Raw genomic sequence first — 72089 nt, forward strand, 5'->3', positions numbered from 1 at the left:
ATAAGTCTTGGCATGGATCATATCAGGAAGTTTGACTCAAAAACGGAAGTTTGAGGCCAGCTGCAGGTGATAAGTCTAATTATAATCAAAGCAATTTAGCAGCTGCAATTATTTTTGCTTGTTATATTTCATTGATTAAAGACTTTACTGTTGCTATTTTTCCACTTTTGTAGGTTTTGAGAGATTTCTACTTAAAGGAGTCATCACAGACTGTCTATGTTGCGTATAGTGTATTCATGACAGGTGTACTGGAACATTAGAACTTTAGTATGTATACAGAACTTCTTTAATAAAATCGTTTTAAAGCTCTGTATTAATTCTAAGGAGTTATTTATAGTTAAAGACTTGCTGTGCGTTACTACTCAGACCTAGCCAGATGGAGTCCATGCCAAATCGAAGCAATAATCTCGCTCAGAATTACGCACATGTTTAACCTCCAACTTTGCCATTGTTTTGACGAGTGATAGTTTATGCTATACGTGCTCACTATGGCTTGTTGGAATCGCTCAAGAATAAGCTAAAAGAATCTAGCAGCAAATCCGGGATAATCCAAGCATGTCACGAGATATGAATGAATTTATAAGAATAATCAAAATGTCCATTGGAAATGTATTGCAGATGATTGCGTTCTTTTATTGTGAAAATGACGAGCGAAATTTTCGTGTACTGAGCTTCACTTGGTACCATCCTGTTCGTCAAGAGTTGCTCTTTCTCATGGTACTTGCGAATCTGAAATTCGTCTTTTGAGTGAAAAGATATGTGAGTACAAAGTGTCAGTACAATAGAAACTGTGCAACTTATAGTGAACAAATCGGTGCAGCTGGACCAAATCTCCGCAAACTTCTTGATATGTTAGCGAGGAATTCAACTTGCAACATCTAGCAATCTGGTACAAAAACATGGCGATTTGGGTGTGGTCCATTGCGTAATTTTTGGTTACCATGGTTTTGAAACTGCTCTATTGCAAACGGAACGAATTCAATTGCAATACCGACGAATTGTGATGCTTTTGCAGCAGTTCTAGTAATATGGTCTAATCATATTACTAGAACTGCTGCAAAAGCATCACAATTATTTAAGACGAAACTTGAGTAACTGTTCTCCCTCAGTTAAAGCCACTGCCTACCTTACTATAGTTCGTCCTGTTTTAGAGTATGCAGCATCAGTATGGGACCCATACCAACAAAATGACATCTTGTCCCTAGAAAAGGTCCAACGTAGAGCTGCTCGGTGGGCACTGTCTGACTATAATAGACTTAGCAGTGTAACTGATATGCTAGAGATTTTGGGTTGGCCGTCACTTGAATCTAGACGAAGAATTGGTCGACTACAAACATTTTATAAAGGAATCAACAACTTATCAGGATTATCCATTCCACCATATTTCTTGCCAACTCAACGATCCACCAGACACCACCACACTCACCACTTTATCCAACCCAGTACACGGTCCAGTTATTATCAACATGCTTTTTTTCCAAGAACAATCAAAGATTGGAACAGCTTGCCAGTATCTGTCATAGAATCAGAAAACATAGATACATTTACTAATTACTTATTGTCTATCTAATTGTTTGCTGTATATCTTATGTGTATGTGTGATTTCTTTGGGGTGTTGATCGCCCCCTGGGCGCATCGGCAATTGCCGTCTGCCCAGTAACAATAAATAAATAAAAAAATTCAATTGCAATACCGACGAATTCAATTGCAATACCGACGAATTCAATTGCAAACGGGACGAATTCAATTGCAAAGGCGACGAATTCAATTGCAAAAACCTGTAAAAGAATTTGGTTCCCATATTAACTTAAGGAAAATTAGAAATTAAAATTTTTTACTTTGATTAGGGATCATGGAAATAAAAAGTAGTGAAACAAGGAAGGTCAACTACCCCTGCAGATATACTAGTAAACATTAATTCTTACTTATTCTTACTTCAGTCTATGTTCGCTAGTACATCTGCAGGTGTAGGCGACCTCCCTTGTTTTACAACTTTATGGCTATAATCCCTAATCAAATTTAAAATTCCTAATTTCCTTCTACTTGTTTGCTAACTTTTTTGCAATATTATAATTATGACTGATGAACCAGCACATACTGTATCAAAAGAAAGAAATAGTGCCATATTTATTTAACATTTATGTTAGAACCCACACCCCAACTCTAAATTAGTAAAGCAGTCATTATGCTTCATTTTCTGCTATGCTACACAAGAAAAAGAACGTTACAAGAAGCGCATGTGCAATAAATCCAGCCACTACAGAAAATACAAACAATTACCATTAAAACCATCACACACTAGCTACTATGAATCAACACTTTGAGCTGTCAGTAAGAAATGGGACACAAAGGAAGATAAGGGTAAGTACATGGTATATACTGCAAAAGGACCTGAAGTGCCATCTAACAATGAAAATATCAAGCACATAGCCTTAGCTATTTGTTATTGAGTTATGCTTAGTGGCAAGAGTATAATTTTATAATGTGGGAATTATTGGTCAGTAGAAAATTTTGTTAAAATAATCTGTATCAACTTATTGGAAACATTTTTTGGCCACTCTAAAGGCACTTTGGAGCTTTATTCTACCTTATCCAATACTGCCAGGGTGCCATGAATGTTGTGTGATGCTGGTTTCTGGTTAATATATTTTTGTGAGCAAACCTAGGCCTATACCATACTGTATGATACATCAAAACAAACTGCCAATAGCTCATACATAGTAATAAAGAAAAGTAGTAAAATGTCCACCCTATAATATGCGCAGCCTAAGATCACCAGTCAGCTTTTTCCCTACTTCAGTTCTTATAATTGTACTGTCGTGTTTCAACTTACACAAGTAGGATGCATAGCGAAAGGATAACCTTGGAAACAATGAGCTATACCTGTGAAAGGCATACAGATTAAACTCACCAAACTAGCTGAGGATGTGAAGCAGATGATGTCATCCTCATTCACCATGCTGGTTAAGACAATCAACCAAAGTAGTACTGTTGCACATAGTGACTCAATTGGCAGTTGCATGGACCCACAAACGGTCCAGGGTGTAGCCAACTCACAAAGAGTCAATGAATTAGAAGCGTCTCAGAGAGGAGACAAATGAGCCATAGAAGAACAGCCTAGGACAAGCAGCAGTAATACCTACCTTATAGAGGAGCCTCCCAGAGAGTTTCTCAATATGGCATTTGCCTTGAAGAAACCAATAGAGAGCAAAGTCCAAGTCAGAGAACAGATTTAACGTAACATGCCCGACTGTGATTTCATTCATTACCCAGAGTTGTACCTGATTGTAATAGGCCTGTTCCGATTATGCCAGCATGATTTGGGCATAATAGGTAACCAAAGCATTGAGCATAATGCGTTGCAGAATAAAGATCTATAAGACACAATTTTATATGAACATATTTGGAGCACAATGGGGCACAATTGAGCATATTTGGAGGATAATAGGAAATAGCAGTGTGCAAAAGCACAATAGGCTCAGGCCTAGGAAGGAAGCAGCTGATGAGGACAGCCAATGGTCATGTCTTCAGAATTTTATACTAGATGCTACCCAGTCCACTGGTGGCTGCATTTGCAGAACTCTTGTCTGAGGAATGTGTGAGTGCTTCCATCTAGCCAGCCTTGCTGTTCTTATAGGTAACACCAGTGAACATTTCAGCCCAATTCGCAGAGCTAAAATTCTGAAGAAACTGAGCCTGGATCTGCAATCCAATGCCAAAGATGCCAACTTCTCTAAAGCTGCCCCATATCTCTTTAGTAAAGGAATAGAAGAAAAAGTCAAGAGCCATCCATATGCTAAAGTAAAGCAGTGCTTCCTCTGATTATGGCAACAGAGTTTTTTATAAAAAGAGCTTCTTGTAAGGAAGCCTCAGGAGGGGCACAGTGCAACAGAGCCGTTATCAACCTTACCAGCATCAATGCCAAAAAAAGTTTTGTGTCCAACAAGATGGCATGGCCAAGCAAGCCCAAAGGCCGAGGACAATAGACTCTATCAATAAGAAAGCCCCCAAAAGGGCTGTATATATATACAAATAACTTATGTATAAATTTAACAAGCAGTTCTCACCTTACTAATGTGTCTCCATTAATGCATGCGTTTCAATGAGTTCAAAAGAACCTCTTGCTCAAAGAGATGGCAGCACTTTAGTCGGCCATGTAAAATGGGCAACAGCCAACTGGGAAAAGATAACCCAGAATCCCTGGGTGCTGAACACCATCAGCAGGTGCAAGATAAAGTTCTGATCCAATTCCAGTTTCATACTCACCCTCCTGTTCCCCTGCATCTACCACAGAAGCAAATCCACCAGAACCTATATAGTAGAGAAAAAGACTGTAATAACAATTTCAGACACTCACACTGCAGGGTGTCTGTCCAGAATATTTCTGGTTTCCCAAAAAGATGGGTCTCAAAGACTGCTACACCCTCTCAACCAGTTTGTAGTTTGGGAACATTTCAAAATGGAGAGTGTATGCCTATGTAATAGAACATCCTATTCAGGAGGGGATTACTTCAACAATGCATATTTTACAATCTCAATTCACTAACAGCCCCAGAAATGGTTGTACTTTCAATAGCAAGGCCAGCTATATCAGTTCCAGTGTCTGCTCTTCAACCTGTCTTGCAAGCATTCACCAGGATGACTCACCCCATAGTGGCTTGGTTGAGGTAATTGGGAATGAAGATAGTGTCCTACATAGATGACTTTCTCCTAATAACAACTACTCAGGAGAAATTCTAAGTTTCTGTGAGTTCTAGTATGCTCATGTCCTCCAGCTTTCAACTTGTCACCTCACCAGCTAAGAGGCTTGGAATTGGAAGCCATAGCAACTTGAGATTAGTTGCTGAAGAAGCCATCTTCTCAAGTTCCACTGGCCCCTCTGCTCTACAGATTCCTCCAGAGAACCAAACACTATTTTCAAAAAAAAATATCACTTCAGTAAAACTTTCAGGGAGTGACAGAGAGGAATTGAACTGATGGATGTATCAAGCAAACCCTTTTGGAATCATCGAAGTCTACTTACTCCATTCTACACTCTCAAGATTGCAACAGATTCCTTTTTGGGGGAAGTAATATATAGCTGGTGGCCCTGGTGTCTGACGGAAACCACTTATCACATCAACTACCTAGAAATACTATATCTGCTTTTCTGGTAGTTTAGTGCTTTTCAAAAGTCATCCTCACCCATTGGCCATCTAATTACTCATGGACACTACAATAGCTATAATTTATCTTAATCACAAGGGAGGAACATCATCTCCACTGTGCAACCTTTACAAACAGGCATAGGTCTCAAAACACCACACCAATGGCGAATCAATTACCAGGTCACCTGAACACAACAGTATAGGCAGAGAACTCTACAGGACAATGGGATTGGCAGATACACCCCAATATCTTCCAGGAGATCAATCAAAAAATGGGACCACTGTTTGGATCTGTTTACATCCAGGCTACCAGAGTATTTCAGCTGGAGACTAGATACTTATGCAACAGCAAGCATGCCTTCCTTCAGACATGGTCCAGGAATGATGTGCTATGCATATGCCAATACTCCATGAGGCCTCATGCTCAAGTGTGTTACTGCATGGTATCCATGGCCAGTACTGCTGTCTCTGTTGTTCAATTACCCATACCTGATTCCTCACAAGTGGGAGCGCTTGTGTGCTACATAGGACAGCAATCCCTCCTGTAGTAGATGTCTGTAATTTTCTTGCACAATTATTCAGGCCTACAGCTCACTGAATCTCTATATAGATCTTCCATCTCCTCAGTGCATGAACATGTGGAGATGGATATCCCACCCTCTAATCTCTTGTGTCCTTAAGGATGCTTACAACCTCCCCCCCAATGCAAGCCTCAATACTAAGGCACTTGGAAGATACATGCAGTAATCATAAAAACCTCCTATGGTAGATCTTTCTGCACTGTTCTTGATACTTTTAAGATCTTCATATCTAGCTGGCCTGTCCTTGACTAATTTGATATACATACAGAAGGCACAATATTTTCACCAACTGAACTAGCCAAACAAACTTGTGCTGGAAGACCAATAAAAGAATATTTCATCCCAATGTTTCCTTATGATCCTAACCTGTGTCCTGTTAATATCCTAATAAAATGACTAACACTAGTCAAGGATCCGAAAGTAGTATGTTCCGCACTGCAGTGGGAAAACATCATCCTGCAATCACAGTTACAGTGTACAACTGCCAGGTGGATCAAAATAGGACTCAGTAAAACTGGAATTGATAGATCTGTTTTTAAAGCACACCCCATCCAAAGTGTTTTTAAATCAGCTGAAGCAGATGCAAGAATCTGTGTAGCAGAAATAATGGAAGCTGGCTGGACTGTTTTATAAGTGCTATTATACACGGTCCTCAACTTTTGGTCTCACGGTAATCAATTTGGCTTCAAACCTGCAAAGTTGATATAGGAACCAAGCTCTTCGAACTATATTATTGATGAATGACTAAGTCTACGCATGGCACGCAGTTGCTCCAGTTATTTGTAATTACATGAGAAGAATGAGGTGAACCATATCAACCTTCCCACCCCCCAAGTGTACTGTATAAAATTTACATATTTTCTTTCCTCCTTTTAGACTCCCAAGAAGACTAATGGAAAAGGCCAACTGGTGACCTTAAGGAGGGAATATATGTGTTATATAAACCATGGCTACGAGGTGTATTGCACTTATATACAATTATGAAGTCAGAGGAAGTTTGCTTTTGATAAACCCAGTGGTGAAAATTTATTTACATGGGGTGGACATTTAACACATTTCTTTATTACTGTGTATGGGCTGTCGACGTTTTCATGTGATGTATGCTGTGAAATGAAGCAATGCAAAATTGATATGGTTCACCTCATTCTTCCCGAATAGTTGTCACAGCTGCATAAGCTTAGCCATTATCATTATTGTGCAAAAGACTTATACATAGAATAATATATATCACCACATCTTTATCACCAAAATCCTTTGCATGCATGGAATTGATGAAATTATGACTTCTATTAATTGTTAGGGAGTGATAATAATTACCATGAACAATGATCCAATACCGATTGCCATGATATTCATAGGGTATAATTTTGCATGCTGGTAAGTTTCCTTATAATAAGCTGTCATAGTAGAACACATGATCTGCAATACAATAGGCTTCAGCATACAGCTAACTATATAGAGTTGGTATGTCAGTGTTCGATAGCAGGGTGTTCTCTTGGGTCATATGGAAAGTTGAAATTACTGATAAACAGTGAGAAATATGTGTTCACTTTCTTCCTTGGTCCAAGCCATCCTTGAAAACGATCATGTTATGTTTGAGGTACTACAGCACAATGGAAGCTGCATACTGAATATAGCATATTCACATTTATACCAAATGAAGACTTGTAACTACAGTAAGGAGGCATTGACCACAAGGTATTTGGTCTCTCTATGGACTCTTAATGAAAACAGGACATCTGTATGTATAAGTGATGTATGTATAAGTGATGTATATAATCATAGTGAGACCCATATAGACTTATATAAAAAGTATAATGGAGCATTATTTATTCCAGGACATATTAAGGGGGGTTTCCTGAGGTTACAGAAACCCCCTACTGAGTTTTAATTTGTATACTTGCAGCAGTAACACTGGACTATATATACAGAACAAGTGGGAGCAGGGCAAGACAGTATAGCTACTGTGTAACAGGAAACTTTCATTTATGCCTCAAAAGTGGATTGGAGAGCTAGGGTATGTATTGAAAAAAATTGTTATAAAGATTGAGATACTTTAATAGAGCAGTCAGATGTACTCTAATAGAACAGTCAGAACTACTCCAAGCTAAATCTTGAGTTTTTAACTTCAATTGGAGAAAATTTGGATCCCTACCATATATAGCTCACCAGCAATAAACCATAATTGACATTAACTTTAGGACTTGAATGGAACCAAGTACATAATTTTATTGAAAATAGTATTTACCATCTGTGAAGTCATAAATCTAGCAATGTTTGAAGATTCAAGTTGCGCCAGTGGCTGGGGGCTGCATCCCCAGACTCCTGCACCTATAACTCACTACCAAATCTGAAAACCACTTTAGAAAAATCCTGGGTATGCCCCTGTATATGTATCAATACAGCATTTGACATCCTTCATAAAACTGCAATTCTATGAGCTATATACATTTCTCTCAGACCCATGCCTGCCTCCTAGTTCCCACCCCATTACAATTGGCCACTTTCCTTCAGTTTAATGATAGCTATCAATGGGTGGGTATATGTAAAATAAAACAATACAGTGACGCTTTGCCTAAAGTACAAAGCAGTCAATGATATGTACAATACATTACCCTTCACCGGCAATCCTCTGATCAACCATAGCTACATCTGATGACATCACATCTCGCTTCTCAAAGGGGTAAAGTTGGCCATTCACAAGAAATTATTAGGTTGTTAAATCTACAAGAAACTATAAGCTTGCGCTGTGCCCACTTACTAATTAAGGCTAGTGCTTCATGATGAACATTCTTATTTTGCAGCTGTAAGCCACTAAAGTCCTAATAAAAACATACAATTCAGCCAATATGACAGATACACATGCACTATGTGGTACCAGTGCATTGCAAAATAACAGAATATATAATTTAACATTTGCTGACAGACATATTCACTGTACTCTGTCAAATATTGCTATCCTCAAAAAGAATAGTCAGACAATTTCTGCCTGTTACATATACAGTCTAACACTGAGATCAATGAACTTTCTGACAGAACAGCATTGCTTTTTGGAAGAAAATAACATATTAATAACTGTCCTAATGTACATACTAGCAAATAATAAACAGGATATAAAATTTTCAAAATGCCAAAACAGACAATTTGTCTCTCAAAACAATTCTAAATCAATGTACATAGAAATAACTTGCACTGGTAGTTTAAGGTTACCTGAATTCAGTTTTTTATAACAATATAACCAATAAAATATAGTTCAGCACTGCAATGTACATTTCATACAAGCTTAAAAAAAATTAGTGAAATGATGGAACCCACATAAAATGATTGGTAATTTAGCTATATATGCATATATTATAGTCTGGCAGACAGCAGGGTGAAGTTTGCAAGTGGTCTGTAGTTTATTGTAATGCACTTTTGGATTGTCCTGTATATACCTAAAACAATATTCCACCTGCTGGACAGGTGTCAGTCTTGGGCATTTCACCATAGCAACCAAAGTTTAATTAGCTACATAGCAACCATACAAATTTCAATAGCTTCTGTGGGTTTCAGTTTTACCCAAAATTGTTTGATAACCTGACCATTTAACAAATCTGAGGTAATACAATTAATGTCAGAAAAAACTGAATAATTAAATAGTCCCATAAACCCCTGAAGGCATCATTATGCATACCATAGTTACGTATGTCTCAATAACTGTCATAGGCCCTGCAGGTACAAACTACACCCTGTCACACAACAGGACGTATCTCAGTACTGGAGTAAAATATTTGCATTCTGCTACTTGTATTATAAAGCCAATCAATTGCTTAATACCTGCTTAAGTTGTCAAAGCTATAGCACATTGGTACATAAAGTTATGAGCGATTAAAGTTTGAAAAGTAGGCAAATTTTATGTGCTGACATGCATTCACAGGCCCAGTCACATTTGTTCTTTTGTTTGCTTATTTAAAAAAAAAAGTTTGTTTCAGCTTAAGCTATACTATAATGGTTACCATTACTTTTAGACTTGAGAGAACAAACTGGTAGGAAATTTAATTCTGGCCTTTTCCTGTTGAATGCTTCTAAATCATTATGATAGAATCAAGTGTCTCGGTGATAATGATTTGCCTCTTTTTGGTTTTGCTGGTGTAGAAAAGCTCAGTTAATACACCCTTTCTACAGCTAAAGTCCATGAAGTGCAAACAATTTATCAGGTGTATAAAATGTTTTATAACATTGGTGCTAAAGATAGAATTTGAGTTTTATACAGTAAGCTCAATAACTATTACTTGCTATATACTTGCAGAGTATGTCATAAAGCACTCACTATACAGTGAATAGCATATGTGTGTTCTTCATCTATGCTTATTAACTGCCTGGTGTTTAGATTCTTCACATCTGTTCCACTATCATCTAGCTCACTTAGCTTATTTTGAAGAAATAATGGAAGTTATGCCTTATTTGGGGCATCATATGTGGTATCCATGCAGTATAGTAGCTGCCTCTTGTACCCCCTATATACCCTGAAATGTGGACATTGTGTTAACCAGAATATTATTTTGTCTAAGGTCCCATTTGTATAAAACACACATATTATTAAGCCTCTGAGATCAGGACAACTTTCCAATAAAAACAGTATAGTGGGGTCTCAGAATAGTATTGTGAGAGCCTCTAGCTATATTTGTATATAGTAGAGGCTCTCACAATACTATTCTGAAGCCTCTGAGATCAAGACAACTTTCCAATAAGAACAGTATAGTGGAGTCTTAAGGTGTCCAGAATAGTGTTGTGAGAGCCTCTAGCTATATTTTATATAGGATATGCACACATGTATGTATGATTGTGTGCTATATTTACCTCTTAATCAATATTTTTATGTACAGTAAATAGATCATGACATGCCCTTTGTACTGAAGTTGCTCAATCACTTCTGTCTGTACCTTTTGTTATTTTCACTGAAATGGCCATCAAATCAAATTCTTTAAGGTGTGCTATTCTCCTACACTTGCATGCTTCTCCACTTGCATGAGAATTTTGGTAGCCTTACAGTTTGGCATGCAAGAGAGAACTTTCAATGATATAAAAGTGCTCAATGTACCAGCCATTTTGTGACCAAATTTTCAAGAAAGGTCTTCCATACACCAAATTTTACCACTTTAATGATTCATAACTTAATTTAGATTTGAAATAAGTTATTGATTGAAATTTTGTCAGTTGTGAGCCATAACATAGAGCATTGGAGGAAGAAAAATTTCAGAAACAATTGAAGTTATTCATACAATTGGCAATTGCATGTAGAAGACACAAATCCAGCCTTTAAGAGAATCCATCGCATTATATTGCACAAACAAAATTAGACTTAAAGTCTTTCCTGCTGCCACCTATTTGCTCCACTAATGATTTCCTCTATTGGCATTTATCAACAACATATACTGGGGTCAGCAACAGCCTGCCATATGTATGTGTGTGGCTCACATATATGCGGTACAAATTTGGTTTTACTAATAATTCATAATAGTGCATGCTGAATGTGCACATGTACATACATATACAGCCAGTGTTCTATGAAATGTAGTGGTAGACAGGACAGTGCTCGGTTACAACAAATCCATAACAGTCAAGCGTGCAAAGGGTGTAGTGGTACTACAACTGTATCATTCAGAGTTAGCTATAAACTAAAAGTAAAAAGTATTGGTCTAGCTGAAATTTTAATCATTGGAGCAATTTCTTGGTGATTTACTTCACAGTTTGTCTCCAGCTTAGCTATTTTGGCATGGATCCCATCATTTACTACTTTACATGTGTTCTATTCAAGGCAAAAGTCAAGCTGATGTTGAAAACAGAACTTAGACAATTTACTTATATCCAAAACCATTTAGTTAATGAGGTTACATTAATTTAACTTTACTTAATCGCTCAGCATAAAAGTAATAGTGAACTTGTTCATTCTGGTCACCTCTGCCATGGTAGGCCTGCCTTATTAAGGAGGTGGTTGCATTAAACATGTTGAAGTCACTTTATACACAAATGACACAATTAGGAGACTGTTACAATGGTCAGTTTAAATCAGGTGACCTTATTATACAGTGGTCCAGTTGCACAGGTTTCATTGTACGGTTGAATATTATAAGTATTGTGCAATCACCTTAAATGCAGTAAAATACCAGTAAAGCAAACAGGCATAACACAGAATGTGGTCAAAGGAATCAAATGAAACTTGATGTATGACTTTGACTCATGATGCACTGTCTTTGTGCAAATTTTAAAGAAATTTGAAAAGAGGGGTTAACATTTTAAGTTCTTTGATAATTTAACATGGAATGACCAAAATACTAGAATTTCCTGAGTTAATATCCCAATTTTCCCAATGCCAGCAGGTGGTTTTGAGTAGTCCATAGTATGGAGGAATATGTTGTGGCATAAAATAAACTATAGACCATATTGCAAGGTTCAGCCAAAAAAGCCACTTATTCTACCAGACTATTATAGAGAAGAAATAAATAAGAATTCTGTCAGCACAATTATAATGACATTTCTCAAGCTGATTTGGCTTTGAGTAATTGACTTATCTTGGTCCTTTCTTGAAGTGTTCTGAATAAAAGCTTTGAATAAGACATGGTAATTTGCATGACTAGCTTCTATAACTAGATTGGCTTCCTCATAGCCAGAAACTAGTACTTTAAACAGTCATTATAAACATCTAGTAAAGTGTTTCCAAACTAACCCAATACAATATTCACCATGCACAACAGTCCATAAGTGCATTACTTGAAGTTGCAAACTTGAAATTTTTTTGTTTATTATGTTTAGACCAAATAACTATCCATGGAGTGTTAACCACAACAGTTGTTAAATTATATACATTTTGTGTCTGTAGTGTGTGTGTGCGTGCGTGCATGTATTTTAACCACATTAAAATGGTTTTTACCACATCTAAGTGGTGGCTACGAAATCTGTGGTTTAAATTTCTTGGAAAGAAATAGTAGATTCACTCTGTGAGTTATCTATTATTAATTTTGTTTCAAGAACTACATTCTAACACCGTCTTTTGTCTGTGTGTGGATGTGGGGGTGTTTATAATCCATTCTGAGGAAATAGGGATTGGGCACATGTACAAGACTACTGTTATCCAGCAATGAGTTTTTAGGGATTATTACAGGGGTCCTGGGGGTCACATCAATTCCAAAATTAGGCAAGTAGAACAGTGTCTAATTAAGTGATGCCAAACTTGGCAAGCAACAAATTCATGAAATTTTCCTAGTAGGTAGCTCAACATGTATCCCCAAGATCCATGAGCTGCTTCTCAAGATTTTTTCAATGGCAAAGAGCTCAATAAATCCATCAACCCAGATGAGGCGCGCTATTACTTATATGAAACTGCCATACGCGCAGCTATCCTCAATGGAGATAGAAGCACGATCTGCTTTTGCTTGATGTTGCCCCACTTTCCCTGGGTATAAACACTGCTGGAGGTGTCATGACTTTACTTATGCAACACAACACGACCATACCCACAATGAATTCCAAGGTCTTCACCACTTCCATAGACTATCAAACTAACATGGTTATGAAGGGAAGCATGCAATTGCCAAAAATAACAACCTTCTTGGAAATATTGAATGTTGTGGAGTTTCTCCAGCATCTAGAGGTCCCCCAGATTGAGATTACTTTTCACATTGTCTACAAAGCCCTGCTGTTTACAAGATGCACAACATGCATATATGTACCCTACATACAGTGGAGAGAGTGATTATAATGATGAGTATAGGGATACTAGTGATATAGGTATATGTACCATATATCTCTGAACACTATAGGGAGACTAGTGCAAACAAATTAAATAACTTTATGCATCCAATTCTATATAATACAAAGGCTAATAGAATTACCATCTCAAATGGTCAAGGTTGTCTATCTACAGAAATGATCTGGAGGATGATCAGTGAGGCAGAGAAATACAAGAAAGAAGATGACAAAGAGAGGGAACAAAGAATTCTTGTGTGAGATCTGCTTTCAACATGAAGGATTTCCTGCAAGATGAAATCAAGGGTATAACACATTTAATGAAGTAAATAGATATTAGTGTGAGGAAGTCATTGACTGGCTAGATAAAAACCACGCAGCTGGCAGTAAAGGATAGGATACATATGTATGAAATTGACAAGTATAAAACATCCTGACTGCCTGGCAGACTCCTGTAAGTGTTAATTGGATGGCTGCAGGTTCAAGGCTGCCCAGGTCCAGTCATGGATTTCTTCTCCTTTCTCCGCCTTTTCAAACAGACTTTATGTGACAACTTTAAACAGGCTGTAGGCCTTCAGCACTTGTGCTGTAAAGCCTTAATATATAAACTAATGTCCATATGGTATCACATGGGGTACTTTGAGATAACAAGTCACTCACTAGAGTTCCTATGGATACATATGCATGAAATTGACAAGGAGAAAACATCCTGACCACCTGGTAGACTCCTGTAAGCATTCAAGCATTAATCGGATGGTTAGGCTGCTCAGGTCCAGTAATGGAGTTTTCCGCACCTTTTCAAACAGACTTTATGTAACAACTTTAAACAGTGCAGGCTGTAGGACCAGGTGTCCTACAGACCTTCAGCACTTGTGCTGTAAACCCTTAATAAATAAAATAAATAAAATAGGACTTTATAGACATTATAAGATGTGGTGTGTGAAATATGGTATACTATATGCATTATATGCATGTGTAACAGTGCAGCTAAGTGTTGTAGTGTAGTAGTTGTAACACACGAGTGATTTGCCTGAAATATATGCACAAGCATGAGGGCCCGAGGGCAATTCCATATATTTCAGGCACACTTATACACCTTCCCTTCCCTTTGAAGTGAGGTGTGAAAGTGGTATATGGTTGATCAAATTATAGCCTCGAACATCCATGTATACTTTTATGTGGACCAATTTTGCTAGTTCATGCAGAAATAAAGAAATTGTAAACATCAGGTCATCAAATCAATTAAGTATATAACTATACATCTGCATACTGCAGCAGTTATGTTCCTGTGCACAAAATTATAATGGTGATGTGTCCTTCAATCTATTAGTGGCTGCAATACAATGAGGGAACTATTTCTTTCAGCAACCATTTTTCTGTAACTCCTTATTTGCTTAACTAAACAAACCTTTATAATAAACACCCAGGTACCAATATCATGCATGCAGACTCAGATACATAATGCTATAATGTGGCCATGGTAATGTTGACCACTGTAAGGGACACAGTTCTAGGATTTCACAAAGGGGTGCTAACAGGACAAAATTAATTATAGGAGACTAAGAAAAGTCCATGGAATATAAATAACTGATACAAATAATACCAGTATGCACGTGAGCAAAGCACACTCGACATACAAACCACGATCTGTCTAGAAGGGTCTGGGGCATGCCCCCATCCCCACAAAAAAATTTAGCTTTCTGAGATTGATTTTGGTTACAATTATGACTTAGCTTTAATTGAATAAGCATCTGGTCATCATCATGCTAAAGCTGTCAAACAGTTGCACAGCATAAAAATTATTTTAATACTGAAATAAGGTCTGAATCAAGGTATGGGTGTATAGCAAAGGGATAATATGGCATGTCGGTATGATGGCCACCAGAAAATTGTGAAAATCTGACCCTATGAGATTGAATCTGAGAGTACTTATCAGAATAATATTAATATTAGCTTGACTGTTGTACTTGCAGACAGTGACCATTTGAGGATTTAGAAGCCTATTGGCTGCAGGGTTTTCCACCCTGCACCTGTCATTCTTCCTATGTGCATCATCCTACAGTATGTGCATCATCCTCCTACCTTAGATTCTACAATAGCTAAAAATGAGACAATTGAACCATTTTTGACAATGATGTTGAGATGGTTGAGTCAGTAAATTACACTCAATCAAGTGATACTTGTGTAGTTTTGAATGCTATGCAGCCCCAACTAGCAAGTGAAACTTTAAATAGCTCAGAAGGCTGCATGTACTTCTGAAAACATATAATTTCTCCAAGGTGCCACATCCCTTTACCACTAAAAGATTTGTTTTTTGCTGCAGCTGAAAAGTCATGATTCCATTACATCATCAGATGATTGCAGTCACCTTTTCAGTCAATCACTATATCAGCAGATGAGAGCAGACTAATTGAAATGCTGCAACAAGACTGTGAAGATTGGCACAGGCAAAGGGAAGGATGATTAAAGGCGTCAATTTTTCATGATGTTTACGTTCTGAAGGCAAACCCCCAAGGTCAACTTTCTAGACTTATAGAACCCAAAGAATTGACTTCTGTTCCTGCTGTTCATGTGGGGAATTGCACATGAGCATACTGCTCAGCATGAGTACATTGAGAAAATGAAATTTTGTCTGGTCTGGTAATGAATCCTATATATCCACATCTAGGAGCAAGTCCATGGTAACTATTGAGTGCAAGTGTCATGGTGTAGGATTACTGGAGATCAAATGTCCATACAATACATGGAATTGCCATCCAAATAAGCTTTAAAAGGGTAAAACGTCATTTCTAAAAAAACTTATGGACTAAGCCAGACACACCGATACTATACACAAGTGCAAGGTCAACTGCTAGTTTGTGAAAAGGAGTTCTGTGATTTTGTAGTATGGTCACCCAAAGGTATGATAGTGGAGAGAGTATAATTATAAAGATGTGCTTTTTGCAGAACTTGTTAAAACTTAACATCATTATGTAGAGCTATTTCTGCCAAAGTATTTCCACGCATGTGCAGTTCTCCACTGAAAAATGACCAGTAAAATTATATTGCTGGTGTCAAGAAGAAAAATACAGAGAAATGGTTGAATGTGAAAATCCCAATTGCCAGTAGGTTGGTTTCACTTTGAATGCATAGGTATGAAGAAGACTCCCAAAGATTCTTGGTACTGTAATGATCGCAAACAAGCTGATTTTCAAGATAATTAATGCATATCTTATAGCAACATTATAATAAGCTGTAACCTAAAAATTAGTACCAAAGTGTAGTTAATTTTTAACAACACATTATGAAATCACTGCCACAGTTACTGTGTGTCTATAGTATTAGCTATAACTGAAATAGAACCTACATTTTTAGACTTTTACCAATATTTAGTACCATCTGTATTGTTGACTGTATGTCAATTTACTGCATGCATTACATCATGCCTATCTTTTTTTATATACATAATTCTAATTAGTGTCAGAATAACTGATTGCATGGTATTATAATATTTATAATAATACAGTTTTTATGTATAACATATCAGGGTGCATAATTTTGAAAGCAATAGCTGTTACACAGGATGTTTTCTCCTTGTCAATTTCATGCCTATCCTTTTCTGCAGCTGCGTGGTTTTTGTCTAGCCAATCAATGACTTCCTCACACTAGTTATTAACTTCATAAAAAGTGTTACCTTTCATTTCATCTTGTGGAAAATCCTTCATATTAAAAGGAGATCTCACACAAGAATTCTTTGTTCCCTCTCTTTGTCATCTTCTTTCTTGTATTTCTCTGCTTCACTGATCATCCTCTAGATCATTTCTGTAGATAGACAACCTTGACCATTTGAGATGATAATTCTATTATTTTAATTGGTTTGCACCAGTCTCCCTATAGTGTTCAGAGCTATATGGTACATATGGACATTAGTTTATTTACTAAGGCTTTACAGCACAAGTGCTGAAGGTCTGTACAGTGGCGGATCCAGGATGGGGCATTTGGGGCAAATGCCCCCCCCTTCAAGAAATTGCATACAAGATCGAGATACTCTAATAGAGCAGTCAATTACTCTAATAAAGCAGTCACAATGTTCATGAGGCAGTGTAGATTACCTATGAAGCTATAAATAGGATTTTATTTTACATAACAGACGTGATATAGTTGGTAAGGATAACTAGCTATTATTGTTGTGACCTTTTTTTTTTTTTTTTTTTTTTTTTTTGGTCTTCAACTGGTTTTCAGCAAGTTTTTTTGGTCTTCAACTGTTTTTCAGAAAGGTGCCCCCCCTCTTTCCAAACTCTGGATCCGCCCCTGCTGTAGGACACCTGGTCCTACAGCCTGTTTAAAGTTGTTACATAAAGTGTGTCTGAAAAGGTGGAGAAAGGAGAAGAAATCCATGGCATGACTGGACCTGGGAAGCCTCGAACCTGCAGCCATCCAATTAACACTTACAGGAGTCTGCCAGGCGGTTATTACATACGCTAGCTGTTACATATTACATGTACGTTACAAATGAATGATAATTGCCATGAAGTACTATACCATAGTCTTCTCAGATAAATGGGGGATGAAGATTTGAACAAACAGCACAAATTGTTAGAATTTTGTCAATTGTTGTGTTTTCTGTTTCATGTGGTCTCCTGATAAGTGAAAGAGGTAGCACAGAATGCAAATTTTTTTTGTGATTCTTTATTCTACCAATGGCTCATTCTACATGGATTTGTACTCTAAACAGGTCTCTGGATGTTTCTATATACTTCTCTCCATGATAGCTGGTCTTTACCTCTAGTAAATGGCGCAATTTCCAAAGTAGCACCATGTACTGCAAGATCATCACTTATATCAAATCCCCTATCAGCCAATACCACATCCCCATGTTTGAATAATCCACTATTCACTGTAATTGTCGATCACTCGCCCAAATATTTTGAAATAAATATACTAGCATCTGTCTGAACAATACAACATGCTCATGTATATTGAGGTTTAAAATAGCTTGGTAGGTTTTCCCTATTAAGCACTTCCCGGTCTGGCCAGTCGATCAAAATTTTCAGCTGTACTGACAAAGTGACAAAACATCTATCCATAGATGAAGTATTTTTGATACCTTGGTGACGTGAACACCAAACTGATATGCTAGATCTTGATTAGGGAGTTGCCAATCTAAATTTAATTAGTATACAAGTTCCAGCTGATTACCCAGAGGGAGATCTGAGCTAATAGAACTAGCAGGTGGCAGGTGATACAAGATCCTGCAAACTTTCAAAGGAAAGTATTCCAGTGTAAAACCTGGTCTGTTCATCATCACCATGCATGCATTGAACAGGCTGTTTGGAGCTTTGTATTTAATCTTGCTACAGTGTCTTGCAATTCTTTGATAATTCTTTTATTGTTTAATTTCATAGGATTTTAGCCATGATTGTTTGGTATTGACAGCCCTATGCTTGACAGAAATGAGATCATCACTGGATGTACCTGCATCAACCATGTGAACAGGGTGATATATCGGCATCTTTGAAAGGGGAACTATTGGAATCTCAAGAGCTGGCACATCTGCTAGGACTACGTTCTGTGCCATTGACTCTTGAACATCACAGGTACACCTGCTCATATACCTCTTATACCAAGCACTTTTGTTTTTGCCCATTGATTTACTAGTATGTAAATATACTATAGGTACATAATCAAGGTTCTGCTCATCTAATGATGGCTCTCCTATAAATGAAACAACAAGAATAATTTTATAAATGATACAGCTATCTACTTTTAGTTGCTAGTAGAAAAGCTAGACTACAGCAGCTACCTGATATGAAATGGGAACCACAGATTCTAGAATACTTGTTTGGCTCCTACAATTTCTTCTAATCACCTGAACCCATAGTCTTCTCCATTCTTTATCTTTTAGGAAATGGAACATCCTCACCCTTTTTTTCTTATTATAGCATTAGGCACAATCAGTCACACAACTCGAAGGCATTGTCAATACTGAATACGTGTAACAGGTTTTTTGCCCTACGCAGATACCATATAAGTTTTCATGTGACTTCATATAGCTTTTGCTCCCCTAACCATACTTGGGTGGCATAACCACCCAAGTATGGTTTGCTGATGATGCTGCTGCTGCTGCTGCTGCTGCTGCTGGGTCTCTTGCTGATTCGCTGGCTTGGTGGAAGTAGTTATCTACCTTTGGTCCTGGTTATGGATATTATTTGAATACATCTAAGCCTTGGTTACAATTGGTTGTTAAGGAGAATTGTTATGAAGCTGCTCGTAATGCATATTCTATTTTAGCTTATTCTTATTAGTACTTTACAGTATCCAGCACTTAAGGTCTGACAGCAACATGTGCTGTTTCAGGGCACTTCCCTCCATATCACCACTGAGGGTCGCCCTTACTTGGGTGCTTCCCTGAACTCAATTCTACTTTTCTTAAAGAGAAAGTTTCCCAGTAGCAGAATGATATCATCCAGCTTACTAACTTTGCCTTAAGCAAGCCACAGGCTGCATATTCTGCATTGATTTATGGCTTGTCTTTCCGCTGGACTTTTCTATCTACTGTAGGACTGTGAGTGGCCTGTCCTCTTTTTTAGCTCCCCATTGAAGAGGCTGTACGTTTACATCTGCTGCCCAAACTTTGTCTCCTTCCTCCCAATGACTCAATTTTAGCCTTGCTCATTTGACTAGGGGGACTTGGTATATTTTATCCTTGTAAATCTTCAGAAGAGAGCTACCATTTCTCAGTCTCTATCACATCACCACTATAGCTTCAACCATTGTAAACCAGATTTCTTCTTTTGATTCCACCATTTCCATCAACAGAGTACTCTCAAGTAAAAGGTTCTATCCATCAAATGCCAGAATATTTCTGACAGTTTCCCCAGTCTTTCCTCCACTTTGTCTTCTAAAACTTAGAAATGGGCTTCCTCTTGGTTATCCACCGAGGGGTAGGTAACAAGCCAAAATCGTCTACGAAAAATTTCAAAGATAACAGCCCATATCTTTCAGAAATATGACTGCCCATATTTCATCTTTCAAGGCAAATTTCAGTTCCAATTTCTCTGTAAAATTCAGTAATTGTAATATTAGCAAATCCGTAAATTTTAAACTCCATAAAACTCCGTAAATTTTCGTTACATCTTTTCGAGCATCAAATTTCATCTTTCAAACTGCACAACAAATAATATTTCATCTTTCAGAAATAATTTCAGAGATGATCTACGAAATTTCAGGTCGTTACCTACCCCTCGTTATCCACCTTGCCCTCGGAAAGTCATGGGTTTTCTCCAGCTCCACAAAAGTGATTTTTGTGATGCTATCGCTCTTTGATATGGTTGGTCTCCTCAGAATCTTCCTTCAAGTTGTGCCTGTGGTAGATCTAACAGCGTTGAGCATGCCCTCAGCTGTCTGAATGGAGCTTTCCCTACTATCCACCACAATAACATCCTTTTTAATTTAATATATTTTTTTTTGCTGTGAAAACTTCACAAACAGAAGAATATACACAGATATAATATAATAAATAATGTTAGCTATTGATTGCAAAATAATAGTTACGTAGCAGGGATTTGAATATGTCAGTGTTTTCCGCTTCAAAGATGTAGCGAGGTAGTACGTTCCATTGCCTTGATGTTGATGGTATAAAGGAATACTTGTAGGTGTCAGTGTTACAAAATGGTTCAATGAGTCTGAACATATGGCATGATCTGGTCTGTAGCTGGTACTGTGATGTCTGCAGATGAAACTCAGATATGTATTCAGGTGGTAAATAGACATTTTGTTTAAGAATGTTGTATAGCATAGTTAAGGAGAGCTGTTCTCTTCGAGACTCTAGTGATTCCCACTTAAGTTCGTTAACCATCTGTGTTACACTGGCATGATAGGAGTATATATCTTTGACATATCGTGCAGCACGCCTCTGAACCTTTTCTAAAGCGATCTTGTCAGTTGTTAAATGAGGGTTCCAGACTGTAGTTGCATATTCAAGTTTAGGGCGTACTAGGCTAAGGTAGGCTCTCTCTCTAAGGTGAATAGATGATGTCCTCAAGTTACGCTTTAGCAGACCAAGCATCTGATTTGCTTTGGAGGTGATAGATTGAATATGTAGGTGCCACTTCAAATCACTCTGAATAATGATGCCTAAATACTTGTAATGTTCAACAGGTGAGAGGAGATGATTGTGTAGTCTGTAGGGAGTAATGATTTTATTTCTTCTAGGATGTAAAACAGTCATGGTAAAGCACTTTGATACATTTAGTCTCATCAGCCATCTCTGCTGCCATTCTTGTAATGCACATAAATCTTCTTGTAACCTCTCAGCATCTTCAGGGGTACATATAGCCCTATCTTATTATACAGTCATCAGCGAAAAGTTTAATAGAACTATGTAAAATGGATTCCGGTAGATCATTGGTATAGATGGAGAAAGAGTAGGGCCAAGGACTGTGCCTTGAGGGACACCAGACAGTACTGGGCATCTGGGAGATGAAATACCATCTAGCACAACACACTGCGTTCTTATGCCCCTTCTAACTGATCCAACATGAGATCCAATGCCTAATTCCAGCACGAATGTGCGAAGTGCCTGAGGAAGCACTGTCAGTCATGATGAAGCCTATGCCTTCGGAAGTGGAGAAGACGAGCAGGCTGAAGTTTCCATGCTCAATCTCACAAACCCTGCAGTCTCCTAGCTGAAGTTTCCATGTTCATGCAATCTCACAAACCTAAAAGAGGGTTTGTGAGATTGAGCATGGAAACTTCAAGCCACTCATCTTGTCCACTTCCGGAGGTATGGGTGTTGTTACTTATAAACGCTTGGCATTCCTCTTGTCTTGCAAACCTTATTGCAAGCAATGAGCTGATTACGCTATCATCTCAGTTTCTCCTTACTACATTCTGCCATCATTTGCATAAGGGGTTCTCATTCTTCCGGTCAACCTTGTAAGGGTCATGTTCCAGCTTCAGTCGACTTAGTACTAGAGGAGGGACGCTTCGGGGCTGTCTAAACCCCGAGATTGTGTTTGAACTCTTGCATAATTACTTATTTTTCATGGTGTGTTTTGTTGTTGAATGTCCTTTTTATTGTATACCATACTGGATGATTCTTCAGGGCTGGGTTGCCGTTGTTGATAAGTAGACTCAGTATGGGAACAGGCCGAGGAACTGGCATCTCAGGGTTAGTGGATGATGCTGATGGAAGCTGTTCATAGAATCAATGTATCTAGCTGTATAAATAAAGGCTTACTCATGTGAATCCATGGGTCCAAGTTATAAACATCCTCTGTGTTGCTTTTATAATGATGACCCGCACAACAATGAAACGTAGGCTAGGCGCAAAACGCCGAACTAGTTGCCAAGGCAGCGCTAACTAACGCAGCCGAGAACGCAGTGTATCTGTGGTGTAATGCTTGTTACTAAAATGGCTGTTTCGGAGAGGCAACTTCGCAGTTTAAAGTTACCTGCAGTGAAAAGGACAAGCAGAATAGAACCGATAGGAACTGGCTCTTATGCTAACGTTTATGAAGTAATGGTACACGGAACACGTTGTGCTGCTAAGGAAATGCATCCGATATTGACGAATGAAATGAGGAAGAGTGATTTCCTTGACGAATGTGTCCGGTGTAGCAGAATACGCCACCCAAATGTGGTACAGTTCCTAGGAATACACTACCCTAGTCCTGATGCCGAGTTACCATGGTTAGTAATGGAGTTGATGCATATCAGTCTAACTGGCTTGATTGAGAAATATGAAAGAGAAGACTTTCCATTTCATTTCAAGTTATCCATTCTCATGGATACATGTCAGGGTATCCAGTTTCTTCACAGTCAAAATATCATCCATCGAGATCTCTCCTCTAATAATATCCTCCTCACAAAACATCTGGTGGCAAAAGTGTCAGATCTTGGAGTAGCTAAAGTAATACCGCCTGGTTTCCACAGGCATACAATGGTTCCAGGCACTACAGCATTTATGCCCCCAGAGGCTTTAATAGATGAGCCAGTGTACAGCTTGCCGATTGATGTGTTCTCGATAGGGTGTGTTTGTGTACATGTAGTGAGTATGAAGTGGCCTATGCCAAAGAACCAGGTCACTGCAGCTCGAACCATCTTGTCAGAGATAGAAAGAAGAGTGAATTACTTAGCAGACATGACCAGATATCCAAAACTAAAGCAATTGGCGGAGCACTGCTTGCAGGACAAACCAGAAGACAGGTCAGATATTGGGGAAGTGATAAAGTGCTTGAAAGGTGTCTATTACGATCATAAGTCACATGAATACGAAGACGTCATTGAGCTTTTTAAGCATGTTATTGCTTTAGATGACCATTCGATCCAGCAAATGGCAACAAATAATCAGTTGATTACAATGGAAAGACGAGAAAGTCATAGAAAGGATCGAATGCTTCAGCAAAAAGATCAGCAGTTAAGGCAGAAGGATCAACAATTAGCTGAAAAGTACCAAAACATGCTTCAGAAAGATAAATTGTTAAGGCAGAAAGATCAAGAAATTGCTAAAAGGGATGAATTGTTACGTCAGCTGCGTGAGCAACTAAGTCAAAAAGATCAAAACTCAAGTATGGAGTTGCGAGGATTGCAAAAGATGGCAGAAGGTAATTGGTTGCATATTGTATACCTACTGTTACAGTGCATGGCAGATCCAAGGAAGGGGGGGAGGGGCACATACCCTCCCCCCACCCCTTAATATATATATGTGTGTACACAAGATTGAGATACTCTATTAGAGCAGTCAGTCAAAATAGTCTAATAGAACAGTCATGCACCATACAGCACCACTGACTATTGAAAATCCTCCATGGTCCATTCTTTTGGCTCATAAATAGCTAGTTAAACTATACTTGTGGCTGTCACTTATCCGTATACAACTCTTAAATTCATTTAGAAAGTTGTATGATTTACTCCACATAAAAGTTTCAGTCCTGAAACATATGAAGTAGCTTCAGCTTCTGGGGAACTGCAGCACACAGGCCTGCACTTAATGATTGAGTTGAGAGGCGTTAATAATACTAAGACAACATTTGATGCCTTGTATTTGTGGCACAATTGCTTCAGCATGTAGAAGCATTAAGATCATGATCAAAACAGGGAACTATGTCTATATAGCTACAGGTACAGGGGCATGGCCAGGATTTTTGAAGGGGTTTGGATTTGAAGTGGATTGTCTTTAGAGGAAGGACTGGGTGCTTCCCCCAGACCATGTTTGAACAAAAATGATGCATGCACAAAATGTGCCCTTAGGCAGGCAGTAACATTAATAGGTGCTGTTTGTGCATCTAACTAGCTAAAACCTTGCACTGCTGTTTATGCAGCTGCAGCTTATAGAAACTATAAACCTATTGTAATACTAACTAATCTTCACTTCCAGACGCCATGCAACAACTGACTTCAATTTCCAAGCACACGGGAGCTCTCCTGGAGTCCACACTCGAGTCCTTTAGTTGGCAATACTTTCTTCCAGGCATACAGTACATTAGTCTCGGCTGGTCTGGTCATGGTCAGTAATTTCAGACTTCACCTGTACTCCAATATACATGTATTTGAGACATCACGTGCCAGCAACATGTGACAAATAAACAAACCATTCATCAGGTAAATATACATCGACTATTCACAGTTAGTGCTATCCTGACATATGTATAACACAACCACTCAAGTTTATCGCAGCTGCTTCCTTGTAATTTGTCTCAACCAATCAACAATCCTTTGCCATTTCCACCATACGTCACGTGTGTATCTGTGCACAATTGATCACGTGATGCAATATACGATTTGTAGCACTAATGTGACCCTTACGAGTAGTACAGAGGAGTGCTAGGGGACAAGTAACTACCAGAGAGCTCCAGGGCTATAAGATCTTAGTGTGATTTTTAATTTTGTCTCTAAAAGGGGGGTTCATCTGAACCCCCCTGGCTACGCCCTTGTAAAGAGCACATTACAATTAGTAAACACATATGCATATTCATATGGTACAACCGTAAGTGCATACAGCAGAAATTGTACCATACACATACAATATGTACCACTTATGGTACAAAATCCACATAATTCCAGTATGTAGCAGGGATACATGCAATGCTGAGAAAGGTTTAATATTCAATGTCCTGAGAATAGCCTCAAATTGCTTAAAATTAATGCAGAAATGCATGCACTGATTAAATAAACTTCTCACACATCATTGTGTTGACACAAATTCCTCTCAACATAGGCCCATCACACACTAATGCAAACAAGAGATTAAAGTATGGTTGTAGTGCATGTACACTCCAAGACTGCTCAGGGTCATTCATTTGAGCTATAAGCTAAACCTTACATTTCACCATTGTCTAAACGTGGATGATAGCTAACCATAATAAGATTAATATGAAAAAAACTGACAGACTCATATACTTGACACTTTAGAATTCATATCATTGAATGCAACAAGCCAGGCTTACTTGTGTTATAGTTAACAGTCTATCAGTCGCCACAGTGTTCATCCAGTCTGGTGTTCATCATTGCCATTCCTGGCTCTTATTAGAAAATATTTAACAAATTATGATTGGAATTAATCGAAATATATACTGGACTTATTGCCCATGAAAATCCAATGAAAAAAATATTCAACCTGTGAAAAGTAAAGTTTTCATTGGGTGGCCCCAATAATGTTTTCATTGGGTGGCCCCGATGAAATTTTATTTTCATAGCATTTTAACTGGGCAAATTAATGAAAAACCATTGAAACCTAATGAAGCTATGGTTAATACCTGGAAGCCACATGAGGTTCAGCTGGGAGAAGCCATGGAAGGCGTGTAATGAATGTTAGAACACAGATTACAGTTGAAAAGATCGTTTTACAATAAAATAAAATTTCCAGTTTAAAATAGGCTGGAGTTTCAACCGAACCCTTCTTAGGTACGGGCCTGCAAACAGCATAATAAATAGTATCCTTAGAAATCCTACAATTTCAAAGGTAAGCTTTTAAATTATGTAGTAAGATTTATTCACACAATGAACTGTCTCAGAATTGTAGGCTTGTTTTCCAGATTGTGTTCTTTCCACAACAGCATGCGCCACCATTTTGAATTTACTAACATGTGATGTCACAGCATCACAAGACTCACGGTAGTGAATCGCGCAGCCAACAACTACAAAGCGCATGCCGCAGTTAAAACACGTGTGGCCACTGCTGTGTGGTATTTACAAGTAGGGGCGGTTTCACAATATTAGTTCTGAATTATACAATCTCTCTCTCTATAGGTTTGTACTGCGTTTTGTGATTTAAAAAATAACTTAGTATCGTAGTTTTCTTGTCACAGCCTTTAAACAAGCGTATTTAGATATAATTCACTGACTTTCTCACCTTGTATTTCAGCTATCGTCACGTTATACCACTCAGTACACTCGTGTTTTTACAGTCCATCTGGAACTAAAACTATCTAGTACTGGATCGCCTCTATGCAGAGTTTCTCAGTTCTAACCTCTAATCCAGACAATAACTAACACGTGATGCAGACACAAACCCTAATGTCTAACAAACAAGTTGTGAAAGCGTGAAGAACGTAATTTCCCTTGTAAAGGCATTTAGTGCCACACACCATGCAAACGTTTACAATTGCTAAAGGCATTGTAGACAAGGTTTGAAAGTGTGAACAACATCCAGTCCCTAGGAAACATGTTTTAAGTAGTGCATAAACGAATGCTAGAATTGAGCATTCGAATGTTTGAATGAAAAACTATGGATTATTCAAATGTTTCTAATATTTAAAACCCACAATCAATATATTGAATCTAAGGAGTAAGACCTATTGTTGTGAGGATTCTATGCACTTACTTGTTGAAATACTCTTTGATACAGACAGTAAAGTGAGTGTAAACAGCAGCAAAGTAGTAGTTTTATCACTGTAATCAGCCTCACCTAGTGCGCTAGCTGTCACGTGTAGTGTTTTGGCTTCACATGCACCTGACTGTAGAGAACAGGCTGTTATCTAAATGTAACAATAACGAGTACATGTTAAGTTGACACCTGGCACACTGCACATGACCTAATTATATACATTGGGCACCCTCCCACGGGATTCGAATGTTATGAATTTGTGTATTTGAATGCTCCCAAATGAACGAGCATTCGAATTCAAAATATTTGTTTATGCATTAGTTTTAAGCATGATTTTTAAGACTCCATTTAGTGCCATGCATCACACAACTTACAATCGCCCAAGTACTCTTTAAGGAGGTGGAACTTGTGTGGTAGCTTTTAACATGTATGTAAACACATGGTAATTGGCATAGAAATTAACTGTCACTATAGGGCTAGGGTGAGAACATGACAACATGCTCAGTTGTAACCGACAACATGACACCAGCCCAGAGCAGTAGCTAGCTAGCTGCTTCTTTTGCAGGTTTTGTCATGTACATAAATATATAACAATGGTCTTACAACATGTAACACAAATTTAATGAACATAACATTAAAATTTTATTCAACGCTATAGTGATTTCTTGGATATCTCTCAAATCAGTAGCCTACTAAGCCTAGCTCTTGTTGCAATGACCAGAACTCATCATTATTCGACGAACCGCTGCTGAACCAATCCTTACCATCATAACTGGTACCAGATGGCCTGCAAATCCAATAAGCAGACATTAAATAAATAATCTGGATACTACAAAATTACAATAAACTGACCTGGAAATTGTGTTTCCCATTTTTTCCATAATGTACCTCTGACTACCACATTCCCATCATTATTGGAAGAGCTGCTTGTGGTCTCGAACAGTCCGGTTACCACACCTGACTGCCATCATAATATTACACCAGTACCACATGGCCTACAAAACTGACGAGGGCATTAAATACAATATACCTAAAATCTTAATAGAACCCACACATTTATATTCAGAGCTCTGTTGAAATACTCTAATAGAATACACACTTTTAACAAAATACTCTAATAAAATAGTCATTACCCAGTAGGGGTAATGGAAAGTTTGGATAATCTATGGCCAGATAATGGAGGGAGTACTGCAATACAAAAAGTACATGTAAACTGACCTGGAAAATTGCTTTTCCTATCATTTCTGTACACTGCCTGATCAAACTTCTCTGGTTCCGTGATCTCGAATATATAGTCCGGTTACCACACCTGACTGCCATCATAATATTACACCAGTACCAGAGACCAGTCCTGTAAAACAACTAGCAGGCATTTTTTCCTGGTCTCAAGTGACTTACCATGACTACATCTGACTGCTAGTTGGTGAACTGCTATGACCAGATGGCCTGCAAAACCGACAGGGTCATTAATACAATACACCAAAAAATCCAGGTGCTAGCTAGGAAAACATTAATACTATAAGCATAACATGCAAACTGACCTGGGTATTAGTTTGTTACCATTATATGAGATATGAGATAGTACAAATATGTAGAAATTCATGACACCTTTGATGTCACAATTGAGCACTAGAAAAAGAATGCACAATACAATTTCTCTGTATGTAAACTGATATGAAATTCACAATTAATACTAATAAGGTCCTACCTGGTCCTGAGTTAAGTGTCACAACCACATCCACTGTTAGTGGGTGAATCACTATGACTATATAGATTGCCTGTAAAACCAATAGGTGGGCATTAAATGCAATACACTTAAAAGTTGTCACTTTTTACACAAATGACACATTTGGGATTTTATTTATTTAAACAGTTGACCTTGTTGCACAGAGATCTGAATAGACAGGTTTCATTGTACATAAATTCAGTAATTCAGACCAGCACATGTGAATGAGTACTTTTTTTATCCAAACATTAATATCTGACACAGGTTTGCTTACTGACTTCTTCCACCTGCAGCCAAAGTTCCAGGACTTCTGATGATGCAAGTGGCAAATCATAAGAGAGCCACGGTAATTATTTGGTATTTGGTCCATACACCTTGTCAACAATCCCACCATGAGACAATACTGCTACTAGAAGTTTCACCAGGCGGGTCTCAGTGAATTGGCACTGCACACGAGAACGCCTAAAATACCTATCGCATAAACGCGGTTAATCAGTGTGAGTCAATGTTGATCTAATTACTTTTGTTAACCTCCAAACTTTTATTCATTCATGCTTCAGCAACAGTGTACGGCCTCAGTATGCCTGAAATCCAGTTACAATAAGACTTAATGTTCATTATTCGTTACTTCTCTCTCAAGACTTGAACTGCCATTTCAACATTATAGTTCAATTTTAATTGAAACTGCATATCACGTGTGTCCGCTTGAGGTGTTACAGGGACTTTCAAAGGGATTTTCCCTAAATAGATCACGTGATAATTGTAAGTCTTGTTGTACTTGTCCTTAGCCATGGCTCAACAATGCAGTACATGTACAGTGTACTATAGCCTATAGGTGTCAAGAATTGTTTGTGTGCTGCTAATTTTTTTGTGTAATGATGATCGGGTGGTCAGGCATAGAACTCATGATGGTAGGGCAAATGCCCGCCCCTAGCTATGCCTATGGTATTAGCTTTATCTATAGCTACTCTATTATGTTGCTGATACATCAGGGGCACCAGAGTAAGGTGAAAGTGGTAGCTAAGGCTAAGGCAACTGGTCTATATAGTCTGGGGGCATGCATGCTTCCTCAGGAAAGTTTATCTAAGTACTGCAACTTTTAATTCGCTGATCAAGTTTGCTTCATCAAGTTTGAAAGTTTGTTTAATTCCAGTCAGCTCTGACGCCCTATATATACATTGTCCAATTAGAGTCCCATATTAAGGGTGCCCTGTACAGTTCACATACGGCTCCCATGAAATTACCATAACTCACAAATGGTTTGGGCAAATATGCTGTACTTTCTTACTGGATATAAGCTAACACTAGAGCACACTTTAGTCCAAACCCAACTGCTAATTTGCTGTAGAATGCGAGTTATAATTTTTACCTTTAAACTAGAACTAGTCTTACAATTTACTTGATACTTTCATGATATATATACTATACAAAACAGTACAAACTATTGTGCGTTTTTATTTTTGTCTTTTAGCTTCTCAATCATCAGATACTCAACTTTCGGTTTGACACTGCCACCAATCTTTCTTTTCACTTCTATGCTATTTGTCACCCGAAGATGCTATCAAAAAACCACAAGCGCTCTTTTTTAGCAAAATTACTACAGTAACTCATCCAAAATTTTCATGCCTTTTGGGTGAAAAATGACAGACTAGTTCTGTTTTAAACATAAGGGTGTAGAATAGCAAGGGGCGTGCCTGTTACCTAATGCACAGGTGTTAAAAATTCAATAATAAGCCACAGACTAATTAATGACCATAATATTTCCATCAACCTAACCATTTTGCCATGTGACTTGGGAAGCCTTACACAAACTGTACAGAACACCCTTAGAATGAACTTTTATTATGCTTGGACCCTTGATAATAATGACTATGTGTACTTAGCTATAGTATCAGGTTGCGTATACAAGATATTCTTTCATATGCTGGTATAGATTGCTATTCCATTGTACTATGAGGCCTGGGAAATGTAAGGCTCTAGCTCCACACTAAGAATCAAATTATATAATGCTCTGCACTATAATAAGATAATTGCCAGAGCAGAGTTCAGGGTTGTTGTAGTTTTGAATATTAATTGAGATGTTTTATTTGAGTGCATTTGACTGTTCCTCCTATAATTATTGTTCAATTAACTGACGTCTTGTTGGTTTACCTCCATTCTCTTTACTGCATGATCCCTTTTTATCAGTGGTGGATCCAGATGGGTTTCTGTGGTTTTGACAGAAACCCCCTTTTAAATTTAGCTCAGTGGCAGTCTAACTAGCTTATTGTTGTGTTGACAATTTGTCATAGCACACAACTCGAGACAACAACTATATACCACTGTAATTCAGTGACATGCATGCAAATTGCACTTAAATAACACCAGCTATTAAACCCTCAGGAACTGTTGATTTTTCACCTCCCACCACATTAAAAACGATCAAGATACTTTAATAGAACAGTCAAGTAACTACTCTAATAGAGCAACCAATGCTACAGGTCAGTCACAACTTTTGCCCTATAGTTATAGCTATTGTAACAATACAGTTTAAAGCAATGGATTAATTGTAACTGTTAACTAAAAGTAGCCTAAAATCCAATTTCAGAGCTTCTAAATCTCAAAACTTTCTGGAGAAATGTCCTCAGATGCCTTATTTTTCAGCTATGCCAATTTTCAGAAACCCCCTTTTAAAAATCTTAGATCCGCCACTGTTTATTGATTCTATGTGACCTAGAAAATCTGTACACCTTGTCAATCCAGTTACAACAGTTGATCTAAATATGACACAAATAAGAACACTTGCATAGGGAAATGATAACACAGTTGTTGAGACAAGGATGGTGTTTCCCTACAGTGTCACAACACACAAACACTTGAAATGTGGAAAGAGAAGAGATGAACTAACTCTAGTAATGTTTTACAAAATTATTAATCATCAAGTAGACATCCCTTATGATCATATCCTTCAAATCACTCCTAGCTCCACACGTAGTAATAAGAAATATTTATACTTACCCTCCATAATTGATTCTTATCTGAACTCCTTTTTTCCCAGAGCTATTAGATTGCGGAATTCTCTTCCTGATCATGTTGTAGAAGCTGACAATAGTAACACTTTTAAATCTTACCTATAAGTTTAGCTGGTAGCTAATCGTGTACTTTATACTCGCTATTGAGGTCTTGTACATTACACAATATAATATATAATATAATATAATCTGAGACTTACGTGTATATAGCTGCAGTTAACTAAGTAAGATCACTGTAGCTGCTGGTAAGCATGGCGTCGTACCACCATGCATCAGTGCTTGTGCAATAAATTGTGAATTCAGCTACGTATCAAAATTAGAACAAAATATGCATAGCTAGCTGTGTAGTAATCTATTATTACATCTTAAGTTTGATCATAGGATTCCTGTATTTACCACAGATATATTTTGTAAATAGTATCCACACAAAAACAGCCAGGCTGTGAAAAAATGGTGCGAATTTAAAAAGCTTAGGTGAAAAAAGTTGTGAAATCAAAGGTGGCAGCCAAGAAATGGCTGCAATGATGTTAATGCTAATAAATTTTAACAATGCACACAACCATTATTAATTTTTTAGCATTAACATCATTGCAGCCATTTCTTGGCCGCCACCTTTGATTTCACAACTTTTTCACCCAAGCTTTTTAAAGCCACACCATTTTTTCACAGCTTGGCTTTCTTTTTTGTGTGGATTTCACTTCTTTTTGTATTTTATAAGGCCCCAAAACCAGCCTATGGCTGACTTTGAGGTTTGTTTTTACTCACATTTCTTCTTTTCTATGTAGATACAATGATGATTATTGAAGACAGACTTATAAATGTATTTCATTGCATGGTTTAATTCGATATTTGATAGCTAATATTATTGTAATACTCTAATAAAGTGCACATTTTTTTGAGGACTTCTAATAGAACATACATAGAATGTTCTAGAACAATCTATAGTACTTCTATTGGTAGATTTACGAAATTACAAACGTTTGATTATACGAAGTGGATATTTAGCCGGTCACCGGTCACCGGTCACGGTGCAAATATTTATTTAGCCGGTCGTTTGTTGGGAAGTGTCACCTATAACTCTAGTATCAAACACACTAGTTGTATGAAGCTTCGCTCGGACCAACCCTAGCTCGCCTCGAACTCACCCAAAAACTTACCTTCATACAGGCAGTGGAAGTCATCATTACGTTTAACAGGCAAACGTCAGGTTAGCGTTAGGGTTAGGGTTAGAGTCGGGTTCAACTTTGGTTTCTTCTTCACTGATATGGTTAGACTATATAGTATTTTATATTTGTAACACTTAAATAGTACAAAAACAAGAAGAGAAGCCAGCAAGCACCGGTGGTACAGTGGTAAAGCGTTGGTACTCTAAACCTGGATGTGTGGGTTCGAGTCTAGGTCACGTCACACTTTTTCCTTCGTTTCTTAAACCTTTTTGTGTCACAATTTTTTCTAAGTTTTTTTTTAAATTGCAATGACCGGCTAAATATCAACAGCCTTGATAAGCAGATTTCAACTAGAATTTCATTTATAAAGCAGAAATTAAGTGAGGTGATCAACCAAGGTAGCAGTGGTTCATGATCAGTGGTTAAGGATGCAGGTGTTAGGTATAGAGGTCCCTGGTTCGAACTCTGGTAATTTTTTTGACATTTTTTGCACACCTTTTTTACCCCACGGTGACTGCTCTATTAGAGTATCTCGATCTCGCGATTTTATACTTGCTTGGGTTTTGCTTTATAACTTTGTCGCTGTAACTCTATTGCTATTCAAACTATCAAAAGACACTGCTACGATGATCAACCTATATCTACACACCAATTGTCAAGTTATTTCTATACTCGGTTTACCCTGTATCCGTGACAGAAGTTTGATCATTTTTTACGTGAATAAATGCCCTGAATATTCCTCAGATTCACAACAAACTTGGTACGTGAATCCACCGTTACACGCTCTTCATTTGTGCCAAAGATCGAGGCAATCGAGTTACACGTTTGCATTTTATAGCAATTTTTGCAAAGTGTGCGAAAAGAAATCGAAGCCCCTGTATGGCATAAGAAGAAAAAAACGAAGAAATTAAAACGAAATTTTGAATGCCCATATCTCGTAAATGGCTGTTGCAAATTTAATCAAATTTGTTGTGTTGTGCACCCTACCTGGGGGACAGCTATAATGCAAAAATGGTGTGCTTTGGAGAAGGGGTCATGGAGCTGTATACACGCATGAAAAAGCTGTTTTCTTTCTTCCTGTTAATATACTCACGGTGTGGTCGCCGGCTTTCTTGGCCGCACGACACACTACCATGTGTCTTGATATTATAAATGTTACAATAAAGATAAATCTACTCTAACAGAACAGTCAATAGCTAGCTGTGTAGTAACTGTGAATTAATTAGGCACTTGCTAAGTATGTGAGCTTCATTATATTATGATAAGGTGTCTGAAGCATTTACTACAGATATGAGATATTGTATAATTTTGTAAATAGAGATAGATCTATACTCTAATAGAACAGTCTGTCTGTTCTTGAAGCCAGATATGTAGATATAGTGTTTGGCATTTGAAGAATACTTTATAGCTACTTTGATATTTGCAAGGTATGCAGGATTATTATTCTAGTCAGAGACCTGTACACAGGTGTGTTATTGCATGAGTATAAGATATCTAACCACCAACTTTTGACAAATTACATAAATATCATAAGTTCCTATAGCTATTCTCAGATTATAAGCACACTATGTCTTTCTATAGTGCAAAAACTGCACTGATGGATGCATTAGTTAACAAGACAATAATTATTATTGGACACCGAATATGGTCTTAATGACTGTATTATAATTATTTGTGTACACAAGGCTATATACACAAATATGCACTGACAAAATGGAGTGACTCAGTTGGTCTTAAGTGTAAATATATATATATATACAATTGAGAGTACTGAGGATGTATCTTGTACACTCAAGTGAAATACATGTACAGTGGAACCTCCCTTATCCGGACCTCCCTTATCCGGACCTCTATTATCCGGGGACCTCTATTATCCGGGCACCTCCATTGTCCGGGCACCTCCATTGTCCGGACAGCCCAAATTGGTCATGTGGCTTGTAGTTTATTGACCATAATGAAGTTTGGTTTACATGAAAGCACAAGGAGGGAGCCTAAAGGTTGCTGTTTACCAGTTTGGTGGCTTGTTTATTCTACTAATAATAACTACCTCTTGGTTGCTAGGTGATAATGCATTTTTACAGCCCAGGGGAGTGGCCATAAATGCTCTGTAGTATCTTCCCCTATGCCCACTAAACTGCATAGCACTACCTGATAGCAATAACAGCAATATTTGTTTTTAAATTAGTCACTATAGCATAATAGCATGCTATTCTTAGTTACGGACATTTCTGAGATACAGACAGTAGGGTGTACCAGACCGCCCGGATAAGAGAGGTTCCACTGTAAATACAGAAGATCTATCTGAAAGGCTGCAGACCAGTATATGCTTATACATGCACAGTTTAGCATGGCTCACATCAAACATATTGGAAATGAAAAGCTTTATAGCAATAGACTATAGATAGAGCTTAAATGAATCTGTTAATACATGGATTATAATAAATATTATGACCAACTTTATTGGAGTATATTGGACTGCTCTGTTGAGAAATTTGACCTTTCAAAAAGTCTTCAAACAAGGCCCCTATATCTACATACATATAGATCCTTCACTGATGAATAAATTAAGTTTCATGTTACTATTTATTTACCAAAATAATTATTCTGAAACCGCATATTTGTATATTATATATAGGTTTATCCCTACAATATCTTTTGCTTTCCAGCTGTATAGCTAATTTATGCATGCTGATAGTAACTCAGTTAATGTATATGATATTCAAATAGACTGTTTTGATTCATAATTAACACAATCTTCTTTAAGGCTCTCGAACTTATAGCACCCCATTACTGAGGTGTGGAAACACAAATATCTTCATTTACGCTGGCCGGCAGAAACAACGGTTGAGGAAAGGACTGTTTTCTACATTCTCTGGTAAGTACTGTACTCTTCTCAGATTTTTTCAATTACAGTTTAATATTTTAATGTGTTTTTTCCAGGAGGACTGAATGTTTTCAATGGACCTGTTAAGGGTACAACAATCAAATTTGATGTAAGATTTGAAATATTGTAACAGTTAGTGTTATTTTAGTTAACTGAAACTAAAACTGAAGTTTTTTTATGATTTCTAACAGACTAAAACTAAAAATGCCTCAATTTTTACATAAACCAAACATGGAGTGTTGAAAGTATGTAACTATACATCAAACTTTCAAAGGGTAGTATGCACTTATTGCTAAATCGGTCTCCACAGGATTTACAGTTTATAGTTTAGATGCAAATATGTATTCTAAAAAATTATTGTTTTAATTAGCACTTTGATACAATTAAGGTGCCAAGATAAACACAAGATCAACAGCTAGTAAAATCAAAATGATTAGCTGCAGCAAGTGTCAAAGCAATTGTAGTGCCTGCAGTAGTATTATTCCTATATACAAGGAAAAATTAAGCCCAATTAGATATCAAGTAATGAAACAAGGAAGGTCACTTACACCTGCAGATATACTAGTGGACATTTAATATTAACCCTATACTTCAATCTATATATATATATATACACTCCACATGACATAACTGAATCTGCAGGTGTATATAGACGACCTTACTTCTTTCATTACATTTTTCCTGTGATTCCTAATTGAACTTAAACTTCCTGATTTTTCCTTGTGCTTGTTTGCTTATCTTTTGTTCCACAAGTACAACTGGTGAACTTTTGCATACCACATGCACACAAAAAGAAAGAATGCCATTAGACTAATTGTTTTCATCTGAATGCACAGCCCTACTATCTATTACTGAAAAGTGAAGTGGCCATTACACTCCATTTTCAGCTATGCTCAGTGTGTCACATAGTGTTGCAAACAAAGACCAATGCATGAAGCACCTTTGCAATCAATCTAGTCACTATAAAAACCGTGGACAATTCCCATTACAAAAGACAAAATTAATGTAAGGAAGCCATCACACGCATTACTGCGAATCAATACCTTGAGCTGTCAGCTAAAAGAAATGAGACACAAAAGAGAGAAAGGTAAGTCCATGATGCATGCATTGTACGTACTGACACCAGGCATGCTGAAGCAACATCTATAACAGTGAAAGAATCAAGCCCATAGCCTTATCCGTTATCAAGTTACGCTTGTCTGAATGCATCAGTTAGTCAATCAGTCAGCAGAAAATTCCACCGAATAAAAATTTTAGTAGCAACTTAAAGGAAACGTTTTAAGTCACATTTCACATTGAAGGAACTTTTGGGCTTAGAATACTGCCATGGATCCATGAAGGTATTGTGAGGATGGTATTACAGTGATATTTTTCCCAGAAAAGTCCAAATGTTCATGATCTCTATTATAAATTATAGCACTATCATACTGGATAACTGAAACTAAAACTCTTGTAATCTAACATCTAAAACTATATAAAATGTAGTGTTGCAGCGATAATCAGTTCAATAATCGGTATCGGGCCAATATTGGCTACTAACCAATTAATCTGTTTTGATTAAATCAAAGCTGATGTTAATCTCCACTGTACTGTGTAGTATAATGATGTGGGGGAGGCTATAGACATAAGTTATTTGACATTTTAATTAAGTTATGTGCTGATGGTTTAGTGGTGACTACAAGCCTATATGTCAGGTTTTAGGCCATTCCCAACAGTAACTTGAACTGAGGTTTTAGGTTTCTATGTAGTACCAGTCACTTGTCTCAGCTGCATAGCAGTAGCAAAATGTACTTAAAACCTGTTTACCATGAGTAACTTTTACTTGTGGTATATATCTAACTTTACGTTTTAGCCTAGAATGAGCTGTATATCAATACTTATATCACTAATATGAGTCATTTAGTAATGATGAGGGTAATTGTTAGTGTTATTAGTGTATATAGGATATTATATAGTATATTAGGGATCATGAAGGTTTGAGCTTTTTTGGTCAAAAATATCATCCAAAACCAGCCTAACAATACCTTCATGGGGCCTTGGCATGATTGGTTACAAGACCAAAAGTGCCTTCAGTGCAATTAAGACACTAATTCCAATAGGTTGCTACTTTATTTAATGGAGTTTTCTGATGACTGACTGCCTAACTTGCTCACTAATTCCTTCAGACAAATGTAACTCAATAAATGGCTAAGGATATGGGCCTGATATTTTCACTGTTCAATGTTGCTTCAGCCCAACAGGTGCCTTTTGGCATACTACAGTACATACAATACATGCACCATGGACTTACTCCTTTCTTTTTGCTGACAGCCAAAGGTGTCAGCAATTTGTGGTATAGCACATGATGGCTTCCCTATATACTTGTAAATGGGAATTGTCCATACTTTCCATGGTGACTGGATTGATTGCAGAGGCACTTCTCCTATTGTTCTTCATGTGTAAGGTAATGCTGTTTAATGGGCTGAACATAGAAGCATAATGCATATATATGGCCTCATCACACTCTGGTGCCATTCTTGCATTTGTTGTGGACAGGTATGCATGGGTTCACCAGTCATAATAATGTTACAAAAAGTAAGCAAACAAGTATAAGGAAAAATGAATTTGAAGTTTGATTAGGAATCATAGAAAAAGTAGGGAAACACAAAGGAGAGACTATATGGAATAAATTCAGTATGAATGAGTATAACAATGGAATATTCTACTTAAGTGATTCTATACATAGAGAACAAATAAAAGAGGTACCAATGAAAATAAATTTTGGAGAATCTTTCAGAGTTGTAACATACGTAGATTGGCAATGCAGGTTGTAGCATTACATATATGTAATAACACCACATTAAAGCTATTTTAATTGTAAATCTTAGAGTTGCAGGATTGCATTTCAAGAGCCCCTGCATGCATATGAGTTCTACTGTATACTGTATAGTAAAATAATTATGCTGCACCTCCTGCATGTGTGTCAACCACTAGTTTCTAGAGATTGTTGATGAATATAATCATTTCCTTTCAACGTGCAGTGATTCACAATGCTTATATACTAAATGCCAGTCAAATTGTTAACAAATATAATCTCAGATGGTGGCTAACTTTGCATGTCTCCATTTTATGCTTCATGTGCACTGTACAAACCATATCAACCAGTTACCAGTTTTCTTTGCCCCTTTACTTGTTATCTTTTTGGTATATGCTCTAGCTGTATACATATTCTGTTCTGTATATCAACATTAGAGGTAACTCATTTAATTATGAAAGAATATGCAAGATATGGATACAGGTAATCGTATAGGGATTCTCTACCATAAGTGATACTAAAGTTGACAGTGTGCATCTGCCCTAGTTCACTCCTGCATGCTTAAAATATAATTTAAAAGTAAATTAACAAAGGCAAAATTTGAAATATCAAGGTCAAGTAATTTAAGTGTACATTAAAAGAAGACAACTTATAATATCATGTTGTGTATATAGTAATAATTCTTGTTACAGGCTCCCAGAGGCAATGACACGGTAGTACGTAATGGTACCAACCAAAATGTGGTGACCAAGTTGCAACGTATTTGTGCAATGAAGCAGTATGAATATTATAGTATGGAAGTGAGTTCAATTGTGTGCTGGGTTCAGTCTGAATCTACATATATAACTTTTAAAACAGATATCACATTTCATATATACACAGGAAATGGTACAATTGCTGTATGTATGTGTGTAAAGGGATGCATCTATTATACTCTCAAAATAGGGGTGTGTGATAATGAAATTTTTATTGTTGCGATAATGTACCTCATTATCACCATTATCACAATACTTGACTATACACACGTAAATACTGATTAAGATACTGTAAATGTCTCTAATAAATTATCACTGTGTTATTACTTATTATGCAGTTGTGCTTGCTTTATAGATACATCTGGAAACCAGTATCATGACAAAAAAGTTTAAAGTATTCATTAGAATTATACCATTTTTCTCATTTCAGGTTGGCCACAGGTAGTTTACAAAAGTATCTGGAAATTTCTTATTATCACGATAATGCGATAATGAAAATTTTCAGGATAATGATAATAACTTTTCACAACAATCGATTATTCACGATTATTGCACAGCACTATTTTAAAATGTTCACTTACTGGTTCCTTGTGGTAAATTGCAACAAACAAGACATGTCAACTTGCTTTATTCCTAGAGTTATCACACCCAAGAAAATAGCAATTAACATGTTTTCTTTGTTGCTACTTATTATTGTTGACATGTTAAATCTCATGATTTTCTGAAATCGGGTCACATTTATCTTGCACATACAGTATTGTGTGTAGGCTATCACACATCATGGTAATTTCAGGAACTTCGGTTTGCTGATTATCAGAAGCAAAGAAAAAAGCGAAGTATGTATGGGAACTGAAGTGAAGTTGGAAGTACTTTTAATGCCTACCCACCTTTAATGTATGTATAGTACAAGTAGTGTTAAGTATCAGGTATGTATTGTTAATGTGTAGTGTATGTAACTGTTAAGAGCTTTTAATGTATTTACTGCATAATCTTAGATACTAAAACATTATTAATTTGAAAATAAAGTCCTAACAATAAAAGTAGTGAAACAAGAGATATGATTAATGGTAGCTATTATCACATAGTTACCACAATCTGTTCATAAACTATAGAGGGCTGTGTAATCTATGATCTGTTCAATACCAAAATAGGAATTTTCCCACAAAGCTATGCATGTGGTAATAACTACCATCATTCATATTTCTTGTTTCAGTATAGCTACTTAAACACTACTTCATTTAATTTTTATTGCACTACTTTGTTATTTTATTATTATAGCATAGATGTGATATACACGAACAGCTGTGACTACTTTAGTATAGAGTATCTCAATCTTGCCTCTTATCTTGAACAAGCTAAGCAACAGATTAAGGCACAGGGTTGCCATGCATGTATTGTTCCCTACAGCAAAACTGCAGCTAGATCATTAAGGGGAATGGTAACCATCATAAGGGTGTGGCAGCATTTTCTGATCGTTTAAGGATGGGATCTTGCCATGCAATCATTTCAATAAGCACAGCTACAGGTATCTAAGTACTGCCTCTTACAGTATCTACTGCCTCACTCCTCTAAGGAAAGTGTTGATATGGAAAATTAGCACCTTGGTATGGTTTCCTTGTACGAAGAAGACAACCATGTAATTGAAGATAATAGGAAAGGCAAAGCACTCACAAGGCACATCCCACATGTGAGTTTGTTATTGTGGCATGAAATGGTGGCTGTGCACTGCTTTGTTTGGCCTTAGCCCTACAATTGTGGTCAAACAGACTGGATGATTTGTAGAGTTGGTATTTTGGGCAATGCTTGTCATTTTAGGGGAGAGCCCTACTAAACAGTAGTACCGTACTATTTTATACTATTACTTTTCCGCTTTCTTCAGGGCAACGTACAATGTAGTGCAAATTTCCCAGCCCCAGGCATATAATTTTGCTTAACTAAATGGTCAGGCACAATTGGATACCGTTGAAGGCTAGATAAAATACAGTGAATGTATTTTAGTGGTAAATGCTCTATGTACACAGTAACTCTAAGTATAAACACACAAATAGTTGAAAGTGACCTGCCCATGGCTGTCAGCTGTAGCTTCATGCTGTCCAGTAATACACTCAGCTGGTCAGGTTAGATGGCAAATTATGTTGGTGTCCCAGACTCGGATACATAGCTGGTGGAGCAAACTATTAGCTTTTTGGTCAACAAAACTGGCATTGGTCTCGCCAAACAAACAAACAAACAATGCTCAATCAACAGCAATCTCATTGATAACACTTGTGAGAGTTCATTGCTCCATTTGCTTTAGGTACTGGAATGACGCACAATCCACTGGAGAGCTTAGGAAAAAGGGGTGGTTTATTTAACTAGTTGTAAAGCTTGCAATTAACAGCAATGGCCATGGATGTTAGTGGGAACATTGCCATAGGAACTGTCAGTCAATAGCAAAGGGGATTGTATATGTGTATGCCTCACTGTAAAACCAACAACGAGGAACAGGATTGGGGTCACCAACACTAGTAGATTATTATATCATGCCAATGGTTCAACTTTAAATCTTAGTGATAATTTGAACTTTGGAGAAAATTATATGGTGCATGCGTATAATGTATTGTGTGTGTATATAGCATAATGATATAATACTGTGTCAGAACTTTTTTTGCCATATACAAATAAATTTGAAGGTATTGTACAATACCATGTAGGGTCCTTTACTATGATTTTACTCATTTATAAAACTGCTATTGTGTAACTTTTCTTTTTACAGATTTTTAACAATGCCTTCTATGTATAGTACATTTTAGTTATTGTTACTGCTGATGTGTGATGTGCGCTACTACCCAGCTGAGTCTGGCAGAGCAGTTGATTAACATTCTGTATTAATTAATTTTTGTGAATGGAATTGTAAATTGCATTCCACCACATATGTTCTTGATATAACAGAGTATGCTTATAGTGTTGACCAATGTACTAGCAACTGTATGTTGTGTTCAACATGTTGGTGTCTTTCTGGGTGATAAAGGAAATATTGTACGTACATATATAGTGCCAATAATCATGGAACAGAGCTACTCCTTGCAATTTCTGATATGGGGATCCACAGTAAGCCAAAGCTCAAGTTGAATATAAATTGTAAGGCAACACAATAAGACTGTGTATTGAAGAAATTTGTTCCATGTTTCTCTTTGAGTTAACAAAATCTGCTAATGTAGCATGGTAATCACTGTTCCTGTAGCTGCTTGTTTCAATGTAACTCAGTGTAATGTAACCAAAGATGCTGCCACTATTGCAAGTCTCAATGTCATCTGCATAACCAGTTCACCCACTGCTGTAGCCCTTACTTACTGTCTATGTTGTAGGAGAGAAGAAGGGAAGAATGTGTTAATCTTTGACCTACCTTTGATATATCCATTGTAACTATTGACGATGGTGATTATAAAGTAATGACTAATGGTGATACCCTTCCTTGGAGGAAATGATTTTGATAAATGAATTGTTCAGTTTTGCAGTAATCAATTCAAGCAAAAGCATAAGAAGGATATTTCTAATAATAGGAGCTCACTTGGTGAATTAAAATAGTTTGTGAGAGAGCCAAGTGTACACTTTCCTTTGAAGTGGAGGCTAGAATTTCAATTAGCTCACTGTCTGAGGGCATCGACTTTTCCACTACCACTACTAATGGTCAGTTCGAGCTTGAGGGTCTAAACATGGATCTTCACAGTAGAGCTGTTAGAAAAGCTCCTGTACACAGCATTAGAATTGTTCAAGATTCCATCAGCATCAATGTCACATGTAGCATCTACTGATGCATTATTATATCAGGAAATAATAATAGGAGTTGCTACATGAACTATATAGCTATGTAAATACTGTATAGAACAGTCACTGAATTTTAATGAGGTTATCTCAGACCTTTGACTAGCTGTTTAGAGGAAACCTTCTTAATAAAGTCCTGTATATACTCATGAACTACAAAAAAAATCATGGCTTTTAACAATTTTATGTTAACACTGATAGAGTTTTACATTCCTTTGCAGCACATGTACACTCTTCATTTTCATCATTAGAGCATCGTATTCTGCAGTTACAGAAGATGGTCAACCATTCTGTCATAGCATACAGTAATTGACTCAAAGTTTCTGGTATAGCTCCATTGTAGCTGAGTAACTACTACTACTAAAGTATCATCACAAAGCATCCTTATGGTACACAATGATTGATGAAGGATAACTGAATTAACCACAGGATGTTGGCCACTGTAATCTTTAACTCATTTTGCTAGCTATATGACTTAATAGTTAAGACTAAAAACTCATCCACAGTAAATCATGTAACATTGCAGTCAGTGTCAGTGCATGAGGTTTAATTGCAAAGGGCCTTGCAAAAACAGCTTAGCTGCAGATAGATCCATGCACTGGCAACTAAAAGATCTGTGGCCAAGAATGAATGATAATACAACTAACTTACTGTTGTTGTTTTTTGTTAAAAAACAGTTGTATTAACTTTCATACTTCAGTTGGCACCATACTGGATATCACCTCTTTTAATTGCCAGTTACTTTTACTTTTGCCTTTTTGTACAGCCAAGCTATTTTTGCTTGAAGGTTTATTTTTGTATCAAATACTATATACCTTAGAGGTAGGGTAGCTTCAAAGTACAGGTACAAAACCACAGACTTTAATTAAGTTTTGCTACTTGTGGTAGTTATACAAGATATTAGGTGCTGACCTCTAATATATACTGTACTGTATGATACCGGTATATCAGTGGTGTATATCAGCCTGAAGTTTCAGATTTATGCCTCTTGAACTAGCTATATGTTCTAGGCTTTACAGCACAAGTACTAAAGGTCTGCAATTGCAAGTCATGGTCTTCCAAGTTTATAGATTAGGCCTGCATCAAATATGCTAGCTATAGGGCATGTGCATGGGCACAAACTACACCCTGTCACAGAACGGGACATATCTCAATACTGGTTATAAAATATCTGCATTCTATACTTGCATTATAAAGACAATTAAATGAGTAATATGTGCTGAAAATTCCATAGCTATATAATAGTAGCGAAAGTTATGATGCATGAAAGTTTGAAAAATTAGGCAAATTTTATGTGCCTACATCAGGCTACATGCCCTATTTTCGCAGGCCCGGTCACATATGATAGTATAATGTTAGCATACTATGTGGATATTTCAAAATATGGAGCTTACTCAGTTACTCCATTGATACTCTCTAATAGAGCAGTCAATGGAAGTATATACACAGCTACCTTAAATCTATACTCTCTAATAGATCAGTCACTTTGTAGTGAATACTCTAATAGAGCATTCACTGATTAAATCATCCAAGATTATTGAAGAATATAGTCTTAATTTTTTGGGAAATTAATATTCCTGAAAGCATTTTAGGCAAAATTTTGGACATATTTTATTCAAGACCATTCACAGAATTGGATGCGTGTGGAAGACCTCTTTCACAAATCTGTAGGGGCAATGGAGCAAACCAAAGAGTATAATTATATAGGGGACAACTTTGACAATGAAAATTACACAGCGGAATTTGAAGCATACAACAAGTATGGATGCCATTAATAGAGGCATTAGGTTAGGGAGTATGTGCAAGAAAAGTTATACAGGCGGTGATTGATATAGATGAGATATATAGAGACAAGTTTTTATTGCCTTGTTACAAGTAAGTGGCTACTTACAGCTTTATAAAAATACAGAATGTGACCGTGTTGACTGCTCTATTTGATTATATCAATCACATGCCGTGGTTACAATCGTGTGTGGATGGGAATGGGTCCCTTGCTAGTAAACAATACATACATATGATAAAAAATTATATAATTCGTGATCGGTCTGTGGGTGCAGTTGAAACTTACATCATCCCATTGTTCCAGTTCTGCATGAAGCATAGCATCGTGAAAAATTGTTTAGTGAATGCTGTATCTTATATATTGTACTCCATCTATAGCTTTGTGACTGACAAGTCTTGTACGTGTAAACTTTTGACCATCTCTCTGAATTAAGATCTTTGGTTTAAGTATTTCAATTTAATAAATCATAAGTACATATACCTTCCCTTGCTACAAGCATACAACTATTAAGTGTCAATTCAAGTTTCAAATTGCTACTTTGTTCACACACGCACGCACGTATGCGCACCCACACAGTTATGGATCATCATATATATTGATCCAATTGTAAAAGCTAAAACACAGATATTAGTGGAGACAGTATACACCAAAGAACTGAACTATAATTCGTTCTGGAGGAGCCCAATCTGGATTTTCTTCAATCAGATCATTGCGACAGCATATACAATAGATTATCCAAATTCCTATAGAAAGCAGTTGGATTCAAAGCTCCAGCTACACTTTATTGCATTGCATTTACATGCCACATGCACTTCACAACTGAATGCACTAATACACTCTAATAAAGCATACACATTATATTTAACCATTGCTAAGTAAAGACTACAAAAAAAAATTGTGTGTTGCATGCATGAAGAAGATGTACAACATACAAATTCTATATACGTATATTAATGTTAGCATTGAGCATAAATGTTTTATTTGAAAGTGAGTACAGTAAAACCACCAATACTGCAACTGCTATTGTCCACATCAACTTGGGATTTAATAAACATTTAAGTGCCATGATATTGTTTGGCTGACTTGATATACCTGAAGAAAAAACTCAATATTAGATATATCATATGGAGAAGGAATCTTTCCATGCACACCAAACTAGCAACTTTTTATATAAAAATGTGTGAGGCATATAAATATCAGTATCAGCATGGGTATACTGATATTGGTAATTATAAAAGATTGACCTTTAGTAGATGTTTAACGTAAGTACTGTAGTTTGATTATTTTCGTCGTAAAATAATTTTCATAATTATGCAAGTAATTGTACGAAAATTTATTACACAAAAATTATTACACAAGATCAAACTACTCTAATAGAGCAGTCATTCACGTAAATCATACGAAAATATTTTTACACGAAAACTTTTTTATCATGAAAATAAAGCGAATTACAGTACCACCATGCAAACACATCTTGTCTGTATATGTGATCGGATTTGCAAAAAGGGGTCTTCCACACACATCCAATTCTCTGAACTTGTGAGACCATAACTTAATTAGTGTTTGGTTACCATATAAACCTGAAACATTTTCCATCCATTAAGCTATGTCAGTACTCACTACTGACCAAATTTCAAGTCAATATCTTTTTCCAATCTTAAGTTATTAATTGTCAAAGTTGGTAAATTGGATGTGTGTGGAAGACTCCTTTTCACAAATCCGGTCACATATACTATAGTACGTTCACGTTGAGCTGAATCCTCAAAAACATTTAATAATTCATGGATGCAATTACACATGATCTTGAAATTTGGCTCATTTGTAGTACTGCTTGATTCACTAAAAATATTTCAAAATCTTTTTGTTCAAATGTTTGACATAATATTTACGGCCAATCAAAATTTTCACAATACATTTCCTATGGGGAAGCCATATAAGTACATTGTCCATTACGGCCCTTTCCTGAACTTGTAATGGAGCCAAACCGTACGTGTCCGTTGTTGACACCTTTGCTATTACCAATAATCATCTGGTTGGCTGAAATGTTAACTCTGTCGAGAAAAAATCCACTTTTAATTTTTAGCTGTTTTTCAGGATTCAGCTCAACGTGAACATACTATATAAGGGTGAAATAAAATCAAGAGCTGATGTCTGGAGTGGCTAAGAATGAATGCATTAATGTTTAACTTTGGGTTTGTATCACTGACTTGTGTTCTACATTAAATTTTAGTCTAGCAGCATACCAATTCCTTTCAACTGACTATTGAAAACATAGCCTAATTACTAGCCAAATGCAGAAAAAAATTAAAATAGTCGCCACAATGCTACCCTTGAATAGTAGCCACACCAATTTTTTTAACACTTAAACATGGCTGCGAGTTTAACCATTTTCTATATACTTGCTATTATAGTAGAGCGGCATGGCACCAAAAAAAATGGTCATTTCATGCACTTTGTGATACAATTATGAAACGTTCCACACAAATTGTGCTCCTCGTGACATATGTTTTTTGATATAGAGCCATCACAGATTTGACCTTTGGTGACCTTTAGAGCCATTTTTCACTGAAAATTAATCATCTTTGTCTTTATCTCCCTGAGACATTATTTTACACTGTTAAAACATGGTATCAAATTAAAGGTGTTGATCTAAGAACTATAATGACTTTTGTTTGAAGTTCGTATCTCATTCCACTACAAAGTTACGATCACTTTTATAAGTTAAAAAATTCTTTGCCCTTGGAGTGTAAATTACTAATGGGCAAGTAATTCATAGAATTTTGTGGTTAATATATATAATCATAACTTTGGAATAACTTCAAATAAAAGCCAAATAGGCAGCACCTTTAATTTGAAACTGTGCAAAATGATGCCTGAGGGAGATAAAGACAAAAACTGTGAAATTTTCAATACAAAATGGCTGCAAAGGTCACCAAAAGTCAAATATGCGATGGCTCTATATCCAAAAAATTATGTCACAAGTTGTACAACATAATATGGAAAGTTCCATAATTGTATCAAAAAGTACACAACTATTGCACTATGCCGCTCTACTATTGATGATTGTGGTAGCAGAAAATCATCAAACCTAAAAACTGAATTATCTTGAAATGCATGATTACAGCTGTGAAATGTTTTCCAGCTGGTTATCTGACTGTCACCACGAAGTTGGTTATCTGGCTGTCACCATAGCCACACAAAGTGTATATTAATTGCATGCAGTAATAGATTCATGATCGCATAATTATATACCTACGATACAATTTATATCAATGGATTTGATTCACAAGAACAAATCCTTGCAGATCAGCTTGGCTGAAAAGGGTATGTCCATGTACAGTAACTGGAAGCTTAAAAAGCTGATATCTGGAGAGACCAAGAATGAATGTGTTAATGATACAAGTTTAACAGTGGACTTTTATCATAAACTCGTGTTCTACATTCAGTCTTGTTGCATTCACAGTTTACAAGTACACAAAAAATTTGGAATTTTCAACTACAGTAGGAACCATAGCAATGTGCTATGCATGGTCCCTACTCTAGTTGAAAATTCAAAACTTTTTGTGTACTTGTTTGCTAACTATTTTTATAAATAATTATTATGACTGGTGAACCCATGCTTACCACATCTGAAATGGCGCCGCGTGCTCCAGCTATATCAATTGTCGTCTGAAAAGTGAAATATCCATTACGCTTCGTTGTCAGCTATGTTCAACCCGTTACACAGCATTTCAAATTCAAAAAGCACCTCTGCAATCCACGCATACTGAAAGAAAGAAATGGTGCCGTACACCCCAGTTATATCAATTATCATGTGAAAAGTGAAGTATCCATTACGCTTCATTGTCGACTATGTTCAACCCATTACACAGCAATACAAATCAAGAACTGTTCAAAAAGTACCTCTGTGATCAAAATAGCCACTATGAAATATACGGATGAATTCTGTTATGAAGGGAAGCCATCACATGCTACCACCAAATCAACACTTTTTGCTGTTGTTTGTTGTTTTTATCTGTTTTACCATCAGCAAAGATGAATAGGACACAATGGAGGATACTGGTAAGTCCATGAAGAATGCAATGTACATACTGCGGTATGCCAAAAGGCATCTCTCTGGCTGAGCGACGTCAAACAGTGAAAAAGTCAAGCCTGTAGCCTTAGCCATTATCGAGTTATGCTTGTCTGAAGGCATCAGTCAGTCAGATCAGGCAGTCACTAGAAGATTCTGTTAAATAAGTTTTTTTTTAAATTCCATGGCAACTTGTTGAAAGCATTTTGGGTCGATCTGAAAGCTTGTTTGGGCTTAACCAATATTGCCTCATCATCGTCAACGAAAATTTTTGGGTGGTGTTGTTTCATGGGCCACGCCTGCTCCTTTGTGGTCACTACTATACAGTACTATCATACTGTATGATGGCAATGTTATTAGAGAGAGTACACGTCTGTAACCTACAATACTGTGAAATGTTATGATTTGCACCTGTAAACTAGGTGTTTTATGTTTATCACAAAAATTTGTAGCTTACTTAGATATATAATATGCAAAAAGAACCAACTACCGCTTGAATCAAGTGTGTCGTGCGGCCCAAGAAGCCGGCGCGCAACACCCGTGAGTATATTGACAGGAAGAAAGAAAACGCAATTTTTGCATCTCTGTAGCTCTGTGCTGCCTTGATAAAACAAGACGATTTTTGCTGTGGACATGCCCTCCAACTTCAGCACTCCACATTCCAAATTTAAGCGAAATCGCTTCAAGCGTTCCCGAGATATGCGACTTCAAAAATTGGCTTAATTTCTTCGTTTTTTTCTTCTTATTTTTCTTCCTCTTGTCGCACACTTACAAAAACTGCTATATAATGCGAACGCCATATCCGATTGCCTTAAAATTTGGCACACAGAAGGGAGGTACAAAGGCGCATCTCGGTACCAACGTTGGTAGGAATACGATAAACAGGCAAAGAGTTATGAGCAATTATTCACGAAAAATAACACCAATATGTTGTCACGCCTACAGGGTAAACCGCGTACGAGATGAAGCTGAAAATTGGTGGGTGAATAGGTTAACTATTGAACCTCAAACCTTTTGTGGTTTGAAAGAAATCGAGTTAAAAACCAGGAAGATACAATGAAAAAACCAACAGTGTGTAACAATTATGCAATCGAGATTAGCTAATAAAAAAACGACTGCTTGCCACGCCTACCAGATAAACCACTTGGGGTAATGCTTTGAAAATTGTTGTACAGATGGAGTAATCATCTTAGAAAGGCTCTTCAATGGTGTAGAAGAATCAGACTTAAAGCCACGAAGTTATAACACGAAATCCAACTTGGTGCAGCAAGTGCGAGAGCGAGATACTCTAATAGAGCAGTCATCCTAATAGAGCAGTCACCCTGAAGAGAATTCAAGAGATCAGCTAGAAACAAGTAACCCATATAGAGATCAGCTACAAACAATTCACCCTGTAGAGAGATCAGCTAGAAGAAGTTACCTTGTAGGGAGTTCATGCAACTATGGAAAGAGATAGTTCAGCTAGAAGAAATCACCTTGTAGAGTTCAGCTACAAAGAAACCACCGTGTAGAGCATTCAGCTACAAACAAATTGCCCTGTAGAGAGATCAATAGAAGAAATTACCTCGCAGAGAGTTCAGCTACAAAGACACCATCACGTAGAGAGTTCAGCTACAAACAAATCGCCCTGTAGAGAGATCAGCTAGAAGAAGTTACGTACCTTGTAGAGAGTTCAGCTACAAAGAAACCATCATATAGAGAGTTTAGCTGCAAACAAATCTCCTGTAGAGAGTTCAGCTACAGACAAATCTCCCTGTAGAGAGATCAGCTAGAAGAAGTTTCCTTGTAGAGAGTTCAGCTACAAACAAATCACCCTGTAGAAAGATCAGCTAGAAGAAGTCACCTTGTAGAGAGTTCAGTTATACAAAGAAATCACCATGTAGAGAGTTCAGCTATAAACTAGTGACCTTGTAGAGACATCAGCTAGAAGAAGTTACCTTGTAGAGAGTTCAGCTACAAAGAAACCATTCTATAAAGAGCTCAGCTGCGAACGAATCACCTGTACAGAATTCAGCTACAAACAAATCACCCTGTAGAAAGATCAGCTAGAAGAAGTTACGTTGTAAAGAGTTCAGTTACAAAGAAACCACCATGTAGAGAATTCAGCTACAAACTAGTGACCCTGTAGAGACATCAGCTAGAAGAAGTTACCTTGTAGAGAGTTCAGCTGCATAGAAACTATTCTGTAAAGAGCTCAGCTGCAAACAAATCACCTATACAGAATTCAGCTACAAACAAATCACCTTGTAGAGAGATCAGCTAGAAGAAGTTATCTTGTAGATAGTTCAGCTACAAACAAATCACCCTGTAGAGAGATCAGCTAGAAGAAGTTACCTTGTAGAGAGTTCAGCTACAAAGAAACCATCATTTAGAGAGTTCAGCTGCAAACAAATCACCCGTAGAAAGTTCAGCTACAAACAAATCTCCCTGTAGAGAGATCAGCTAGAAAAAGTTACCTTGTAGAGAGTTCAGCTACAAAGAAACCATCATTTAGAGAGTTCAGCTGCAAACAAATCACCTGTAGAAAGTTCAGCTACAAACAAATCTCCCTGTAGAGAGATCAGCTAGAAGAAGTTACCTTGTAGAGAGTTGAGCTACAAACAAAACACCCTGTAGAAAGATCAGCTAGAAGAAGTCACCTTGTAGAGTGTTCAGTTACAAAGAAACCACCATGGAGAGTTCTGTAATAAATATATGTATTATAATATATATAATTTTTACATTTACTGATAAAATCATTAAAGTACATCTGCTTCATCTTTTCTTCTTCCTGTGGTAAAGAAAACAAGATAGGTTTAAAAAGTCCCAAAGCCAGCCATAGGCCGGCTTTGGGGTATACAAATACAAAAAGAAGTGAAATCTAATCCAAAACAGCCAAGCTGTAAAAAAAGTGTGCGGCCCTCAAAAAGGCTATGGTGAAAAAAGATGTGAAATCCAAGGTGGCAGCCAAGAAATGGCTGTGATGGTAGGTTAATGGTAAAAATTTTAATAACGACAATTCAGGTGAATTTTTGTGCTGCTTGGTCTTGGCATAAAATTCACCTGAATTGTCATTATTAAAATTTTTACCATTAACCTACCATCACAGCCATTTCTTGGCCGCCACCTTGGATTTCACATCTTTTTTCACCATAGCCTTTTTGAGGGCCGCACACTTTTTTTACAGCTTGGCTGTTTTGGATTAGATAGTACTTACATAACAACAAACTCTCCAAGTCTACTGTCACTCAGGCCGAGGGGTAGGTAACGACCTAAAATTTTGTAGATCACATCTGAAATTATTTCTGGAAGATGAAATATTGCCTGAAATTTGTGCAGTTTGAAAGATGAAATTTGGCAATCGAAAAGGTGTAACAAAAATTTATGGAGTCTAAAATTTACGGATTTCTTAATTTTAATGAAATTACTGAATTTTACAAAGGTATTTGAACTGAAATTTGTCTTGAAAGATGAAATATGGGCAGTCATATTTCTGAAAGATGAAATATGGGCAGCCATCTTTGAAATTTCGTAGACGATTTTGGCTCGTTACCTACCCCTCGACTCAGGCAAAATACCTTGGCATTATACTTGCTATCCTTCTATCACCATGTTGATGCTACTTGCAATAAAGCAAACTGTATTTTATGTTTCTTAAGGATGAACTTGAGATGTTTATTTGTCACAGAAAGGTTAAAATTGATCCTTATAACTCACTAGTACAGTGGAACCTGTCTAAGCCTTCAGGCCAAAATTTCAGGGTTTTAATATGTGACCAGATTTGCGAAAAGGGGTCTTCCACACACATCCAATTTACCAACTTTGACAAACCATAACTGCAGATTGAAAACCGCAAATGACTTGAAATTTTTGTCGGTAGTGAGTACCAACATAGTTTAATGGATGGAGAAACTTTCAGACTTATATGTTACTTGAACACTAAGATATGGTCTACCAAGTTCATAGAATTGGATGTGTGTGGAAGACCCCTTTTTGCAAATCCGGTCACATATACAGGTGGTTGCTTTATATAGTTGGATTAGTGTATAAATGGGGAATTTAAAATTGGAGAGGTGGCCTTTTTATACAGGTGGCCATACCTATGAAATGTGAGACTATATACTTTTCCAACAGTCCATATGCTCCGAAGAAATACCAGGATGCTATGGACTTACTTATTATGAGGGAAATAGTTAAGTTTGAAAAACTATGCACCAAAATAGTATATGTGACCCAGTCTGGGAAAACCAATCTTATCACCTATTTAAAAGTATCAAGAAACACCAGTTTTAAGTATAAGGTGTTTAGTAGCTCGCCAATGCATGAAGCTACATGTACCAAATTTTCACACGTTTTATACCAATTTCTTACCTTCCAGAGTATCCACTGTTCAAGTAGCCAACAGCTAGTTTCCCATCATTTTAGATAGTTTTAAAACCAGGTTTGACTGTACCAGGCGAGCTCCAAAAGGGGTGGGAGGCAGAGGTGGAGGGCTGTTTTAAAAAAGAATTATTAAAGAGGAAGACATTGGAATGATCTCCCTCAACAAGTTATTGATTGCAACTCACTAGATTTATTCCAGGAGCAATTAAAATTGATTTATGATTTATGCAATTGTTTGGGACAGACCTTGTCCCCTGGGCACAACCAGCTGGAGCTGTCTGCCCAGTATAATAATTAAAAAATAGATGCATCAGGCCAAGTTTTGGGCCATTCAGCTTTCAAAACTGGCTAAAATGAAAGGACATTACAGCACATGTACAGGTCTTTATTCAACACCATGGAGCAGTACAGCCACATATAGCCATTGTTACAGCTCCATTAGGGCCCCCGACCTCTTGTACAGATCGCCACTGGAGCAGCCAGCAAAAGCAATCCACTCAAGTCTAGATAATGAGATTTGATAGTTATTCATGTAGCTTTGTGTTATTGGTGAAAAATCAAATTTGCTGTCATGGGCAATACAACTAATTTTCCCAGACTGAGTCACATATACTACAAAACAACACATACCATTGGAAGGATTTGAACCCATACCTTACACTAACCACACCCTACTTTGGGAAGGTGCTGTACCGGCTGATTCAGAACTGTTTGTCCTGTAGTTTGCCTGGAATTTTCTTTACATCATGGTGTTCAACAAAGGGGCGGCAGAGAAGGGTGGTGTAGCCCCTGTGAAAAAAAATGGGGTCTAACTTCCCCTAAAAATATCTGTAGCCGTGATGGAGAGCCTAGCTCAATAGTATTAATAATCCAAGATACTCTAATAGAGCAGTCATAGTATTCTTAGAGGAGCAGTGTAGCAAGCTATGTATGTAGTTATAAATAAGGAGATATAGTCTAATTGGGGGAGGGAAAATATTGCCAGCAGGTAGTGGTGACCTTTTTTGGTCTTAAACTTACAGCTAGGCTATGGTATCACCAATCTAGACCCCAGCCCCCCTTAAATAAAGGTGTCTCCTCCACCCTTGGTTCAACATGCTGTAGTAATGAAAACATGTAGAAGCTTGGAATAAACTTTGTGAGGTAGCCAGATGGTAAGCATTTCATTCTGCTCATGACTAGTGTTAATACTTGTTTAGATTAGTAGCATCAATACCTGACACATGAAAAAAGATGTCACGAAAAAGTGACACTGAGAAGAAAACAAACCCTACACCTTTTGTTCTATATACATGCTAACTCTACTTCAACTGAAATGTAGCCCAAGTTTTCCTCTACACAAAAGCCTTCAAAGCTCTGTAGAGAATGAATGTAAGTGTGCCAGGTAATGAATGCTTAATTTTGTTAAAGTCATATGTGACCGGGCCTGTGAAAATAGGGCACGTGGGCACATAAAAATTACCTATTCAAGTTTTTAAAACTTTGGTATATCATAGCTTTGTATTCCATTGTTGTTTGGCCATGAAATTTTCAGCACTTTTTAACACTTTAAGTGGCTTTAAAATATCCTACTGTATATGTGACTGGCTCTAGGATAACCGGTCTTATCGCCCATTTAAAAGTATCGAGAAACGTTGGTTTTAAATATTCAAGGTGTTGTAGCTGGCCAATGGTGGTAGCTACGCATACCAAATTTTTACACATTTCACAGTAATTTCTTACCTTCCAGATCATCCACTGATGAAGTAGCCAACAGCCAAGTTTCCCGCCATTTTATATAGTTTTTAAACCGAGGTTGTCTGTATCAGGCGAGCTCGGGTGGGGGGGGGGGTGAGGCGGGGGCCCTGGAAGGTGGACAAGATGGTGTTCAAAAATTGAAAAGGAATGTGTTGGGATGAATTAGGCCAAGTTATGGGCCATTCAGGGCTCAGAACTGGCTAAAATGAAAGGAAATTTACAGCACAGCAACACCACGGAGCTATACAGCCACACACAGCCATCTCCTAGTTGGCCAGGGCTCCATCAAGACTCCACGGCTCGCCACCGTGCTTGAAAAAAGCAGCCAGCAAAAGCAGACCACCGGCGTATGCTGAATGCAGATAAATGGCCAAGGTCGTCGAGAATCCCGGCATGTTTGCATGTCGCTTCAAAACCAGAAATAACAAAACCGTCTAAACGTTTTAACTTCCACTCTGTCTTGCATTACATATGCAAGCAACATTCTTTTTTTCCAAGAACAACCAAAGATTGGAACAGCTTGCCAGTATCTGTCATAAAATCAGAAAATACATACATTTACTAATTACTTATTGTCTATCTAATTGTTTGCTGTATATCTTATGTGTATGTGTGATTTCTTTGGGGTGTTGATCATCCCCTGGGCGCATCGGCAATTGCCGTCTGCCCAGTAACAATAAATAAATAGGCTGCAAGCAAGAAGAAATCGATCACGTGACTTTCTTCTATTTAACGCCTATCATTGTTAAATCCAATAAACAAAAAAGCAAACAGTTGTGGCCGGGAGGCGAGGTGGGAGGTTTACCGTCACCCTTAGTTTGTACCAGTGCTTGCAACCAGGTGAGGCTATGTGTCTATTTGGTGTCAATCAACTAGCTGGTTATAAAATATTTGGCGACTTTTGAACTGAGTCTGGGTCCGCATAGCTAGCATGCATAGATAGGGTCCGCAACGTGAAGAATCGATATCCTCCGATCAACTACCTAACTATTGTCATGTGTTAGGCTAAGTGTAACTTGAATAACACCAGCGTGGCAGCCAAGTTTGTCATTTTCTTCTGGTAGAAAACGATATTTATTTATTTATTTATTATTAACACTTTACAGTGACCAGCACTGAAGGTCTACAGCAACATGTGCTGCAGCCTTAGGATTACCTAACCTAATTTCAAGGACTTAGACATATGTTTGTAATTGCTAAATTTTCCTGAGCTAACCAGCACTGAGTGCTGCCTGCTCAGTAATAATAAATTAAATAAATAGGTAACGTCTTAAAATCACGTGATTTTTCGTTGAAGTACGTAGGGTTCTTCATATGCCGCGATATTCACTCTCAACATTGTTCAAGTAGTCTATCATCAACTCAAAGTATCAATGGTTTGATTTTATTGGTCAGTTTCTGGTGGCAGCATGATCTGTACGCCTTTTTGGAAACAAACAAAAATGTTTCTTCCTCTGGAGCACAGGACAAGCAGAGCAGCAACTGCACCATGGGTCAGCAATGACCAGTACTAGGTAAAGTACCTGTATGCGAAGTATGGTTATAATTGAAGCTTGTTAGCCATCTGGCTGAGCCATCTATATGCTGAAATTCGATCAAAACCACACAATTTTTGCAAACAAATACTAGAATGGTTGATAAATCAGTGGAACAGTCTCCAACAGCAAGGATATGAAGCTTATATACACCTAACAATACAGCTATCTCACCCAGTAGACACATAGAGCAATCCAATGCATGAAATAAGTACTCACATGATCGAAATTCAAATTGCGGAAAGTACAACCATAATCTATTTCAATGACCTAATCACTTGAAATCAAATGACAATTAGTTTGTTTGTATGCGTTAGGTTCAGCATCTTAATTAGCCCAGCAGTCTAAGACTCTCTCTATGATGGTATCACAGTATAAGACACACCTTCACTGGCCCAGACCACGCCTGAGTGAACAGTTAACACAAATATGTACAAATGGAGTGCACTTCAAGCCAGGTTCTTTTTCAGAAATGAAAGCGATTTCATGGGTATTTCCACAATTTAAATTTTGCTCAAAGTGCTTATTTCATGCATTGGATTGCTCTATGCATTCACTGAGCGAGATAGCCGTATTGGTAGGTGTATATAAGCTTTGTATCCTTGCTGTTGGAGACTGTTTCACTGATTTATCAACAGTTCTGGTATTTGTTATTATTATTTGTCCTACCATAGACCTCACGTGATGACAGCCTTGCAGGTCAGCTGGGCAGCGTGCAAGGCCCGACTATATAGGGTGCACTTTGGAAATTGTCACCTACAGACTCCAGTAACTTATAGATACAGTAGTGAGCTATTCATAGTGGTTAGCTAACAAAGTAAATGCACTGGTGGAACGATAGAGCCACTCGAATTATTAGCAAGCCACCACATGGACAGACAGTAATTCGAAAGTATTATTTCACACTCTAACATCTACTATGTGCTTGTGTAAATGCGCTGAGTGTCACATCAGCAGGTTGTGAGCATAATATTGCTCCAAGATGTTTTCCGGTTTCTTGTCCTAGTCACATCGAAATAATTATGCGGGCGGGAAAATGTTGGCCATTATACCATTATGACCGTATAGCATGCATTAATAGCTATATTGCAAGACTACATAGGTTATCTACCATAAACTGAGACTTTACATCTCTGGGAGTATTGGCTACTACAGTAGCAAAGATAGGTCAATTATATCACCAAATAAGTGCTGCATTGGGAGGCGACAAATTCTATAAAGCTACGCTGTAGTATTTTCAACAAATGACTTTAATCAAATCAAGATGATTATATAGCTATACATTAAATGAGTGTTTCAGAGTACAAAGTTGCCTGTCAATAGAGTCCTACACAATTTCAAACAGAGTAATCAATCATTGGAATAGTTTACCAGAGTAGAGTAAGCCACCAATGTTCCACCACCACCAGATCGGATGCGTTTTTTCTTTAAACCCACAAAGAAAATTCCTATTCTTGCTAGCTATGCCTTTGGAAAGGTCTAGGCCATAGACTCTTGCATGCAAATTTTCATACCTGAAGCTTTCTTCATCTGGCTACAGGAGCTGCAAAAGTGACCTGTCTGAATGTTCTCAATTATCAGACGAAAATATGTATTATTGGTCGAGTGGCACTGCTCATAATGCTTGAAGTTGATCATGCCTTTCCGTACTTGATATGAAAGAGCAACTCTTTTACTCTCCAAATATTTGTGACCGGATCTGCGAAAACCCGACATTATGGCGCATTTTTCAAATCCTTTATTATTGAATATTTATAATCCACTTAGCCGAGTGTATGCTCTGGCCAAAGTTTCAGCCTTGTATGCCAAGGAGTTACAGCCCTACAAAGTAGCAGTAACAGAAAGATCGATTTGTACAGCAAGTATTGGGAAAATATATTACAGGTGCTTACAAAAACAATTGTAACTTACAAACGCAATGCAGTACAGAGTTGCAACTTGCACCATCGTGTTTGCCATGAATAGGGGAGTCCATTACATGATAGGTTTTTTCTCCTATCACCTTTCTTCACTACACACAGAGACAAACCAGTGAAGAAAAATCGATTGCATATGATCGCTTTGATGTGACGTAAACAAACGCCCATAACTCATGTATCCCTTAGGCTACTGCTACGAAACAAAAACTTTCGAACTCCCCTTGAGTAGGCGAATAAGATGATATCCATGTTTTTGTCATTACACCCTTTCTTCACAAAGAACAAAGCGTTTACTAATTTTACGAATTTTTTTTTCATTTACGCAAATATTTTACCTATTGCAATCAATAGGCTATACTGAAATTTTAGGCTTGCGCCATTATGTCGGGTTTTTGCAGATCTGGTCACATTTGGCTTAGATATAAGTTGAAAAACAATGGTGACTAAATTGCACCTTGTGGCTTGGTCTTTATTGGCTGTGACATGTGAAGATCATGTACATCAAATAATCGAATACAAAGCTATTTTTATTGAGAGCATCGGCTACCATTCAATAGTAAATAGATACATGCACGATAACCACACCTTGATTTTTGCCCAAATAGCTACATAGCATTTACGTTTCTCTGACAGTAGCAGCCTAGCTACTGCACCTGGCATACATATATGCAATCCAAATGAGACTTTGACTATCCTCTCTCTCTTAAAAAATATCAAAAAGTCTCTCTTAACTGTCCAGGACACTAGCCAGATCTAAACACTCTAATGAAAGACAATGACATGAAAAGATATTCTGCATAGTTAAGACACCACTGTAGTGGAGTTTGATAAATCTAATATATACAACAGACACTGACACCATTCTGGTGGGGTCTATACCCATAGGAAAGTAGTCAGAGATTTTAGAAGCTTTGAGATAGTATTTTCACTTTGTGAATTAAGTAGCTACGTACAGTTTTTAAACCATGCAGGCATGCACCCACAGCCAGCCAAATTTCTGATTTTTTTGTGAAAGGATCTTCAACTTAAAAGAGGTCATGTTCCCTACTTACATGAATGAAAATGAACAGCAGCTTCAAGGCTTTATTGAGACGATTTGTGGAGAAAAAAAAGCAATAGACAAGCTATAAAACTAATACTATGCAAATGGTGTTTCCTTATCAAATGCATAGCAACATACTTACAAAAGTATTTCATAAATTACAAAATCCAAAATTACAACCTATTAGCTAGAATAAATAATAGCATGGTATGTAGTAATCCTTTAATTCCAGATAAGCTATAGCTGCATGGCACCTGGTTTTTAGAAGTAGCACTGCACCAACTTGTTTATAAAATGTGACCATTCTATTAGAGTGGTTGACTGTATCTCGATCTGAGGTAATAATCTCTCCACCAGCCTTGAGTATCTTATCTCATGTAGGTTAGGAAAACTTGATTACTTGTTAATTGGCTCTTTGTCCAACAGCAAAATGATTTTAAAAATCTTGGACAAAAATGGTATTACAAAAATCTGAGACCTGAACCTTGGACCCCTATAGCATGAATCTAGAATGATTACTGTTATGCTATGCTGCTGCCAGCTACCCACCTCCTTTGGTTTCTACCTCAAAAGAGAGGTGAAGAAGAAACAAATATTGTACCCAACCCTAATGATAAGGTTTGCCTTTTAAGCAAGATGATATCTTTCAATAGCTGGTAAGTTATGGTGAGTTTGAGGCAAACTAGGAGAGAGCACAAAGATGTTCATCCCACTATACCATCACCTTCAGCTCACCAAAAATTTACCTTCTTTCAACTAGGCCACTTCAACTAAATTCCTTGTTTCTCGGACCCGACCAACAAATGTTTTTGTTCATTTTTAAATATCACATGTTTGATCATGTGAGTTTGTGGTGTCAATGTATTGTTGGCCATCTGTATCTGCTATGTGTGGGGCAAGCTTGGTTGTTACAAGAAGAGTTGTAAAAACAGACTATGGATGGATGTTTGGTCATTTTAGATGTACTAACCATAACTAAATAGTTTGTTATCGAACGCCACAGTTACACGTGTTGCCATAACTTCAGTTTTTAAAAATTATTACCACCTATTACTATTATTATTTATACCTACCTACCAACCCACTTTTCAACTAGTTTCAGTCCGAGACACAAAAGATTTAGTTGAAGTGGCCCTATAGTGTGCTTGATACTTTAGTTATGGTGGATGACTGCCGGACAAATAACAAAATTACTTTTGTTTGGAACTAGATGAATAGGAACTATGTTGAGTTTATCACCACCCACCTGTGTTACTTCCCACCCTGCCGTCTGTAAATTCATTATTGCACTAATTGGTCACATGTGCAAGCTTTTTGATGTTGAGAAACACTAGCATACCAACTGTTGGCTTTTAGAATTGTCTTTGTATATTGCCGTAATATTTGACAGATAGCCTGCTGTTGCTGTGCTTTTGAGTACTTCCTTCAATAGTGACTATATGCCCAATTTTGAGAAACAAGAAATGTTCTTTGCCTGGCCTTCACAGCCCGGCTCTCTTGTTTCCACCTCCAGTTACAATCCAACATTGACATTCCAGTCTAGTACTATGAAACACTACTAGTGTGCCTGGGAGGTTGAGGTACAATGAACAACAAACACTGAGCTGTGAGTGTTGATTCTTGAATAAGTGTTGGTGAAGCACGGATGAAAGATTACTTAAAATCAGTGGTCCCTAAAGTGTTATGCTTGCACTAAAATTTAAAACAATGTAAGTATGCATGACTTCTATTGCTATAATCCTTGTTTACATCCGTACGCACATATACACTATATTATATGTTGACATTATAGCACATATATGCATGGAATAGTGTTGTAGTTATTTAACTGTATCATTTATATTGCCACTATCAGAAAATGGAGCAACAACTTCGCAGTTTGGAATTGCCCGCTGTTACAAAGACATGTAGACCAGAACCAATAGGAACTGGCTCCTATGCTAATGTTTATGAAGTGATGGTACATGAGACACGTTGTGCTGCCAAGGAGATGCACCCGATACTGATTAATGAGATGAAGAAGCGTGCCTTTCTTGAAGAATGTGTCCGGTGTAGCAGAGTACTCCACCCTAATGTGGTACAATTCCTAGGAATACACTACCCTAGTCCCGATGCCCAGTTACCATGGTTAGTGATGGAGTTGATGCATATCAGTTTAACTGGCTTAATTGAGAAACATGAAAGAGATGATTTTCCATTTTATTTCAAGTTTTCCATTCTCATGGATACCTGTCAGGGTATTCAGTTCCTTCACAGTCAAAATATCATCCATCGAGATCTCTCCTCTAACAATATCCTCCTTACAAAACATCTCATAGCTAAAGTGTCAGATCTCGGAGTAGCTAAAGCAATACCACCTGGTCTCCACAGGCATACAATGGTGCCAGGCACCATGGCATTTATGCCTCCAGAAACTCTTAAGAATGAGCCAGTATATGGTTTGCCGATTGATGTTTTCTCAATAGGGTGTGTATGTATACATCTGGTGAGTATGGAATGGCCTATGCCAAAGGACCAAGTTACCCCGGATAGAATTGTCTTGTCAGAGATTGAAAGGAGGGAGCACTATTTGGTAAAGCTGATCCGATATCCAGCACTAAAGTTGTTAGTGGAATGGTGTCTACATGACAAACCAGAAAACAGGCCAGACATAGGGGATGTGATTAACAGCTTAAAGAATGTTAATTATAACCATCACCCGCATGAAGATGATGGCATCATTGAGCTGTTTAGTTCTGTTGTCACTGCAAATGAGTTAGTAAGTCAGAAAAATCAGCAATTGATGATAAAGGATAGCCAATTAACCAAGCAAGTAAATCAAAAGGATGAATTGCTTTTGCTAAAGGATCAGCAACTGGCTGAAAAAAATCAAGAACTACTCCACAAAGATCAAGAGTTGTGTCAACAGCGAAGGCAAAAAGACCAAGAAATTGTGCAAAAGGATGAGCTGATACGTGAATTAAATCAGCAGTTAAGTCAGAGGGAAGATAGGCAATTGATTATCAAAGAACAAGAAGAACTTCAGAAAGATGGCCACTTGAGCCCAGAGAAAGAGCAACATATCGAAGGTATGAGCAGTTCATATATACAAATACTGATAGCTGTACTTATGGGACTTTTATGTTTATATGTTCATGTAAATCTGATTGGTAGTTTTAATTTACTCAATTTGTGTTACAAAGTATTTTCCTATTATTGCAAGCTTCACACAAGTCATGATTGTCACAATTAACATGTTCTCCTGCATGCATACATGCACTTTTGTACACATAAAGTGTAGTTCTCAGTGGTTATAGTTTTAGTACAGTAAGCTTTATGTGTATTGTTTTATTCACTTATAGAGGAAGATTATCTTGCAATTGGGATTGATCTTGGTACAAGCTATTCTTGTGTTGGTGTTTACCAACATGGCAAGGTAGAAATCATTCCTAATGATCAGGGAAATAAGGTTACTCCAAGTTATGTTGCTTTCAATGACATGAAGAGGCTTATTGGAAATTCTGCAAAGAACCAAGCTGCCATGAACCCATCCAACACAATCTTTGACATGAAGAGACTTATTGGTCAAAATTGGAGTGAAAGCACTGTTCAAAACAACAGAAAGCAATGGCCCTTTGATATAGTGAATGAAGGTGAAAAGCCTAAAGCTCAAGTAGAATACCAAGGTAACACAATTCGGTTATGCGCTGAAGAAGTATCTTCCATGGTGCTCATAAAGATGAAGGAAATTGCAGAAGAGCATTTAGGAAGAACCATTGCTAATGCAGTGGTTGCTGTTCCTGCTTACTTCAATAGCTCTCAACGCCAGGCTACTAGAGATGCTGCCACCATTGCAGGTCTTAATGCTATCCACATCATAAATGCTCCCTCGGCTGCTGCGCTTACGTATGGCCTCAACATACACAGTAGGTATGCAAGAAATGTGTTGATCTTTGATCTGGGTGGTAGTACTCTTGATGTATCCATTGTTTCTATTGAAGATGGTGTCTTTGATGTAAAGGCAGCAAATGCAGATGCTCATGTTGGAGGAGAGAACTTTGACAACCGAATGGTCAGTCATTTTGTTAATGCATTTAATCAACAGCACAAGCAAGTTATCTCTCGGAATAAGCGATCCTTGTGTCGGCTAAGAACAGCTTGTGAAAGAGCAAAGTGTGCACTGTCATCCCAATCCCAGGCCAACATTGAGCTTGATTCTCTGTTTCAGGGTATTGACTTTTACACCACCATTACTAGGGCTCAATTTGAGGAGCTTAACATGGACCTCTTTAGGAGCATAATTGGACCAGTAGAACAGTGTCTAAGTGATGCCAAACTTGGGAAGCATCAAATTCATGAAATTGTCCTAGTAGGTGGCTCGACTCGTATCCCCAAGATCCAGGAGTTGCTTCAAGACTTTTTCAATGGCAAAGAGCTCAACAAATCCATCAACCCAGATGAGGCTGTGGCTTATGGAGCAGCTATATATACAGCTATCCGCAGTGGAGACAGAAACGATAAAGTGCAACATCTGCTGTTGCTTGATGTTGCCCCACTTTCCCTGGGTATAGAGACTGCTGGAGGTGTCATGACTTCACTTATCAAACGCAACACAACCATTCCCACAATGAATTCCAAGGTCTTCACCACTTCCGTAGACAATCAAACCAACATGTTGATTCAAGTTTATGAAGGGGAGCATGCAACTGCCAAAAATAACAACCTTCTTGGAAATATTCAACTCTGTGGAATTCCTCCAGCGTCTAGAGGTGTCCCTCAAATTGAAATTACTTTTCACATTGACTACAAAACCCTAGCAGTATCTGCTGTTTACAAGGGTAATCAAGATACACATCATGTGTATGGGAGAGATACGTACCCTAAATACAATGGAGAGAATGGTTATGATGATGAGTATGAAGATGACTACGATTATGGTGGTCAAGATGACTACGATTATGATGATTACGATTATGGCGGTCAAGATGACTACGATTATGATGACTATGATTATGGCGGTCAAGATGACTACAATCATTTCAGCAAAGGTAATGTAAGTACAAATCAAATTATCAAAAATAGCATTGCCCCATTTGTGAAGATATGGAACACTAGGGAGACTCGTACAAACAAAATAGATATATCTCACTCCAATACAAAGGCTAATAGAGTTACCATCTCAAATGATCAAGGTTATCTGTCGGCAGAAGAGATCTGGAGGATGATCAGTGATGCAGAGAAATATAAGCAAGAAGATGACAAAGAGAGGGAGCGAATTGCAGCCAAGAATTCTTGTGAGAGCTCTGCTTTCAACATGAAGGATTTCCTACAAGATGAAATCAAAGATAATGCTTTTGATGAAGCCAGTGGTAAGTGTGAAGAAGTCATTGATTGGCTTGATAAAAACCAGCTGGCAGAAAAGGAAGAATATGTGGCCCAGCAAAAAGATCTTGTGGAGACCTGTATCTCAGCAATTCAGAATAAATTAGATGCAATGAAACTTAAGTTTACTAGTATTTAGAAAATCAAGTACTATACATTAACGAAGTAGGACTTTATAAGATGTGGTGTGTGAAATATGGTATACTACTAGTTGTATATGCATTATATGCATGTGTAGCAGTGCAGCCATAGGTTTTGTAGAATATAAAATTAATGCTATAGTAATGCATGGTAAATTAGCTATATTGACCAACATATAGCCTCGAAAATCCATCTACATGGACCAATTTTGCTGAGGGACTTAGGGGCATGCCCCCATAGGAAACCGGTAGCTTAGCATAAGCATATGCATTGTGAGTCACTTTGATTCATCTTGAAAGAAAGTTGTCAAAAGTTTTAATACTGCAGTACGGTTTAAAGTTGAACTTCAAGAGTCTGATTCTGCAACTCCAGAATCTGAAACATTACGTTTTATGGCACTAAAATAATGCAACCATGTGTATTAATTTATTTTCACAGAGGACAATGCCCTTTTTATGGTCACTTATATAATTATGGTTAGGAATTTTTGGCCTAACTTGTTATTATTCTAGAGCATCTCTCCTTTGAAAGGTTGTAGGAATATTAATGGTGTAATTTTGCTGTTTAATTATTTGGGTAAAGAACTCTCCATCCCTCCAGGTACACCATATGTACAAGTACAAGGGACATATTTAATTTATTATACAGTTGTTTAGACTAATAGTATATAGTGCAAAAGTTGTGTCATTTGTCAGAAATTTCCTTATCAATGTGCTCCTTATGACATTCATGTTTTGATGGCTGCCCAAGTCCAGTCATGGATTTTTTTTTCTCCTTTTCAAACACACTTTATGTAACAACTTTACACAGGCTGTAGGGCCAGGTGTCCTACAGACCTTCAGCACTAGTGCTGTAAAGCCTTATTTAATAAAAAATAAATATAGTGCTATCTCAGATTTGACCTATTAAATTTAAGATGTCAACCTAAGAAACAACTTGATTTTGATTTGAAGTCAACTCATTCCACTTTAAGTTATGATCACTTTTATTAGTCGTAAATTCTTTGAAATTAGCTACCAATGGGAAGGTAACTTTATAAACTTTTACAGCTAATACAAATGATCATATCTTTGGAATAAAATTTACTGATCGACTTCAAATAACAACCGAGTTGTTTCTTTCAACAAAAGCTTAATTTGACACCATGTTTTAATGGCGTAAAACAATGCCTGAGGAAGATAAAGACAAAAGATGATGCAATTTCGATGTTAAAATGGTCGTAAAGGTCACCAAAAGTCAATTATGCAATGGCACAATGTGCTAAGTTTGATGCTTTTTTCACAAAGTGTACAAAATCATCGATCGCTGCTGTACTATAAGGTTAATTGTGAAATTTATATTATATGCACAGAGCTTATAGAAATCCTGATAGCCAGGCGTACAGCCCCCAGATATTAGAGCCCTTATAATTTGCTGTAAGACTACTTTTCGGAACACGCTCTCATAAAGCGCTTTGATTGCTCCATCAGAGTATTTTGAATATTCTATTATAGAGTATAATAGTGGTTTTGAACCCACTCGTACAAATATATAATATATTTTCATCCAGATTTCATTCTGAGGGTGATGGCAGGCTATTCCCATCCTTATCTGCCTGGACTTCAGCCTCTCCCCCGCTCATCCCTATAAACTTGCTGCCTATGATTTTAATTGTGGACATATCTGTTTCTGCAATATCAGACACCAAAAGAGACAAAGTTCTCCATGAGGCCAGGTGAGCAGCCCCAGAAGCCTCGCACAGCATAATTGTATCAGCAGCAAGTCAGATATAACATATAGACCATTCATGAGGATCTTAAAAACCCGGGGTGAATTGAAAATCAACAAAATCAACTAATTAACAAATCAACTAACGCTATTTGCAAAGCACATACTAAAATATGAGGTCTTTATAATCCACTAAAACACCTCTGGAGAGGTTCTCTGAAATGATTAGAGACCTCCTATATAGCAGATAGGTATCTGCTTATTTCAGGATCCAGTTGAGTGAGTCAACCAACAACATGCGCACATCTCCAGCTCACTAATGATCACTGATCTGCTAATAGCCATTGTACAGCTCTCTTTTAGATAACAATGTGGAAAGTGATTGTGGGTTTACACATGATGATGTTATACTCAACCCACAATCAATCCATCTACTAGTACAAATACATGTACACTTCCACCCATTTTCTAGATACCACCCATTCTGATCTTCGCCACTGCTAGCTGGTTGTAGACAGTCATTAATTCCATGAGTAGTTTATGAGTAATAAATTAGCAAAGGACAGTCATTCATGCTCTGTACAAAATTAAAAATACTTTCATTAGCAGCACTATGCCATTAATATTGAAAATGGATGATTTTCTGAATTACTCGATCACAATGACTCTATCACGGCATTTGAGTGACTGCTCTATTAGAGTATCTTTAAAGAAATAATCAATTTTGGTTTGCAATTGAGGATAAGAAAGAGTGAGGGTAGAAATGAAAGAGAGCCACCTACCCTGTACCCCTCTAGCTCTCTGGTGACTATGCAATTGAGTATTAATCAATGACAATGTCTGCATTGTGCTTTATTAAAGGCGGAGGAAGTAGTTGATATGAGGGGGGGCTCTGCTGAGCTGACCCAGACTTATTTCTATAGTTTGGTAAGGTGAGACCAAAAAAAAAAAAAAAAAAAGGTCACAACCAACTCACAAGAGCTTTCCACCTCACCAGCTACCATTTCTAGCTGATAAACTACATAAAAATCCTTACATAGCTCGCTACACACTGACTACTTTATTAGAGTGACTGCTCTATTAGAGTATCTCGATCTTTGTCACGGTTTTCAGCCCCACTCCAAGAAAGATAATTTCATTCTGAGGGGGGGCTAAGCCCCCCTCAGCAGACCTAGGGGGGGCTTTAGCCCCCTAGCCCCCCCCTTTCCGCCGCCTATGCAGTCAGGCATATTATTCTTTTTAGTAGTGTTGGAGGAAGCACAGCAAGCAAAATGTTGGATAACATGTAACATAGAAATCATGTCTGTATACATACTGTAATTTCTGCCTGAGGTACATATAGCTTGTGCCCATTGTTGTTTGTACAAGGATTTTGTCTTTTAATTGTACATGAGTTCCAAACAAACTTGTTTTACTGAAACAGTTGAGAAACAGTTTATGGTACAAATGATCTATGATCTCATTTATTGGTCCCATAAATGGCCATATGAGAGGTGTCACATGTACCTCATTAGTCTATTCCATGTATGATGTTGACAGGTGCTTAATTAATTTTCTATAGTCTTGCATATACTTGAGCATTCATCTGAATATATGTATTGGTGTTCGGAGAATGCTTTGGTATTTGCAAAGTATAAAGCTGGGTAAGATACCTAGCTAGCCCTTTAACAATCAAATTTATAGGTATGCACTTTTGTGGGTTCCTTAATGAAATTTCAGTCACACAAAGTCATTGTTTTAATAACTAAGACATGCATTACTAGGATACTTCAGTTCAGTGGATAAACACATGTGGTTTAATACGTACTTGTGCTGAGCACTGTACACGTGTACTCATTCACCACACAATGTGTTTATAAATCATTATAATATTGTCAGAAATGATGTAATAATCAACTCAGTTACACCTCAGTAATTATTACATCATTATGTAGGATTGTTCATCCACTGAAGTATCCTAGCCCATTGAAGTATCCTAGCCCATTGAAGTATCCTAGCCCATTGAAGTATCCTAGCCCATTGAAGTATCCTAGCCTATTGCATGTGTTTCCTATTAGCATTATTTTGTGTAATTTACATAGCTATTTTGCAATTGCAAGTGTGAGTTCAAAATTTTGAATGAAATGCTATAGCTAGCCCCATGTCTTGAGATAAGAGCACAAATGAAATCTTTTAAACAAAAGGAGGTCTGGATTTCATATAAGAGAGGTAGCCCTACTTTTCTTTGGGTGTGGCTATATACCTACTATATAATTATACAGTTGTGCTTTCCCACCCACACACAAAGTAATGGTCTGGCTGGCTAAGCTGTCTGTCCATCTGCATTCTTTCCTCGCAATGCCGCTACCTCAGCAACATCAAAATAACATTTCCGCAAAATTAAGCATGGCAACTTACCTACTTCATTGTTTCAAATGGCTACACTACATGTTTTTGTCCCTTCTCTAGTGCTGTGGAGACAGGAGTATTTTTTTATAAACTGCTATATGCCATGCAACTTGCCTCTAGTTGATTGGCTTTTGGTATGTGCAGTTGGCTTAGTGGTCAAATCAAGCGGTTCATAATCATGATGTCCTGTGAGAGTGATGGTTTGATTCACATGGATTTTGTAGATTTAAAATTCTTATTTAGTTCTTACTCCCTAGGGTATAATTATAGATTTCTCACAGACATAAAACACTTTTTTCATTAATAAAATAATATAATTTCAACTGTACAGTGAGAAGTTGAATATAGAGGGTCAATTTTCAGCTCACACACAATAGAGTAGTTGACTATAACTTTTTTACAATTTTAAGTATTCACACTTGACCACCACTTAATTTTAATGTCTGAAATTAAATAGGATGGTCTTATCAATGAGGTCTATTGTAAGCCTACAAAACCAGATCCTAGACCCTTTCCACACAGGGAGCTGTTGGAAGATTATAAGCATGTTCATTCTTTGGCTGTGCAAGACTACTGTGAAATGAGAAATACACAGATACCTATTCCTTTGATTAAAACCTTTCTTTCCGCTTAGTGATTTACATACATTATATGCTTTTTGAAGTCTAGTAGTTGTTAGTTGAGGTGTTCTTGTAAAAGTTACAACTGTAGTATACCAATAAGTCCGTCTATGGGGCATTAAATTGCTTTACATGAAGGAGGTCTTTGTGAGGAGGTAATCTTAAGGGTGCTCTGTATAGTTTCGTGTATGGCTTCCAGCATTTTTTTTCTGCTATAACTTATGAACGAATTAAACTATTCTGCTTTGCAATCAGCTACATATTACTACTGCACAGTTTAGTCCAAATCCCATGTCGTAACTCACTGTAGAAGGTGAGTTATAATTTTTTGTTTCAAACTAGAACTAGTCCCATCTAGAGACTTGATTCTTTAAAAATACATTATTGAAAACTGTACAAACGTGTGTTTCTATTTTTGTTCTCTGGCTTCTCAGTTATCAGATACTCTTCTTCCGCTTTTGTGTTAAGACTGCTAAGTACAATTTATGATCTAGTCCACCATTCCAGTCCACTGAATCAGACACCCCATCAAGCACATACATTCCCTAAATCTTCCTCTGTTAATGAATTACCCAACATGTTTTGTTTTCTAGCCTGAGCGCAATAAGCAGCAATAATCAAGAAAGTACTATGTACAAAATTACTATTAATACTGAAATACACATACAATTCTATTGTTTATGATTCAGGAAGTTCAGGAACAGTGTATAGTATCTGACTACCAACTTGTTGTAACCCAACCCACAAGTCATCATCCTTCAAAGTGAACACACCAGCTGCAGATGATGGTACCACACACACAACCTCCTGGTAATCTAAAGTTGGTACTCTGCTGGAACCAGATTGAGGATCCTTGTACATCAGCAAGTCAACTGGCTTGTCACCTAACATGATATAAGAATTTTCTATCTGCTTTAATAACTATAATGTGTTTAGTTTATCAATACCACAATCAAAAGTGCAGGGTGAGTTCACCTTGTACACAAGCTGTTCTTTTGATCCTATCTACCATTTGAAGTACCGTGTCACCTTCGCACACCATTAGTCTGGACCGCCTGCCTTTTCACAAAAATTTTGGGAAGAGACAGGTGGCAACACTCTCCTTAACACCACTGAAAGAAGCCTTAGAAGTTAATTTGGAGGAAGTATGTGGAAAAAATTATATAGTCAAAAGGAACCATTGCTCCAGTTTCCCCACGTGTGTACATGTGAACATGCTTGGGAACTGATTGGAGAGGTAAAATGTGTGTGTGTGTGTATCATCAGCCTGGTGGGGAAGCAAATGCCCAACTGTCCTTGCTCTCATTTAGCAGTGTTGGGGTCATTGTGAAACTTCGGGTTCCATGACCTCTCTCTGTGAGAACTGGAAAATCCTCCTGCAGGTTACTAGGAGGATTTGCCTGTGCACAAGCATATCAGTGCTGGTTCACTGGGCAGAAATATCTGTGTTTTGCATGCATGGCTGTCGTAGGCTTTGCTTTGTTGTGTATAAAGTGTAGTGTGTGTAATGTACCGTGTGTACAAGGCTGTGTAATTTGTTCGGTTATCTTATTTGTCACATTAGACTGACACAATCATGAAGGCACAATTAATGGCCTACTCTACTTGTTGACTGTCAGGCAACAATTTTTAACAAGTTACTTTTGCTTTATGATGAGAAAGAGAATAGCCTGCCCCAACAATGACATATTGGCACATCTCAAGAATGAGGAGAGCCTTGTAAAAGTCTTCAAGAAAGTGATGCAATTTGTCCAGCACATTAAGATTAGAGCTTATTGTAATTTACAGATAGTTATTTCTTGTATTTCAGAACATGTTGTTGCAGAATAGAGTTATAATTAGCTATTATTAGAGGATAGGACTCAGTACAGTATTCCCTTTGCTGATTTATTTATTGTGATTTCAAAGACACCTCCGAAATGTGGAGCATAAGGCGGATTAAATAACAAATTTGTAGCAGCTAATAAAGTTGTGTGAATTGCACAAAGGCTAAAGCAGCTGTAGCTGATAAGGGTATTAAGT

General features: G+C 37.4%; 2 protein-coding genes across 6 annotated transcripts; both read left to right on the forward strand.

Moving 5' to 3' along the window:
- The first annotated feature begins 22802 nt into the window (after window positions 1-22802).
- LOC136239503 (cyclin-dependent kinase-like 1) lies at window positions 22803-42545 on the forward strand. 5 transcript variants are annotated; one of them, XR_010693490.1, is made up of 6 exons: window positions 22803-24039; window positions 35928-36038; window positions 36104-36156; window positions 39534-39641; window positions 40390-40522; window positions 42352-42545. XR_010693490.1 is itself a non-coding variant. In XM_066030245.1 (6 exons), exons 1-5 carry the CDS (start codon window positions 22833-22835, stop codon window positions 40487-40489), a joined length of 1605 nt encoding a protein of 534 aa, XP_065886317.1. In that variant the 5' UTR covers window positions 22803-22832; the 3' UTR covers window positions 40490-40522; window positions 42352-42545. The 5 variants fall into 5 exon arrangements, 4 of the variants coding, with proteins under 4 accessions (XP_065886317.1, XP_065886318.1, XP_065886319.1 ...); XM_066030245.1 differs by having other exon boundaries at window positions 40364-40522; XM_066030246.1 differs by having other exon boundaries at window positions 40364-40490.
- Window positions 42546-56101: 13556 nt separating this feature from the next.
- On the forward strand, window positions 56102-65436 carry LOC136239066 (heat shock cognate 71 kDa protein-like). Its single transcript, XM_066029807.1, has 3 exons — window positions 56102-56194; window positions 61706-62918; window positions 63192-65436. The coding sequence occupies exons 2-3, from the start codon at window positions 61709-61711 to the stop codon at window positions 65348-65350; spliced, it is 3369 nt and encodes a 1122-aa protein (XP_065885879.1). The 5' UTR covers window positions 56102-56194; window positions 61706-61708; the 3' UTR covers window positions 65351-65436.
- Window positions 65437-72089: the final 6653 nt, after the last annotated feature.

This window comes from Dysidea avara, chromosome 11 (assembly GCF_963678975.1).
Source record: "Dysidea avara chromosome 11, odDysAvar1.4, whole genome shotgun sequence".
Classification (NCBI taxonomy): Eukaryota; Metazoa; Porifera; class Demospongiae; order Dictyoceratida; family Dysideidae; genus Dysidea; species Dysidea avara.

Coding starts and splice junctions, on each gene's coding strand:
- LOC136239066 (XM_066029807.1), top strand. CDS start 61,709: ATGGAGCAACAACTTCGCAGTTTGGAATTGCCCGCTGTTACAAAGACA. Junction 62,919..63,191: donor GAAAGAGCAACATATCGAAG/GTATGAGCAGTT, acceptor ATTCACTTATAG/AGGAAGATTATCTTGCAATT.
- LOC136239503 (XM_066030245.1), top strand. CDS start 22,833: ATGCTTGTTACTAAAATGGCTGTTTCGGAGAGGCAACTTCGCAGTTTA. Junction 24,040..35,927: donor ATTGCAAAAGATGGCAGAAG/GTAATTGGTTGC, acceptor ATCTTCTTTAAG/GCTCTCGAACTTATAGCACC. Junction 39,642..40,363: donor ATGAATATTATAGTATGGAA/GTGAGTTCAATT, acceptor TATTGTGTGTAG/GCTATCACACATCATGGTAA.